This window comes from Lepidochelys olivacea (assembly GCF_965140295.1).
Source record: "Lepidochelys olivacea isolate rLepOli2 genome assembly, chromosome: 4".
In the NCBI taxonomy this organism is placed as follows: Eukaryota; Metazoa; Chordata; order Testudines; family Cheloniidae; genus Lepidochelys; species Lepidochelys olivacea.
This window is the reverse complement of record NC_140414.1, coordinates 52,564,670-52,636,758: the sequence shown is the minus strand read 5'-3', so window position 1 is coordinate 52,636,758 and position 72,089 is coordinate 52,564,670.

Here is a 72,089-nt window from a genome sequence, read left to right as displayed (position 1 = left end):
GAGATTGAAGTCTTCTCCGACTGCTTTTTGAATGTTATAATTCTTGAAGTCTGATTTGTGTCCATTTATTCTTTTACATAGATACTGTCTGGTTTGGCCAATGTACATGGAAAGAGGGCACTGCTGGCACATGATGGCATATATCACATTGGTAGATGTGCAGGTGAAGGAGCCTCTGATAGTGTGGCTGATGTGATTAGGCCCTATGATGGTGTCCCCTGAATAGATATGTGGACACAGTTGGCAACGGGCTTTGTTGCAAGGATAGGTTCCTGAGTTAGTGGTTCTGTGGTGTGGTGGGTGGTTGCTGGTGAGTATTTGCTTCAGGTTTGGGGGCTGTCTGTAATCAAGGACTGCCCTGTATCCCAAGATCTGTGAGAGTGATGGGTCATCCTTTAGGATAGGTTGTAGATCCTTGATGATGCATTGGAGAGGTTTTAGTTAGGGGAAGAAGGTGACGGCTAGTGGTGTTCTGTTATTTTCTTTGTTGGGCCTGTCCTGTAGTAGGTAACTTCTGGCTCTGTCAATCTGTTTCTTCACTTCAGCAGGTGGGTATTGTAGTTGTAAGAATACTTGATAGAGATCTTGTAGGTGTTTGTCTCTGTCTGAGGGGTTGGAGCAAATGCGGTTGTATCGTAGAGCTTGGCTGTAGACAATGGATTGTGTGGTGTGGTCTGGATGAAAGCTGGAGGCATGTAGGTAAGCAAAGTGATCAGTAGGTTCCCGTTATAGGGTGGTGTTTATGTGACCTTCAGCCCCCAACTAAAACCTCTCCAACGCATCATCAAGGATCTACAATGTATCCTGAAGGACGACCCATCACTCTCACAGATCTTTGGAGACAGGCCAGTCCTTGCTTACAGACAGCCCCCAACCGGAAGCAAATACTCACCAGCAACCAGACCTAAAAGTGGCAATTCTTCAACAAAAAAACTTCAAAAACAGACTCCAATGAGAGACTGCTGAATTGGAATTAATTTGCAAACTGGATACAATTAACTTAGGCTTGAATAGAGACTGGGAGTGGATGTGTCATTACACAAAGTAAAACTATTTCCCCATGTTTATTCCCCCCACACACCACTGATCCTCACACGCTCTTAGTCAACTGCTGGAAATGGCCCAGCTTGATTATCAGTACAAAATGTTCCGCCCCCTCACCCCGCTCTCCTGCTGGTAATAGCTCACCTTACCTGATCACTCTTGTTACAGTGTGTATGGTAACATCCATTGTTTCATGTTCTTTGTGTATATAAAATCTCCCAACTGTATTTTCCACTACATGCATCCAATGAGGTGAGCTGTAGCTCACGAAAGCTCATGCTCAAATGAATTTGTTAGTCTCTAAGGTGCCATAAGTACTCCTTTTCTTTTTGTTATACTGGGGAATCTTCTAAATCACAACTACTCTTGTCCATCAGTCAAATAATCAACATCATCATGAATATGAATGCATCTATTTGAAAGGATTTCATACTGATTCCCTTCACTGATATTATTTCTTAATTTATGTTTCCAACCAAATAAAACGTGGCTTTGTCTAAAAAATATTTAAAATGCAACAATGGGTCTGAACCTCATCCCATTGAAATCAATGGCAAAACTCCCATTGACTTATTTTTTCTGCAGGATCAAGCCTAATATAATAAAATTTAGCCCACTACATATAGCACTCTGAATATACTTGGTATTTAAGGAAAAGTATTAACCTTTTTTTAGTTCATATTTATTTCCATCAGTTTACAGCTAACTTTCATCTTAAGACCTGTAGGGTGACACATCATTTGTACGAAACAAATAAACAATAAAGGAAACTATAATGCCTCTCAAATTGATCACCCAAATAATTCATTTGATATACTGTTACTCTTTCAAATAATATATTTTCCAGAATTAATAATTACACTGTCAGAAAATACGGTATATGTCAGAGTTTTATGGAGAACTATTTGTCAGCTCTGTTGGTAAAAGAGAGATAAAACAGTTTTTGCTTTGCAGAGACAAAGGGCCTTTAACATTCTTAAAGAGTTGCAAAAGACTAGCTTCAGAAAGTGCAATGAAATATTTTATATTCATTCTTGCACTTATTAATCTTGGGGATTTATCAAAGGCTTAAACATCTTAACCTAGAAAAAAATAGAAAAGCTGCGACTGGGGTTCTTCCTGACTACAGATTAAAACAAAATGAAAGTCTAGGCTCAGACCTTTTTTGTTTTAACTCTGTTCTTTCTTGGGAGAGTGGATCGCCATACACCAAATAACAAATAAATTAATTGTGTTCCTGCCTGACAGCACAGGGCACTCTAAAACTGGAAAATAAAAACAGGAAAAAGTCTGTGGCTGCATAGCAGAAGACGGTGAAATAACTCGTCATAAGATCTACACTAATAACTTGAGTCAAAGGTCAATGAAGTCAATGGGCGTTAATCATCTAAAAACAGCTTATATTGTCAATTCTTCTTCTTAGTTTTAGTTAAAGCTCTTATGGCCAGATTTTTTTAATGTTAACTATAGATGAGTCCTGAGCTCATTTGTGTTTGAAAGTCAAATTGGTAACCACAAAATATTGTTAAATCTGAAAGGTAAAGATTTAGTTTGATTAATTATATCAATATGCTGTTTTTTTTTCCATGTAATAGAGTTCACAGTTAATTCTAATTCTGTTTAGACTTTTATTCATGTTTCCAGGAAGTCTACATTTCCATTCCAGGACCAGAAAGATGTTTCAGTGCATTTAAGTCTTGTCTTCATAAACATACCTCTAATACAATGTACCTATCAACGAAAATAATTAAATAACTGTGTAGTCTCCTTTTGTATTTCATTAAAATATTATTTAATGAAGAAAATGTTTTTTTTAATGTGACCACAATATTATACACATATGTTCACACTCATTTATGCATACAGATCCATTCTTGCTCATCTGATTTAAAAATCTTAATATCCTGGTACTTGATTTTGTGCATGAAATTGCCAGCTTTGGCTAACAAACCAAAGTATGTGCAACACTAAATATATTACTTTTCATTGCACTTGTAACAATTTGGCTTTTTTTTTTTAAAGGTTGAGATTTGCATCATGCAGAAGTTGGGGAATTCAGAATTGAGAAGGTTCTCATACCAATCTTAATTCTACCCTTTTGGGCATATATTATATATTGCAATAGAATCATAGAAATATAGAGCTGGACGGAACCTCAAGAACTCATCTAGTTTAGCTCCTGCACTGAGGCATGACAAAGTATACCTACGCCATCTCTTACAGGTATTTGTCTAACCTGTTCTTAAAAAGCTCCAATCATAGGGATTCCAAATCCTCCCTTGGAAGTCTATTCCTGTGCTTAACTATCTTTATTGTTAAAAAGTTTTTTTCTAATATCTAATATAAATCTCCCTTGCAGATAAAGCTGATTCCTTCTTGTCCTAACTTCAGAGGACATAAAAAAATATCGATCACCATTCTCTTTGTAACAGCCCTTAAGATATTTGAAGACTGTTATCAGATGCCCACTCAGTCTACTTTTCTCAACACTAACCACACCCAGTTTTTTTAAACTTCGCTCATAGGTCAGGTTTTAAAAATCTTTTATCATTTTTGTTGCTGTTCTCTGGACTCTTTCCAATTTGTCTACCTATTTCTTGAAGTGTGACACCCAGAACTGGACACAGTACCCAGAGTAGAGGGAACAATCACATCCAGTGTTTTATATAAGGCACTTCTGTGAATATACCACTGAATGATATATAGCTTTTTTCACAACTGCATCACATTGTTGACTCATATTCAGATTGTTATCTACTATAATTTTCTGCAATTCTACTCCCAAGCTAGTTATTCCCCATTTTTTAGTTGTGCATTTGATGTTTTCATTTAAGTGTAGTACTCTGAACTTGTCTTTAGTGAATTTCATCTTCTTGATCTTTAGACCATTTTTCCAACTTGTCAAGGTCATTTTGGATTCTAATCCTGTTCTCCAAAGTGTTTTACCCCTTCCAGCTTGGCATTATCTCTAAATTTTATAAGTATGATCTCAACTCCGTTAACCAAGTCATTAATGACAATAATGAACAGTACCAGATGCAGCACAGATCTCTGTAAATCCTACTAGATTTGATACATCCTGACTATTTATGTATCCATAGATACATCCTGACTATTTGAGAGCTAACTATTGATACTGTACTCTTGAGTACAGTCTTTCAACCAGTTTTGCACTCCCATGATAGCAATTTTGTCTAGACCATATTTGCCCAGTTTGCTTATGCAAATGTCATTTAAGACTATGTCAAAGTTTTACTAAAATCAAGATATATCATATATACAGCTTCATCCCTATCCACTAGACCAGTAACCTTTCAAAGAAGGAGATTAGGTTGGTTTGGCATGATTTGGTCTTGACATATCCATGTTGGCAATTACTTATTCCCTATTGTCTTCCAAGTGCTTACAAATTGATTGTTTAATATTGTGTTCCAGTGTCTTTCCTGATATCAAAGTTAGGCTGACAGATCTATAATTCCTTGGGTCCTCTTTGTTCCCCTTTATAAATATAGATACTGTGTTTTCCATTCTCTAGTCCTCTGGCCTTGCACGCATCTTCCATGAGTCCTCAAACATAATCGCTAAAGGTTCAGAGATAGTGTCAGGCTAGTTCCTTAAGTACTCAAGGGTGAATTTCATCAGAATTTGCAGACATGAATATATCTAACCTACCTAAATATTCTTTAACCTGTTCTTTCCCTATGTTGGATTGAGTTCCTTCTTTCTTTTTGTTGAATATTAATTGTGTTAAGTATCTGGGGAAGAGAGAGATAATACATAGCCTTTCTTCGCCACACAATGAATCCTTACAGAAATACCTGCTGTAACCTACCCCCTCTCTTGTGGACAATACAAAAAGTAGGAAACTGTCTGTTTGATGCTGTATAAAATGGAAAATAACTAGTTGCACTCCATCAGTCGCCACTGTGAGAAAGCTGCAATAAATCTGGTACAAAGTATGTCATGTAAGGTACCAATGGGAAAGTTATAATTCGTTAAGTATGTTTATCCTGTTAAGTAGGATTATCTATGATTATTCAGGTATCATCAATGTGTCTGAAGTTATGAATATATGCTATGCATTTGTATCTCAAATATGTTTTGTTCTTGTTCAAGACAAATTGAACCCGACTAGCCATCCCTGTGTTGATGGGACATCCACATGTTGACGGATCATTGAAAAGACTCGACTCATCCAGTGCACCCTTCCTGGAGACGTTTCAGAAATCATAGAGGCAATGGCTGCCCCATGATTCAGCAAAGCATGTAAGGACATAGTATCTAAGACTACATCTTTTGCCAGTAACTTTCCAGTAACTTTTGCCAGTAACTTGTGCTGAAAGTAGAAAAGGAGACTGTGACATAATTGTCTTCAATCCTGCTCCACTTCTCTGGACTGTGATTTCTAACAACAAGGAAGCTTTGAACAAAGGACTGATGACCCCCAATCTTTTGGGTGATTGAAATACTTATTGCAAGTAGGCAGACTTACCATTACTACTATTATCCTGACCTACAGACTCTGAAATCAATTGTCATGTATATAATTCCTTTAACCATTTAATAATTCTTCTTTTCTTTCCTTTTTTTAAGTTAGTTTACTAAAGATTGGCTACAGAATGGTATTTGGAGAGATCCTGAAAGCATATATTGACCTGGTGTGAGTGGCCAGCTCCTTGGTGTAGGAAGAACCTATTATATGTGGTTTCTGGTTTTAATAATTGCTTATCACAAAAGTCCAGTTATCGGTGGTAAGCCTGGTACTGGGATGCCTAATGTGTTTTGGCTTCTTGTTAACAAGTGTGGTGATACAGGACCTCACTTTTGTTACTGGCTTGGTGACCTCTAATGATGGAATAAACCACCAGTTTCAGGGTGCGTCTGCCCTATTTCTTATAGTCTGTCCTGAATTTGGCATTCTCAGCTGTGACCCATACTAGGCAGTGCGACAGTCTGGTTCTTTCATCTGTAGCAGACAGCTTACAATATATCTATACAGCCACTTAGTATGAGGCAAGTGGGGGTGTAAATCTACAGAGCCTTGCAATAGGTGGCCATGTGGCCTCTGCTACTGGGTACTAAAAATTCCATCATGACATTGATCGACTGGAGTCAGTAGATCAAAGTGCAATACAGAACTTACAGTACATTGTAGCAGGGTTCACACAGCCAGTTAGTGCAAGACAGGCTGATGCGCTATAGATTTACAACCCAGCTTGCCTCGCATTAAATGGCCATATAGATAAGCGCTTAGTCCCTCTCAATTTTCAAACACATAAATTGTTTGTAATGATATAATCAAATTACTCAATTATTATCTTCTTACTTTATACTTCACCCCACCCAATCTCTGTATAAAGAGTACTTTTGGTTTGATTGCTGTTTTTTACCCAGGTGATCCATCCTTTATCTAAATTGCCAGTAAAGCACTCTTTGCTAGAAATAGATAAGAGCAAAATAAAGTGATAAATACAAATAAACTACTAACATTTCCAACAGCATTCCTACTTGTCTGTAACATACGGTGAAGAAATCTATATACCACTTCATATACAGAGAGCCTGAGGAAAGAGAGAATCCAAATGAAAAATATTGTTACTGAACCCTGAAGTATTAGTCCCAGATTTTACCTCTGTAAAGCTACTCTATCTGAAACAAACCTTTTGTTGTACTAAGAAAGAATAAAGATACGGAATAAAAATTTCTGTAATTACTCTGATAATACAATCATAAAGGAATATAAATAAGAACACAAATAATTAGAGAGGAATCAAGAGGAATAGGGAGCAAACCACTCAGAAGCACATTTTATGAAACTGGCACAACGATCATTCAGGGAAATTACTGTCTTCCAGAAACTTTTGTACTCTTTCTCCCCTCAATTTAAAAAATGCTAATATAGAGCTACTTTTAAAAAAAAAAGGCAGTGTGTCACATGTTCTGTTTCAGCTTCTCCTGTTGGACAGTCACAAAATTGCAACACGGGATCTGAATGCTGAATACAACGTCCTTTGTGCTTGCTGGGTTTGAGCAGAGTTTAGGCATTATTACTGGCTTTCAGCCTCTGGCTCAAACTCCACATGCAGACCAGATCTTCGATATCTCTCTTGGATGGAGACACCACTCCAGTTCAAGGCAGTAGGCACTGAAACTAGTTCCTTTTCCCCAAAGCCTTCCTAGCATCTTGTATGTTCCCCAGGGTTCCACAAAAAGTAAGAATCTTCTGGTTTACAGTTTCTTTTATGGGACATATGACTGTGAAAGCCAAGAGATACAAACACATTTTGCACAGGACAGTGTAACACCATTACTCTTTACTTTATCTATGAGAAATACACAGATCTATAAAAAAATAATAAACACACCAATACACATTTCCCTACCTCAGTTTCCTCACCACTCTAGAGAGTTGCATAGGTTTGGACAGAGTTCTATGGGGTCCTTCCCCAGCATCTCATGACTTCTGTTCCAAATCATGGATCCTTTCCAGCGCAGGAAACTTTCTCGTTCTTGGCTGGTCCACAGTTAAACAGGAACCCCTGGCTACAAAAGCATGCCCATTTCTTTCCCTCTTCTACCCTAAGCTTTCTGTTCTTGTTTCAGTGAGTTTATATGTCCCCCTTCTAATACCCAGTTCCTTTGTTTTGCTTCTGGCATTTTCCCACTCTCCACTTCACCATTCCCCTACAGACAAGCTGGAGGAAATAGCTTATACCAACTCCAACCTGCTTTGCATACCAACTGTTCAATCCAGAGTGCAGTCATAAATGATAATGACTCTCCATTGTAGATGGTGATTACCACTTGTCAGTAAATGTGGCATTACACAGCCACCTTGATGCATCAATTTTCAGAATACCAATTTCAGAACATCAACCAAAATTCATAAATTGTATAGACAGATTTCCCAAATCATCACAGGTAATAACAGAAATTCCTTAAAGGAAAATAAAACTAAGACTGACACAGAGAAATAGGAAAGAACATAATGATTTCCATGTTCCAACCTCCATTTGAAGGGGTAGAAAACAAAAACAATAAATACCTTTGGACCACAGAAATACTCAAAAACTCAAAGAATGTAGCACAAGAAGAGGAACCTACACAATTAAAAAAACAAATAAACAAACAAACAAAAAAAACCCAAAGAAATAGAACCAAGGCAGAATCAATTGAACTAAATGATAAAGTTAAATATTGAAAGCTATAATAATAGAACTAAAATAACATATTAATTACCCAACCACAGGAACCAAAACGACTTAGATAGGGGGAAGAGAGGGAAAGATTCTCTCTGTAATCCTGACCAGCCCCTCTTCTGAGATGGCAAAGTGCACTTTAGAACTGAATTGATTAAGATCTACCATTAAAAACACTCAAAATACATGAGCTAATATAAAATACTACATATAAGTATACAAATCTTGTCAGCTGCTGGAAATGGCCCACCTTGATTATCACTACAAAAGGTTTTTTTTCCTCTCCTGCTGGTAATAGCTCACCTTACCTGATCACTCTCATTACAGTGTGTATGGTAACACCTATTGTATCATGTTCTCTGTACGTATAAAATCTCCCCACTGTATTTTCCACTGCATGCATCCGATGAAGTGAGCTGTAGCTCATGAAAGCTTATGCTCAAATAAATTGGTTAGTCTCTAAGGTGCCACAAGTACTCCTTTTCTTTCTGTGAATACAAACTAACACGGCTGCTACTCTGAAACCTATACAAATCTATAATCTGTATATAAATTAGAGCAAGGGAATTGCATAGGCATAAATAAACAATACACAATTCATCTCATGAGCACACTCATATTTTCCCCTGGAAGCCTCACATCCAGGCATTGACTAGGCTCAATCCAACATACTTTAAGAGATCTCACAAGACTACAATCTATGCCTTCAGGTTTGTGATATCTTGCCATTGTAATCATTGAAACCCTGAGAAATAAGATAATAGGAGAAGGAATCAAATGTAACTGTATAGGGCCAAGTGTAACCATAGCTCAAGCCATGGCATCAGTAGAAGTTTTCACTGCTTACATGCCAGCGCAGTTTGGTTGATAATGTCACTACCATGACATTGTTAGGATATAGATATTCAGGCCTGTCTGTAAAGGCCTATACTCTAAGAATTTAGGAGTATTCTTATCACTTGGCTAGTTATAGAGGTACAAAAGAAAGAATCAAAATCACTGTCTGCTGGTATAAGGGCCTTCTCTTACTGTGACAGTTTGAGGCCCTGTGCTTAGGCTAAGGCCTTTGGCTAAGTAGCAGAGGCAGCCATAAGCTGGGAAGCGAATGGTCACATCCTCACATTCCAAACTAGTCACATTGAAAGAAGGTGCTATTGGCTTGTTAGGAATACAATCCTGTCCTGATAATGCCTGTCACCTCCAGAGAAAGGGAAGTGCCTAGAAAATATAAAAGGAAACTTAGTTTGATAGCATCCTGTCTGGCAAGAACTCACTTATCAATAGCTGGGATGTGAAATCCTCACTTCTGTATTGTTTTGTCATTATAGTTCCCACTTTGCTCTTGTTTGTCTGTATAATCTCTGTCTGGTGCTGTGATTGTTCCTGTCTGCTGTATAATTAATTTTGCTGGGTGTAAACTAATTAAGGTGGTGGGATATAATTGGTTACATAATCATGTTAGAATATGTTAGGATTGGTTAGTTAAATTTCAGGAAAATGATTGGTTAAGGTATAGCAAAGTAGAATTCAAGTTTTACTATATAGTCTGCAGTCAAACAGGAAGTGAGTGGGTGTGGGTGTATGGGTGGTTGAGATGGGAACAGGGAATGTGGGTAAGGAAATTGGAATCATGTTTTCCTAAAGGGGGAAATGGGAACAGGGAATGGGGTAAGGAAATTGGAATCATGTTTGGCTAAGGGCAGGAATGGGAACAAGGACACAGGTGTAAGGCTCTGTGGTGTCAGAGCTGGGAAGGAGAATACTAAGGAAGGAAACTGGAATCATGCTTGCTGGAAGTTCATCCCAATACACTTCGAATTGTTTGCACCTTTGGACTTCGGGTATTGTTGCTCTCTGTTCATGCGAGAAGGACCAAGGAAGTAAGTGGGTGAAGGAATAAGCCCCCTAACAGACATGACAATTTAGGTTTTATAAACAATATCCTTATGAGGTTTTTCTTCATACATTGTATTCAGGAGCATTTAGGAAATTAAATTTATTTTAGCTCTTTTATTACACATAATTCTTTCTATAGTGATTAAGACTTATAAGGAAACATAAACAAAGACCAGTTGTTCACTCAAGAAAAAAAAATATTCCTTGGGCTCTTGAAACTTATGCTTAACTGGATTTCACTGCTAATTAAAATAAGAACGTTCTCTGGTAATCTGCATTTGATGGGATAAAAGCATTGAAGAAGGAAAGACTTGGTGGGATAACTCATATGACTGGAGTACTGTCATGGATGGTTATAAACTGTTCAGGAAGGACAGGCAGGGCAGAAAAGGTGGGGGAGTAGCACTGTATGTAAGGGAGCAGTATGACTGCTCAGAGCTCCGGTACGAAACTGCAGAAAAACCTGAGTGTCTCTGGATTAAGTTTAGAAGTGTGTGCAACAAGAGTGATGTAGTGGTGGGAGTCTGCTATAGACCACCGGACAAGGGGGATGAGGCTTTCTTCCGGCAGCTCACGGAAGCTACTAGATCGCATGTCCTGATTCTCATGGGTGACTTTAATTTTCCTGATATCTGCTGGGAGAGCAATACAGCGGTGCATAGACAATCCAGGAAGTTTTTGGAAGGCGTAGGGGACAATTTCCTGGCACAAGTGCTAGAGGAGCCAACTAGGGGGGGTGCTTTTCTTGACCTGCTGCTCACAAACCGGGTAGAATTAGTGGGGGAAGCGAAAGTGGATGGGAATCTGGGAGGCAGTGACCATGAGTTGGTTGAGTTCAGGATCCTGACGCAGGGAAGAAAGGTAAGCAGCAGGATACGGACCCTGGACTTCAGGAAAGCAGACTTCGACTCCCTCAGGGAACGGATGGCCAGGATCCCCTGGGGGACTAACTTGAAGGGGAAAGGAGTCCAGGAGAGCTGGCTGTATTTCAAGGAATCCCTGTTGAGGTTACAGGGACAAACCATCCCGATGAGTCGAAAGAATAGTAAATATGGCAGGCGACCAACTTGGCTTAATGGTGAAATCCTAGCGGATCTTAAACATAAAAAAGAAGCTTACAAGAAGTGGAAGGTTGGACATATGACCAGGGAAGAGTATAAAAATATTGCTCGGGCATGTAGGAATGTTATCAGGAGGGCCAAATCGCACCTGGAGCTGCAGCTAGCCAGAGATGTCAAGAGTAACAAGAAGGGTTTCTTCAGGTATGTTGGCAACAAGAAGAAAGCCAAGGAATGTGTGGGACCCTTACTGAATGAGGGAGGCAACCTAGTGACAGAGGATGTGGAAAAAGCTAATGTACTCAATGCTTTTTTTGCCTCTGTTTTCACTAACAAGGTCAGCTCCCAGACTGCTGCGCTGGGCATCACAAAATGCGGAAGAGATGGCCAGCCCTCTGTGGAGATAGAGGCGGTTAGGGACTATTTAGAAAAGCTGGACGTGCACAAGTCCATGGGGCCGGACGAGTTGCATCCGAGAGTGCTGAAGGAATTGGCGGCTGTGATTGCAGAGCCACTGGCCATTATCTTTGAAAACTCGTGGCGAACCGGGGAAGTCCCGGATGACTGGAAAAAGACTAATGTAGTGCCAATCTTTAAAAAAGGGAAGAAGGAAGATCCTGGGAACTACAGGCCAGTCAGCCTCACCTCAGTCCCTGGAAAAATCATGGAGCAGGTCCTCAAAGAATCAATCCTGAAGCACTTGCATGAGAGGAAAGTGATCAGGAACAGCCAGCATGGATTCACCAAGGGAAGGTCATGCCTCACTAATCTAATCGCCTTTTATGATGAGATTACTGGTTCTGTGGATGAAGGGAAAGCAGTGGATGTATTGTTTCTTGACTTTAGCAAAGCTTTTGACACGGTCTCCCATAGTATTCTTGTCAGCAAGTTAAGGAAGTATGGGCTGGATGAATGCACTATAAGGTGGGTAGAAAGCTGGCTAAATTGTCGGGCTCAACGGGTAGTGATCAATGGCTCCATGTCTAGTTGGCAGCCGGTATCAAGTGGAGTGCCCCAAGGGTCGGTCCTGGGGCCGGTTTTATTCAATATCTTCATAAATGATCTGGAGGATGGTGTGGATTGCACTCTCAGCAAATTTGCGGATGATACTAAACTGGGAGGAGTGGTAGATACGCTGGAGGGGAGGGATAGGATACAGAAGGACCTAGACCAATTGGAAGATTGGGCCAAAAGGAATCTGATGAGGTTCAATAAGGATAAGTGCAGGGTCCTGCACTTAGGACGGAAGAACCCAATGCACAGCTACAGACTAGGGACCGAATGGCTAGGCAGCAGTTCTGCAGAAAAGGACCTAGGGGTGACAGTGGACGAGAAGCTGGATATGAGTCAGCAGTGTGCCCTTGTTGCCAAGAAGGCCAATGGCATTTTGGGATGTGTAAGTAGGGGCATAGCGAGCAGATCGAGGGACGTGATCGTTCCCCTCTATTCGACATTGGTGAGGCCTCATCTGGAGTACTGTGTCCAGTTTTGGGCCCCACACTTCAAGAAGGATGTGGATAAATTGGAGAGAGTCCAGCGAAGGGCAACAAAAATGATTAGGGGACTGGAACACATGAGTTATGAGGAGAGGCTGAGGGAGCTGGGATTGTTTAGCCTGCAGAAGAGAAGAATGAGGGGGGATTTGATAGCTGCTTTCAACTACCTGAAAGGGGGTTCCAAAGAGGATGGCTCTAGACTGTTCTCAATGGTAGCAGATGACAGAACGAGGAGTAATGGTCTCAAGTTGCAGTGGGGGAGGTTTAGATTGGATATTAGGAAAAACTTTTTCACTAAGAGGGTGGTGAAACACTGGAATGCGTTACCTAGGGAGGTGGTAGAATCTCCTTCCTTAGAGGTTTTTAAGGTCAGGCTTGACAAAGCCCTGGCTGGGATGATTTAACTGGGAATTTGGTCCTGCTTTGAGCAGGGGGTTGGACTAGATGACCTTCTGGGGTCCCTTCCAACCCTGATATTCTATGATTCTATGATTCTATTTTTGTCAGTTTATTGTACCTTTATATACTGCATAAATTCTCTTTCCCTCTACTTAAAAGCTGCAAATACTTAACTTCTAGTTCTTTAATACTGAAGATACAATATACTAAATGTTACATATAAAACTATAATATATACAGCAGCTGATTAAACAACATAGGAACATAGGAATTCTCATCCTAGTCACACCTGTGATCCACAGAATCATAGACTCATAGAATCCTCAGACTGGAAGGGACCTCGAGAGGTCATCTATTCCAGTCCCCAGCACTCATGGCAGTACTAAGTATTACCAAACCATTCCTGACAGGTGTTTGTCTAACCTGCTCTTTAAAATCTCCAATGATGGAGATTCCACAACCTCCCTTGGCAATTTATTTCAGTGCTTAACCACTCTGACAGCTAGGAAGTTTTTCCTCATGTCCAACCTAAACCTCCTTTCCTGCAATTTAAGCCCATTCCTTCTTGTCCTATCCTCAGAGGTTAAGAAGAACAATTTTGCTCCCTCCACCTTGTAACAACCTTTTATGTACTTGAAAACTGTTATCATGTCCCCTCTCAGTCTTCTCTTTTCTAGACTAAACAAACCAATTTTTTTTTCAATCTTCCCGCATAAGTCATGTTTTCTAGACCTTTAATCATTTTTGTTGCTCTTCTCTGGACTTTCTCCAATTTCTTCACATCTTTTCTGAAATGTGGTGCCAAGAACTGGACACAATACTTCAGTTGAGGTCTAATTAGTGCAGAGTAAAATGGAAGAATTACTTCTAGTGTCTTTCTTACAACACTCCTGATAATACATCACAGAATGAGGTTGGTTTGTTTTTTTTGCAAGTGTCACACTGTTGACTCATATTTAGCTTATGGTCCACTATGACCCCCAGATCCCTTTTCGCAGTACTCCTTCCTAGGCAGTCATTTCCCATTTTGTATGTGTGCAACTGATTGTTACTTCCTAAATTGAGTACTTTGCATTTGTCCTTACTGAATTTCAGCTTATTTATTTCAGACCATTTCTCCAGTTTGTCCAGATCATTTTGAATTTTAATCCTATCCTCCACAGCACTTGCAACCCCTCCCAGCTTGGTATTGTCCACAAACTTTATAAGTGTACTCTCTATACCATTATCTAAATAATTGATTAAGATATTGAACAGAACCAGATCCAGAACTCGTTTCTGCGGGACCCCACTCATTATGCCCTTCCAGCATGACTGTGAAACAATGATAACTATTCTCTGGGAACAGTTTTCAAACCAGTTTTGAACCCACCTCATAGTAGCTCCATCTAGGGTGCATTTCCCTAGTTTGTTTTTGAGAAGGTCATGTGAGACAATATCAAAAGATTTACGAAAGTCCAGATATACCATATCTACTGCTTTCCCCCAACCACAAGGCTTGTTACTCAAAGAAAGCTATCAGATTGCTTTAACATGATTTGTTCTTGACAAACTCATGGTGACTGTTAGGTATCACCTTATCTTGCAAATTTATTGCTCAATTATTTGCTCCATTACCTTTCCAGGTACAGAAGTTAAACTGATTAGTCTGTAATTCCCTGTGTTGTCCTTATTTCCTTTTTTTACAGATTGGCACTATATTTGCCCTTTTCCAGTCCTCTGGAATCTCTCTCGTCTTCCATGACTCTTCAAAGATAATCACTAATGGCTCAGATATCTCCTCAGTCAGCTCCTTTAGTATTCTAGGATGCATTTCATTATGCCCTGGTGACTTGAAGACCTCTAACTTTTCTAAGTAATTTTTAACTTGTACTTTTCCTATTTTAGCCTCTGATCCTACCTCATATTCATAGACATTCACTATGTTAGACATCCGATCACCTCAAGACTTCTTTGTGAAAATAAAAAGAGAAGTCATTAAGCACCTCTGCCATTTCCGTGTTTTTGTTATTACTTTCCCCCCTCATTGAGTACCAGGCCTACTCTCTCCTTGGTCTTTCTCTTGCATTTAATGTGTTTGTAAAATGTTTTCGTGTTACCCATTTATATCTCTAGCTAGTTTGATCTCGTTTTGTGCCTTGGCCTTTCTAATTTTCTCCTTACATTCTTGTGTTATTTATTTATATTCATCCTTTGTAATTTGACCTGGTTTCCACTTTTTGTAGGACTCTTTTTTGATTTTTAGATCTTTGAAAATCTCCTGGTTAAGCCAGAGTGGTCTCTTGCCATACTTCCTATCTTTCCTATACAGTGCAATTGTTTGCCCTTGTGCCCTTAATAATGTCTCTGAATAACTGCCAACTGTTTTAAATTGTTTTCCCCTTACCTTAGACTTGCTTCTCATGGGATATTACCTACCTACTCTCTGAGTTTGCTAAAATCTGCCTTCTTGAAATACATTATCTTTATTTTGTTGTTCTCCCTCCTAGCATTTCTTAGAACCATGAACTCTACAATTTCATGATCACTTTCTCCCAAGCTGCCTTCCACTTTCCTCCCTATTTGTCAAAATCAAATCTAGAACAGCCTCTCCCCTAGTAGCTTTCTCTACCTTCTGAAATAAAAAAAATATCTCCAATATATTCCAAGAACTTTTTGGATAATCTGTGCCCTGCTGTGTCATTTTCCCAACAGATGTCTGGGTAGTTGAAGTCCCCCATCACCACCAAGTCCTGGGCTTTGGATGATTTTGTTAGTTTAAAAAGAAGTCTCATCCTCCTCTTCTTCCTGGTGAGGTGGCCTATAGTCGACCCCTACCATGACATCACCCTTGTTTTTTACCCCTTTTATCCCAACATTTATTTTTTCTTCTGAAACCTCAATCTCTGATAGTACCTCGTCTTTATTTCCAGAAAAGGCCAAGGCTTTAGTATTTATCTCCCCAACATGCTATGTAGGGAAAATACTTTTAAAACTATCATTAAATTCTCAGCAATATCCTTATCTTCCTTAATTGCCCCTTACAGCCATGTGGAGTAACATGATTTCTCATGATGGGACCACTGCTATTGATAAAACATATAAACATTATTTTAAAACACTGGAGCAGATATTCAGCTGTAAATTGACATACCTATACAGCTACAGCAGATTACACCATCTGAGAATCTAGCACACTATGCTAAGAGAATGTTACTGTCATAAATGTAAGTACTTAACAGTTGGGAAATGCCAAATTTAAGTTGGGTATCAAGTCTTCACTCTGTCCCCTTTTGCGTATGAAATGTGATAGCCTTTGGTTATATTTGTTTTATTTAATCTTATCTTAAATTACGTGTATTTCCAATTAATCATATGATCAAAAGGTATTAGTGCCACAGAATGCCTGCTTCATTCAGGTCACAAGTTTAAGGGTGCTCAGTGAATAATGAGGGGATCCTGTGGATCTGTACCTCATTCAGGGGCAAATTTGGTTTACACTTACATCAGTCTCCTTATCTTAACTCTGTACCCACCTAGCCACAAACATGCTCCTCACTGGTATACACTTATACCATAATAACCACAACTTTAGGGTCAGACCTTATAGGGGAAAGGAAGGAACTAGAAGCCTCTTATTACTTGTATCCCTCTGCAACAGTAAGGTACAATTGCTGGGACACCACAGTTATTGCTTCTTCTGTGTCATTTGAATTGCAAGACTCACTAAAGGAGTGAGGCTAGCAAGCAGATGCATCCTTCTCACTTGGCCAGCAAAGCTAGTTAGGTGTGCAGATTGGGATTTCTCCACACTCTGAAGGGGAGTATGAGTAAATACTCTCCTCCTGTGTGCCAGTATGTTATAGGGGAGATTCTGCTTCCATCAGACCAAATTCGGTTATGAGTTTCCCATGGAATGGTACAGTTCTGCACTATTCCCAGCATGAACCAGTGCCTGTAAGGAAGCCCTTAGCAAATTTTAAATAATTGACTTCAAATGGAAATGTAATATAATCTCTGGAATGACTGATGACTCTTCCCTCCATTACAGTAAATAAGCACCATCCTAGTACTTGAAGTACTTGTACTTGACATTCTGTGACCTAGATGTGTAAGGGGGATTTAATGTTGTGTATGTTTGTGGACTGTCTGGCTCAGAATGACATAATGAAAAGGGAACAGAATATGGTAATATTTCCAGTCCATATAATGAGCAGTTTGAGTATGGTTATTCAAAAAGAGCATCACAAGAGTTTTTTTATAATGAAAAAGTGTGCTTTTCCCCACTCTGTGATTCAAAAATTAATGATGTTTTTGTTCAGATTCGTCAAAAAGATTGAACTTTAGTTAAAAATAAATTGAATAAAGTATTTCCATCCCTAAAGGCAAAAGTTGTAGTGTTTTCAGTGGCTGTGAGCAGGTGATTAATTATGGAGTCTCTCGGAACTTAACTATAGCTAGTTACAACATCTCGCCACTGTAACTCAGTAAAATCACCAAAATCCTTTATTGTAATTATAGATTTGTATTACAGGGTTTCTAATACATTATTCTTATTATATTATGGTGAATATAAAGGGATTAAATCTTATACCAAGTTCTAAGATATATATTCTACTACAACACATGAGATTTACACTAGGTCTAGTTAGGATATATACTAATGGTTGGAAAGATATGTTTTCAATAGCCATAAACAGATGAAATACATACTTTATTCTTTCTTGTCATCTGCTCAGCACAACAGCAAGTTTTGTTGGAATTTGCAAATTTTCTCAAACAAAAAAGTAACACTATATGTACATATGGAGAAAAGTATTTCATTAAATAAGAAAGATACTGTACTTTTAGTATGTTCACCAGTATTGTAGTGCAAACAGAAATACATTTAAAAACAAGGTAGTTTTTAATATCTAATTGTCATACATGGTATGGAATGGTAACTAAGTACCAAACAAAGAACAAAACTAGCACAACTATGCCTTAAACTATCTTTATCTCCGTGTTCTATTTTTTTATCCTTCACTTCCGTCCCTTTTATTTCTTCCCTGAAGCTCTAAGAGGAGAGGGCTTTATTGGGAAAAGGCCTGCACATCCATTAGTTTAGACACAATCTACCTAAAAATCCACCTCCTCTAAAGCCAGTAGAAGACTGGGCTGCATGCTCCCCTCAGTTAGGAAAGGGTCCAGCCTGGCAGTTTTATTAATATGTGTGATTTCTGCAGTGGAGGTTTGTGCCTCAGGACAGGCAAGCATGCCAAACATCTTTTGCTGGGACAAATGTCCTATGTTCTTCCATAGAAGAATCTGCTCTTTTGTGATTGAGCTTATTCCTACTGCCTTAGATTTCACTTCAGGAAGCCTGTCCCAACTTTTCTAGTTCCTGGGTCAAAGTCTAATCCACCCTATCAAGGGCACCACTGTCCACAATCCTTCTTGGACAGAAGACAGCAGACTAGAGATCCCACATTCAGGGGAAGGTATTTTGCCACTGGGCCTGATATTTTTTTCAGAACTTTTCAGGGTAGTAGAAACCATTTCTTTTTTGAGAGTAGCCGTCTGACTGCTCAAAGCAGTTTGAAGAAATCAGCCACAGGTTCAGCCTTGTCATTTGCCATCTAATCCAAAATGACTAAAAAATGAGCTTCTGAATGAAAACTGAAATCATCCTCCATACCTCCTCATTGGTTCTCTTTGAGATCTGTAACTTACTCTTGACATTTCAGAAACTAACAGTCCATACACAAACATCCCACTTAAGAGGAGGTGTATTCTTATGGCACAGATAGATTGGGGGGGGAGGCAGTGAGTACTTATTGTTTACTAGTGCTGGGTGTGAATGTGTCTCGTGTTGGGAGTTCTCAGGATATTAAGAGTTCAAAAACTCACTCAGCATCATAACTGGTAAATACGTATAAGTAAACAAATAAGAAAAAATGAACAGAAAAGAGAATGTTTGAATATATTATTATGAGGCTAAATTGTGCTGTCAGTTACTTAAGTGTAAGCCTTGAGCATCAGTTACTCAAATTGTTCTGCAGTCAGAATTTACTCCAGATATATACAGTGTAACTGACTGCATAATTTGGTCCATTAAAACAAAAATGATTAACCATTCTCCAAACTGCTTTATGTAATTCAGAACACATTTCAGTTTCATATATGCTGATATTGATTGGTATCCTGACCATACTTGCCTTTCTAGAGATATCTTATGACTTTCAAAGAGAGAAAATATTATTTCAATAAATAAAAAAAATATATATTATCAGTGAATTTCTAATCAGCCTAATATGATAAATCTCATTTCCCACTCTGAAGCAGAGTGGGGAAATATAGTAAGCAGCAACTTCTTGGTCATTTACAACTCATAGTGAAAATTAACTTTATATTCCCACTTTCTATCCCCTAGAAATAAGTACTTGAATTCTGTTATCAGAGTAGAAACACGTGTAAATTGGATGGAAAAAATGCACTGGGATAAAGGATACAGTGCAGAATGTTATGCTTCTATGAGTATAACAAAATAAGTGTTTGGTGTTATGAATAGTGGGGATATGTCTTAAATTCAAGATTGAAGATATTTGAGAATGTTTTGAAACAAAGTCTTTATTTTCCAGTGATAAAAGAGTAAGCCTCCTAGTAAAAATACTTTGCACAAATGAAAACTCATTGAAGACATTGGTATAATGAAGATGATGTGCTACAATTATACATACTTTAAAATATATGGCACAATTCACTTTTGTTTCCTCTAAAACCATAGATGCATGTCATGGTGAACATGCCTAGTAATATACACAAAAAGAGAACATACAGATTGCAAAGATTTAAATAAATAACTGTTTGGAGGGAGGGAAGTTGTTTTACTGTTACTATTGGACAACGTGCAAGTAGCATTTAGCAGCTTCGAAGTACAACAACACTTTTGTGTTTTAAGTAGGGCTGTGAGAACCACTCACGTTGCAATGTATAATCAGACCAAAATAATTCTAGGCCCATCTCTTCCCCAAACTTGAAACAATATTCCTTTATCATTAGTTTTTATTTTATTTTATTTTATTTTAATTTATTTTATGAGTGCAAGTGCCTGGCAAACTCCAGAAACAAGCCCATCTCTTTTCCTTCTAAAGCTTCAGGACGTGACTGCCCAACTCCTTAACATACCTGGGCTCTCCAGAAGTATTTTATTGGCCTGGATCTTTTGTATTTTTCTGAGTTATCCAGTAAGCCATCTACCTTCCTTAAAGTTCCCTGCACCCATCCATGCATCTTTTAGAAATATATTAAGAAAAGTGGGACTGGGAATCATTTTTCTGGCCTGTTTGCTGAATAGTCCTTTTCCTTATTCCCTTCTGAATGCCCTAAGGACGTGCAGGGCATCAGCAGGATACTAAAAGCTGGATCCTCCAAAATGCAGGCAGGGGTCACAAAGCTATAACATGAAGGTAACAGGAAAAGGTAGCCGGTTGCCCAGACATTCCAGAAGAAACCTCTTAGTAAGAGGGAATCTCAGAGCCTGTTGGGTTTAGGAGGACTTGTTGTGAAGGGAATTGTGGAAAAACTTGTTGGTTTCAAACAGAGCCATCAAGTTACACTGCAAGTTTTATGAAAACCTAAAATTTCAATCTCTATATTTAAATTCAGTTTATTAAATGGCTACAGAATTGTCATCTTTGCCTCTGTAACTGAGCTATATAAATACAGAGTGAAGAAGGACAATTCAGTTTCTGTTTCAGTTACTTATGAAGTTATTTAAGCAGGGCAAAACAGTCCCATAAAGGCAATTGAAAATCCAGTGTTGTGAATATGGTGAGATTACCTTTTTCTAACAGGCTCCATTATTGTATCTCTCTCTCTCTCTCTCTCTCTCTCTCTCTCTCTGTATGTGTGTATATATTTGTTTGCAGAGGTATTTTCTTAACAATTAAGGTTTACATCTATCTGAAGCCAGGATGGATGCAAATTCTTGGCAAACCTGTGAATTTTCACAGACCTCTGCTGGCAACTACATGCTTGCTACTAAGGAATAATTAAATTTCATATCCCTGTGGCAGGAAAAACACCACAGTGGCCCAACACTGTAGCATTTAATTTCAGAAAGGGGAACTACACAAAAATGAGGGTTAAATAGAAACTAGAAGCTGGGAATGAGTGACAGGGGATGGATACTTTGATGATTACCTGTTCTGTTCATTCCCTCTGGGGCACCTGGCACTGGCCACTGTTGGAAGACAGGATACTGGGTTAGATGGACCTTTGGTCTGACCCAGTAGGTCATTCTTATGTTTTTATTTATATTACTGTAGTGCCCATGGTGCCTGGATGTCCCGATAAAGTCAGTACTGTCCCGATATTTAACTCTTTGTCCCATGTCCTAACTGATGTATGATCGGGACGCCATTTGTCCTGATACTGTAAGGTTGCCAGGCGTCTGGTTGGTGCAGGGCAGGCTTGCTCCCTACCTGGCTCTGCTCAGCTCCCTGGAAGTGGCAACATTACCCTCTGTGTCCTAGGCACAGGGACAGCCAGAGGGGCTCTGTGTGCTGCCCCCTCCATGAGTGCCTCCTTTGCAGTTCAGATTGGCCAGGAACTGTGGCCAATGAGAGCTGCAAGAGCGGCACCTGTGGGTGATGCAATGCGCAGAGCCACCTGGCCGCACCTCTGCCTAGGACCCAGAGGGAGATGTTACCACTTCTGGGGAGCTGCCTGAGGTAAGCACCACCTGGAGCCCTCACCCCTTCCCACATCCCAGCCCTCATCCCCCTTGTGCACCCAAACTCCATCCTGGAGTCAGCACCCCAAACCCCCTCCCGCCTCCCACTCCCCTACCCCAGCCCTGAGACCTCCTCTTGCAGTGGGGGCTGGAGCTGGTGCCATGCACCCTCGACCTTCCCACGGCTTGCAGGGGGGTCCAGAGCCAGTGCTGGGCTCTCCTGACAGACCCATGGCTTGTGGCAAGGGCTGCTGTCGGGTCTCTGCACCCCCGACCTTCAGCTTCCTAGGGCTGTCCGCACCCCTCCCCTGTGGCTCCAGAGGGAGCTGTGAGCCTGTGGCTGTTCTGCCCTCCCCACCCCCCCCCCCACCCGCCAGCATGGTGTCCTGATATTTTATTCTTGCAATCTGATCACCCTAGAAGTGCCTATGAACTCTCATCATGGACCAGGACTCCGTTGTAAAAAGACTGTCCCTGCCCCCCAAAGTTTAGTTTAAATATGACAAGAAACAACAGATGGATACAGATAGGGGAGTACAAACAAACAATGGGACAATTTGGCTTTTTTTTATATTTCTTGGCCTTTAAATATTTACTCACAAACAATTTCACACTATTTCCAGATCCACAATATGTTTCTTGTATATTTATAACTTCCTCATGTCTTGCTTTTCCGAGGTCTACATTCACACCTTGTATAAACCAGTGGGTCTTCATTTAAATCAGTAGAATTATGTTCACTTTCATTTGCTCTGAATGTGATTTAGAAATTTAAATGACAACAGATGAAGGATATATAAAATCACTTTCAGTTCTCCATATAAACTAGTTTTATACTAGACGGATGGGCATTCCTTTGTCTCTCAATAAAGATATGCATTGTAAAAGGATGGGGGTGAAATGGGGCAGGAAGGAAACCAAAAGAAAATAGGATTTTTTTTAAAAATGTGCATATTTAAGTAACTGGCAGCTAATCTAATTTTGCAGTTGGTAACTATTCAAATAAAAGTACAAAAGTAGACTTTCATTTATTTTAATATAACCCTGGATGAAATATTTGTACAGGAACTTCTTCTCCCTTTCATTTGGCATAACACCAACTTCAGTGCTTTGGAATATTGAAAAAAATATATATTTTCCCTTATGTTTGACAAAAAATATTTTTTCCCTTATGTTTGACAATATGCTTTAATTTATTTAGCTTTACTTAAGTTTAAAATTGCCATAGTTCTAAGTGCTGAATGTTCTTGGCACTAACAATGTTTCTTCCAGCTCCATGTGCATATTTCAATACTTTTAGAAAATGCCACTTTATGTAGGTTTGAATGAGCCAAGAAAAAGATAAAAAGGAAGACTTTGTTTTACACCTACAGTAGTTCTTTTCTTTTCTTTTCTTTTCTTTTCTTTTCTTTTCTTTTCTTTTCTTTTCTCAGGATTTCCCTACTGGGCACCAGTAGAAAAATTTTAAATATTAATTCTAGCTTTCTTAATAATTTATTATTCATCTATTGTATATGAAACTCAATATATGAAGAACTGGAGGATATGCCTTACATTAACTCATTCTCCCAAATATGTGCAGCAAAAAACATTAGCGCTGAGCCTTTGATATGAGAAATGGCAGCTTCATAATTTGTAATTTTCTTATTGAACTAGTTATGACTCTCTGAAATTATATAGTCAGATTTTTTTTTATTCATCCAGCACATCATACAGTCATATCCTTGGTCAAGGATAAAATGGAAAGAAGGAGGGCTATTTTTATATTGAACTATGAAGATTCCAGTGTATTGAAAGATTTTTTTTTAATATTCAATTTATTATTTAATGTTCAAGATGAAACCTGCAATCATGTGAAACTCACCTAAGATCACACATTGTTACACAGTTGACACCAGAGCTTGTTGATATTTTTTTCATTTGATTTTTTCAATGGGAAAAGACATTTTTCAAAAAGCAATTATTTTCCTACAAAATTCATTTTTCAAAAAAATTTCCAATGTTTTTAACAGAAAACAAAAGCTTGAAAGCAGTTCAGTTTTAAATTGAAACGGACACATTTTTGTTTTTCAGATTTTTACTTTTTTTGTTTTTTGCTTGTGTTTTCTATTTCCCCTTTCTTTCCACTCCTTAAAAAAAAAAAAAGGCAGCAGTTTTGGTTTGGGGTTTGTCAGAAGATTCATTGATATTTATGAACCTTTTGAGTACAGCTGTTTGGAAAAAAAAAACTTGGATGGAACCATTTTGCATTGGAAAACACAGTTCCATTGAAACCAAAACTCTTCTCAGTTTTGTCAAAATTTTGTGTTTAGTTCTGAATCAAAATGAAAACAGATTCGAAATCTCATATTCCTTTGGGAAATGGAAATGTCATTCTCTGCCCATCTCTGCTTTTGAGCCTATCTAGGTGCAATTTTGATTGATTTAAGTGTAAGTAAACATTGCTTATAAATTTTGGTCAACATTTTTAGACTTGTGTATCTATTGGTAAAACACTTCAATACACCTTTAGGCACCAAAATAAAAATGCTTGCTTTTCACAACACCCATTGACATAATTCAGACTTTAGAATAAACACTCCATTGAGAGGAAGGCAATTTATATATTAGCATTGACTGTCATTCTTGATAATTTTAGAAAAACATCAAGTTAATAAGTTTACCCTAATTTTGCTTCATTCCAGATATTGAGGTGAGGCAGCAATTTATCAGTTGTTGGTGGAGTTCAAATTCTGTTCTCAGAACTTAAAGTGACCAGGGTTCTGAGTGGCAAACCTTAAGTATCTCCTAGACAACAAAAAGCCTCATATTCCTGGATGCCAAAAGCCTCACTTGTGTCCTACACAGGTATGAAAACCTCCAGCTTTCACAATTCACAAATTTTGAAGCATGATTAACAATTTAAATTTGAGGACAGCATAAAAATCAATTACATTTGATATTAAAATATATTTAATGACAAGAAATATTATACAGATTGGCATAGATTTGGTGCAGACGGGCAATGGGAAAAGCCTTGTGAGAGAGAGAGTGATGCATAACTTGAGGATCACGCTGAACACTTTTTATAACTAATGTGCTGCATAGAAATTAGTAAATTATATGGAAAACAACATTTCTTCCCTAAAAGCCTATTTTTACTTATATCTGCTTTACAACTGCATGGAAGTAAAAAATTCAAACAAATAGTTAATGATTTAATTTTAAAACCCTTCACTATGAAATTAACAAATATGATTTAATTGCAATTTCTTGCATGATTAATAGGCTAGATTTTCATTCTTAATTCCATCAAGCAATCCGTTAAATATGGCCTTTTTGTTAAATTATTTTAATTTCCTGAGAGATCAAGTTGCTGTTGCATGCAGGCTGTGTTATCTGAACACCTCATATTATTATTTCTAATTTTCATATCTATTTGATTAATAGTTTACTCTGATCAATCTTATGCACTAGGAAACACAAGTTGATAGTCTTTATTTCATCAAGTAGAACCCCTTGGACTGAGGGAGCATGCTGATGTATTTCAGAATACAAAAGTATGTTGATGTAAAGTACATGAATTATACATCTATGCGTGATTTCAGACTCTTGCTACCAGAAACTATCCTTGCTAAGAAATTGTACCATACCATGAACAAATAAGTTGGATCAACCACCAAGTGAAGAGGTAGTTTGGTGATTCTGCAAGCTTTTATTTTCTTATATATACATATATATGGTTTTAGATGGGTGAGAGAGGAAGCGGAGGTTACAGGAGAAACTAAGAGTTTTGGATCTCCATAAATTGGACAACTATGTTTGAAGCCATGGGGTTGACCAAACTTCTGATTCACTGATTTGCATTGCTCATTTTCTTACACACACACACACACACACACACACACACACACTCTTAAACTGGGTTTTCATTTTTATTTTGATTGTTTTCCCATTCTCCCTCCTCCCCCAAACCATAGATGTGTAGTACTGGAAAGAACCTCAATAGGTTATCTAAGCCAGTCCCCAGCACTGAGGCAGGACTAGGAAAGGACCTCAATAGGTTATCTAAGCCAGTCCCCAGCACTGAGGCAGGACTAGGTATTACCTAGACTAAAGGCTAGTTTAGAGCTTCTCTCCTCCACACCCCCCAACATAGTATGGTCTACACCGGCACTTAGGTCCATGTGATTTATGTCGCTCGGAAGGGAGGTGGCTTTTTCACACCTCCTGAGCAACTTAAGTTATACCAAACTGGTGTGTACAAGCCGTAAGTATTTGTCTAATCTGTTCTTAAAAAACCTCCACAACTTCCTGAGGTAAACTGTTCCAGTGCTTAACTACCCTTACAGTGAGGAAGATTTTCCTAATGCCTATCCTAAATCTCCCTAGCTGCAGTTTAAGCCCATTACTTCTTGTCCTATACTCAGTGGATAAGAAGAACAATTTATCACCATCCTCTTTATAACAACCTTTTATGTACTTGAAAACTGTTATCATGTCTCATAGAGCCTCAGGGTTGGAAGGGACATCAGGAAGTCATCTAGTCCAATCCGCTGCTCAAAGCAGGACCAATCCCCAATTTTTGCCCCAGATCCCTAAAGGGCCCTCTCAAGGATTGAACTCACAATCCTGGGTTTAGCAGGCCAATGCTCAAACCACTGAGCTATCCTTCCCTCAGTCTTCTCTTCTCCAGACTAAACAAAACCAGTCAGTTTTCTTGAGGTCATATTTTCTAGACCTTTAGTCATTTTTGTTGCTCTCCTCTGAACTTTCTCCATATTGTCCACATCTTTCCTGAAATGTGGTATTCATAAACAGACACAGTTCTCCACCTGAGGTCTTATCAGTGCTGAATAGAATGGAAGAATTACTTTTCTTGTCTTGCTTACAAAAATCCTGCTAATATATCCCTAAATGTTTGCTTTTTTGCAACAGTTTTACACTGATGACTCATATTTATTATGTGATCTACTATAGCCCCTAGATCCTTTCCTGCAGTACCCCTTCCTAGGCATTCATTTCCTATTTTGTATTTGTACAATTGGTTATTCCAAGTGTAATACTTTGCATTTGTCCTTATTGAATTTCATCCTAATTATTTCAGATAATTTCTCTAGTTTGTCAAGATAATTTTGAATTCAAATATTGTTCTGCAAAGTGTTTGCAACCCCTTCCAGCTTTGTATCTTGTGCAATCTTTATAAATGTACTCTTTATACCATTATCTAAATAAATTATGAAGATACTGAATAGAACTGAACCCAGGACCCCACTTGATATGCCCTTCTAGCTTGATTGTGAACCATTGATAACTCTGAGTATGATTTTCCAACCAGTGGTGTACTCCCCTTATAGTAGGTTCTTCTAAGCTATATTTTTCTAGTTTGCCTATGAGAAGGTCATGTGAGATGGTATCAAAAGCCGTAGTAAATTCAATATAGATCACATCTATTGCTTCCCCCCATGGGCGGCGGGTGAACTGGCTCTTGGGAGAGCCTAACCCCAGACCCCTACCCTTCTGCCTGAGGCCATGCCCTTCCCACTCCCCTTCTGTTCTCCCATCCCCACCAGAGCCCAGAGAACCCCCACCCCATCCTCAGGTCTCCTGAGGGCCCTCAGCCCTGCAGTGCCAGAAGTGCCACGAGCCGTGGAGTGCCAGTTGGGTAGCATGACCGCAGCCCGCGCAGCCCATGCCCTGGAGTGTTCAGTGCGTGGCACATGGACGGGCTGTTTGTGGAACCTCAGCCTCCCCCAGCCTATGATACCTACTGTCCATGCTTCTCCTCATACACAAGCCTTGTAACTCCATCAAAAGAGGACACTAGGTTAGTTTGACATCACAGGTGCTGGGTTCTAATTTTCCCCGGGCTGCTCAACCCCCACTCAGCCCCAGGCCCTTCCCCCACTCCAACCCTTCCCCCAACTCCCTACCTTTGCCCCGCTTTTTCATTTCCCCACTCCACCCCTTCCGCATGTCCCCACCCCGTCCCACCTCTTCCCGCCCCTGCTCCACCCTGCCCTGCCTCTTCCCCATCTCTTTCCACCCCCTCCCCTGAGAGCACCCCAACCCCGCTCTTCCCCCTCCCTCCCAGGACCTCCTGCATACCACTGAACAGCTGTTCCACGGTGTGCAGAAGGTGCTGGGAGAGAGGGGGAGAAGTTGATCAGCGGGGCTGATTGATTATTGGCTCCATTATCTTTCTGGTTACCAAATTTAAGCTGACTGGTCTCTAATTCATCGGGTTGTCCTTTTTATATATAGGTTCTATATTAGCCATTTTCCATTCCTCGGGGATCTCTCCTCCATGAGTTCTCAGACATAATCACTAATGGCTCTGATGTCTTTAGCCAGTTCCTTAAGTATTCTAGGATGTATTTTGTTAGACCCCCGTGGACATGAAGATTACTAACATATTTAAGTAATTCCAAAGTTTTTGTTTCCCTATTTTAGCCTCACCTTGTACCCCATTTACACTGATGGTCACTATGTTGTCCAATGACTGCTAATCTTTTTGGTGAAAACTGAAACAAGAAGGACTTTTAACGCTTTGTTCATTGCTACATTTTTCTGTTTTTGTGTTTCCCTCTTCATTGAGTAATGCACCTATCCTGTCCTTTGTATTCCTCTTGCTTCAAATGTTTTCTTGTTACCCTTTATGTCCATAGCTGGATGATCTCATTTTCTGCTTTGGCCTTTTCTAATTTTGTACTTGCTTGTGGGTTTTATATATATACTTATATATACTTTATATAGATATATCATTCATAGTTTGACCTAGTTTCCATTCGTTATATGATTCTTTTTTTAGTGTCATGTTAATGAAGATCTCCAGGGTAAGCCAGGGCAGTCTCTTACCATGCTTCCTATCTTTCTTACACATAGTTTGCACTTTTGCCCTTAATAATAATAACTGCTAACTCTCCAGAAATTTTTCCCCTTAGATTTGCTTCTAACAGGATCTTACCTACCAATTTCCTGAGTTGGCTAAACTCTGCCTTCTTGAAGTCTTTATTCTGCTGTTTTCCCCCTCTACTATTCCTTAGAAATATGAACTCTATCGTTCCATGATCCCTTTCGCCAAAGCTGCGTTCTACCTTCAAATTCCCAGCTAGTTCCTCCCTATTTATCAGAATCAAATCTACAGCAGCCTCTCCACTACTCACGTTTTCCACCTTCTGTAATAAAATGTTGACTCCAATGCATTCTTGGATAATCAGTGCCCTGCTGTATTATTTTCCCAACAGATGTCTAGTTGAATTTCTTGATCACCAAAGTTCTGCATATGAAGCCCCATCAACCTCTTCTTCCTAGTGGTATACAGTAGACTCAAGCCATGGCACCGGCCTTGGTGTTTTTACCTTTTCTTCCTTCCCAGAGATTTTTAACACATCTGCCTCCCACTTCTCTCAACCCTAGTGCAAGTGTATACATCTCTGATATACACCTCTTCCCTTTTCCCCTGCCTGTCCTTCCTGAACAAGTCTTCTATACTAATATTCCAGTCATGTGAATTATATCACCGAGTGTCTGCGATTCCAAGTATGTCAGAATTGTGATTATTCACTAGTATTTCTTGTTCTTCCATTTATCTCCATATAAAGAGAGTTGTGTTCCATATTCCCAAAGGACTCTGAGTGTGTTTAAGTAGGAAGAATCAACTGCAAAGGCATCAGCAAATTTTAATTTCTCAAAAGTAGGAGTGTGGCCTCGGGTGGGGAAACAAGCAAAAGTTTTATTTATTTTAGAAAAGGGATCCACACAGATTGAACCCAGTCCTTGTTGCTGCTATTGCACCTGATAGAATGATTACATAATAATGCAGAACATTACACACATTATTGGAAAAGGGCAGGATGGTAAAGGAGCCATTCTGTACAGAATAGGACACCTAGCGAATGATGAAATCATCAGTGAAGTATCAGTTTCTTTTTCCTCCTCTTATGCTAATTGTAATGGTGATTGTGTAGCTAAAGCTTCACAAAACCCTATCAAACTAAAATATGTTCTGAAAAGTATTCTGTTGAAATGTTTCTGTTTTGTTGTCAGTTTCATTTATCTAAACCTATTTTTCTTCTTTTAGGATTGTTTTTAGGAAAATATGTACTTTTTTAGTAATATTTTAAAATGCAATTATCTTTTAGATTTTTCCATTTCGCTCTGACATACATGAAGTAAGTGACTAATTTTGTCTGTTAACAATGACTTTTTTATCTCTAGGAGAAATCTGGAAATTAACTTATTGAAAGAATTTCTTTCTTCTATGCTATACTTCAATATCCTGTCATTAAATGATTATTTAAGTCAGGTCAAAAACTGAAAATATATTTTCTAGCAAAATGTTAAACAATATGATCTGTGGCTGGCTGCAAACACTGCTGATCCAGGCCTACAGTACTTTTATGTGGTAGATATGATCTAAACAATTGCTTTTTAATTTCACCTCCTAATTTTGAAAGCCTTCTTTGTCCATGAATTTATAACATTTTTAACTTTTTATTTCCAAGCACATATAACCCAGAGTTGCTCTAGATTCTCTGTTTGCAGACAATCTCTACATTTCTCATAAAGTCTGTAATAATAACCTCAATGTTCTCCTAAAACTGGACTTGTTTTTTGTCTGATCTTGCTTTCATAGCAATTTTCCAAATTCATTCTGTATACACATTGCTGGGAAACAGCTGAAAATGATGCTTCACGGGTAGAGGCACAAATGATAGATGTGTTGAGCTCTAAACTTCTATAGCAGTTAACTGTGGCAAGTAGGTTGTAATAACCTAATTTTTGGTGTTTAATGGTTTCTGCTAAATCTGATTTTAAGTTGTAAGCCATTTTATATTTTGCTTATACTGTACATGTAGTACTGCAGAATAGAGGCTTTACAAAATGAGATTAGTCTCTTAAGGTAGCAATTGTTAGTGTGGAATCACAGCAGTACTTTAATAATACATCTCTGGCTGATATATTTGAACTAAAGATATAACACCAGGGAGAGGCAGACACATGTTTTATGAGCTAAACAAGGCCTCAACTTTATATAGAAAAACAAGTAAAGGCAGACAATCATTATTCTGTGCCATATTGTGGGCACCACAACAGAAAAAATAAATGTGCCAGAGAGGTCTAGAGTTCAGTTTTGACTTGATTGGCCCACACAGCTAGAAACTGATGTTGGTCAATAGAACTGGCTGAATTGCTCATTGTAAACAATAATCCAAATAACAGAATTTTACTATGCCTTTTTGGATTTATCCTAATTTTTGTTTAAAATTTTCAAGATTTGTGGACAATTTAATGAACAGATTGATCTTGTCCTTTTTATTCATGAAAACATACATGAATCCATTGTACCATTCAGCCAGCTCCCTCAGGTATACTGCATATGACATTCTATTCCCCTGGGCAGAATCATCTCCATTACTTTGTGTATCAGAGCATAAAGCATGCCTGTGAACTGTTTGTGTTGTTTTCATGATTTAGATTACTAGATCAGGCTCCATTACTGAATGTTAGTTTACCTTTCCTTCCTCTCATTTATATTCTAGTCCCAGTTTCATACTAGGTAAGGGTTTTTTAATAATTGTATGTTCCAGTATAACCAGAGTAGAAAAGGTTAATGCTACAGAACTGAAGTGAAAATATCTTATATTGAGTACCTGAAAAACAAGATTAATAACATCATGACATTCACTATTCGTTGGCACTCTGACTTGCGTTATTAAGTGCACTTATTTATACAAATAGTCCCATAGACTTCAGCAGGATTACCCAAGTGATAGTAAGCTCTCAGGTGGGGCTTTGTACTGCGATAGTGGTACAAAGCAACCAGACATCTAACCTAACTGGCTCCCTGAGGTGGTGCAAGGAGAATCCCTGAGTGGTATAGTGCAGGTTTAGCAGGTCTATGCCACACATCTCTCTCAGGACAGGGGGCACTTTAGAAGGGTGGACCAGGGACAGCCAGATGTAATTTAGAATAGCCCAGGTCTGGTATATGTTGTTCTGGGAACTAGCCAGCCTTGACTGGCCCAAAGATCTGGAGAACACAAAGGTGGCTTAGATCTTCCTGCCATTATTTCATTTCCTCCACATCTCAGATGCATCAGTTTTATGTTGGCCACAGCTAATGATATTATCCAGTATAAGATACTACCTAGTGTGAATAAGAATGGAAAAATCAGACTTATAGTAAGGGGGGAAAAAAGATGTTCTACAGATTTTTGTTTAATACTAAGGAAAAGTATAACAGATACATGCCAGATTAGCCAAATAATATGTGTAGGTTATTAGACTTTTTACCTTACATTTTATGATGCAATTGTGAATTATGGCTTTTTACAATTTGTAATTAAAAGGCAGAACAGATGTGAATGCTCAGAGTGATGTATCCATTAAGACAGGATTCTTACAAGATATTGTTCACTATATATAATGTGGAATTTTTTTTACTATTGGAAGCCTTTCGTTTAAAAAAAAAAATCCAGGGACTTAGAAACACCTACTGTGTCAGCCAATTCAAAGAAAAGGAGCTCTACTGTATTATTGCTTCATTTTCCATTGGGAAAACCACACATACATCTTTTTTTGCCCCCCTCATAGCAATTGTGATACAAAAGGCACTTTTAAAACTTGGTAGATATTAAAAAATGTTTTGAAGCAAAGGAATTTGAATCTGACTGAGTTCAAGATGTGCTGTAGCTCAGGTGTCATTACATTGGGGGATTTATACATTTATTAGTTTCAGCTTATGCTTTTTTCTCACCGGAATCTTTCACTTGTGAGTTGACCTCCCAGAGCTTCTTTCACTTTTAATCAATTATATAGGGCCCTATCTGCATGGCAATGAACAGGAAAATAAAGTAAGGAAAGACGAATTCATAACATAAGGTCCAGATTGTTCTTGTGCTCAGTGCCTGTGTATTGGGATGGAAGAGCACAAAGAGATAACACACAACATGTCTCCAGAGATGGCACAACATGTCATTCCTCCTACAAAATACTCTCTGGATGGATTGTTTTCCAGAAACAAGAGGTGTACTTCTGATCTCAAATGAATCATTGAGATTCAGCAGTAACTCCACTGAAGTCAATACTTACACCAGTGTAAAGCTGTTGTGATATAGTAGGATAAGGATATTTTTTGAGTCTGCATTGTTCTGTATGGAAATGTTGGACAATAAAACTACACAAGACTGGGCACACCCAAATACAACCTATTATACTGCATTATAGATAAATGTCCAGCCCAGGAAAGGTGTTAGTCCTTCAGTGAGGTGTCAATCACTGAGAAACCATCAAGACTGCAATCTAGGCCATCGATCTTGATTGTCTCTAAACTGCCGACTATTCCCCCTGGCACAATGGACATTCTACACAGGGGCCACATGGGGGATGTGGCAGGCATCACAAGGACAGGGGTGGAGTGTCCCAGTGGAGAACATGCTAAAGAGAGAAACTACTTAGGAACTGTGTTCTGCTCTGTGAAGGAGGGTCAGCCATTGCCACATACACATAACCAAAGGACTTGCAAGAGGGTGAGAGCTGGAGGGACTCTGCCTAGCTTGAAATGCTGATAAACCTTGAACTGTCAAGAAGGGACGAGATCAGACAAGGGGAGGGTGTGTCTCTGGATACTTTTTTTGTTTTTTCAAAGAGCTCTGTTTTCTCTGCTTTCTTTGAAAGGATTAAACTAGAAGTCACAGCCTAGGTGGAGCTCTGGGGAGATGTGTGAATGAGCGTGGAGGGAAGACTCAGGAAGTCTCACACAGTCTATGAAGCTGCCCCCATGTCTCAAAGAAGGGTGTCAGACAAGAGGTCAGAGCCTAGAAGTGTGTCCTATATTCCCAGAGCTAGAAACAGTGAATAGAATTTACACAGACCCAGTTGGTATAGATACCTGTGTGGCTCAGTGATTGGGTCCATTCACAACTGACTGGGGACCATACAGTGGAGTACAGGGCCAGGTTCTAACAGATGGCATAAGTAAGGTCAGAAACTGGCCCACATTATGGATAGCGACAGGTTGATGGTGCGAGTGATCTCCCTGTCACTATCTGCCTTTTTGTCAGTGCTCTGTGTTCTGTTTGGTAGCTAGAACCACTGGGCACTCTCAACACCTCACTCAGTCTGGCTCTCTCTGTGTTTCTTCTCAGATGTCTCTGGCATCTTTCATAGTCTCACTCTTGGCTGTAATTCTAGAAATGGCAGCTCCTTTATATTCAGATTACTAGATGAAAATGTGGGATGTATTTTCTAATTTCATTTTTTTTTATTTTGAAAGCATTACCAAAATAAAACTTACCGGTACATATAAGATTCATTTTAAACTCTTTTCAGAGTTTAAAACAACAAGAAGATATTAATTATACATTTCAAAGAAAGATGATTCTATTTCCTTAATTTTGTTTTTCTCCTCCTTTAAATAGAATAATGCTTTCTTGAATGATCCATTTGAAGTGGGTTAACTTTTGTAGATGGCTTCTATTTTCTGAAGGGGACAAATAACTTCCTGAATGGGAGTTTGAGCTGTCAATTATTTTCAGGTGGTGCTCAACTCTTTACAGCAGTAAACCTTAAACTGGTGTTCAGTGAGGAAAAACTTCTGTATATATTGATTTCATTGGTGTTGAGTCCTACTCAGACATGCCAAACCTGGGGAAAAACCACAGAAATTTGGCTTGTTTTTGACTTAATTGACTTGTGGGTTGCTTGTTGGTTAGTTTTTTGCTTGTAGCTTTTTGCTTGTTTGGCTTGTAGCTTGTTGCTTCTTTTTTTCTGATTGGCTCCTGGCAAGCAGGGGCAAGGGGGGGCGGGGGACGGACGAGAGAGAGAGTCAGGGGTTCACAACAGGCCCACCACAATCCCAGACTGCATGCTGGGGGGATCTAGTTACATAGAGTGTTGGGGTTCTTAGGGATTGGCTTGTTTTGGCCTTGTTTTGAAATGGGATTAACTTGATTTTTGGCTTACTGTGAAAGTCAGGGTGCTTATTTACCATGTGAAAGCTGGCAACTGAGGTCCTATTCTCACCATCCTATGCATTATAAAGAGTATATTTTGTGACATGAGCTAAACTGGGGATTTTTAAATCTAATATTCTCCCACCCCACTTCCTATCAATCAGACATAGGTTCCTAAGTGCCTTTTGAAAATGCAATTTAGGGTCCTTTGTCACTAAGGTACATTAAAATGTTTTTACCATACTTGCTGCCCAAAGCATCTGCAGGGAGACTTTCAAAGTCAATGAGAATGGGAGAGCTGACTACTATTGTATATCTATGAGCTTGATGGTTCCATTAACTTATGTGGTGAAGGTGGTAGTTAGTTTTTAATGATTTTGATCATTTAAAACAATATTTTGTGTGTCATAATGAGATAGCAGCAGTTAATTTTTAGAAGGGATGCAAATGAGCTATCTCCCAGATTAGTAAACAGGCTTACTCCATTTATTTCAGTGGAATTACTCCATATTTTAGTGCTATTAACTGAGCCCAGAATCTGGTCCACAGACTTAATTTCCAGTACAACAGCACTCTCTCCATGCAGCTGAAGGAACTTTTCCCCCTCCTTAATTTGCCTCTGTATTTAATTTAATGCCACTGAAAGGAATGTTGAAAGATGGGTCTGTCAAATTTTAAATTCTTTGCCTGGTTTTGAATAAATTCTCCTAGGAGAAAAATACCATGGAAAGCACAAGTCAGTTTTTCTAATTGAAAGGTCATATTAAGGTAACCATTTTCAAAATCTCATATTTTCAAAATAAAATAAAAACAAAAAATACTATCCTGTGTTTGTGGAAGGTTACTATAAAGAATGAAATCCTTTGACTTTTCTAGCCTTCGGTTACCAATAACCTGCTATGTCAAACTTAAGATGATTAACAGATGGAAGAGTTACAGCTAGATGTTAATACCAACAGACACCTTCTGTGTCAGAGCCTTCAAGAAAAAGCAGTGCCTATGGCCATCATCTTTGGATGTTATGTTACAATTAAATGTTTCTTTAACCTACACCAAATACAACCCAAGTGCTATTCTATTTTCTTACACCTGATACTAAAGTGATTAAATTTCCCATGAGTTTGTGTCAAAGCCTGAATATATTTGGGAGGGGGAGAACAAAAGGGTAGATATTTTGAAACAATGGAAATTAAATAAAAGATCAAAAAGTTACTCAGGGCATGTGACAATGCTGGGCAGGAGAGACAAGTGCACATTTTGTTTTTATGTCACTCTACTTGGCTCTCAGCTATGAGAAAAATCACACAATCAAGTCACTTCTTCAACCCGAATCAGCACAGCTTAATTTCACGGGGAAGACAGCCGTTAGTAAATATTGTAGACAAGTATGCCAATGTCCTTTGTTTTAGTGTCACAAAGACATGACTTTATGAGTTATATTGTAGACATGAATTAACCATGTACGCACATTGTTTAAAAAGAAATAATATAAATCAGTATGAGTGCCTCATCTGCACTTCCACTTTGTACACCATAAAATATATTTAAAAATATATATATATATATTGTATTAATGGCAACACAAAAACAAAATTATTGATAACATTTCAGGTAATAGCACAGTTAGAATTACTAATTTCTAGTGGATCTCAAACAGTAATTCTTTGGATAAAGGACATTGTTAATTGTTGAACTAATGTAAAGTGGAATGGTTATCAGCAAATTGACCTATCTTTTACAATAATAGTATTTACACATACTAAACTTATGCTGCCTTCTCTTCTTGGCACTGCTTGCCTAACTGAATATGCTCATAAGAGAGAGAGAAAAGGTTTGCAACAGTAACACAGGGAGGAATAGGAGAAGGAAAGGATTATACCAATCTAACTTAGGGTTTTATGCTGCCACTCACCACTATATTATCTGAGTACAATATCTGACCAATTTTAAAACAAATTCATGTGTCTTAAATACCAAAGAAAGTTCTTTTAAAATGTTTTTTTTTTATGATTAAGCCATACCTAGAAACAAATGTGCATGTAAAATAAGAGCTAAAATTGATGCCCCTTTAAAAATCAGATCAAAAGGTAGGATCAGGTCAGGATTTCCAAGATGTTTTACTGACTTTCTCTATTCCACTTGCAGCTGTCTTTAGACCTCCCCTAAATAGAATTTTAATGCATAGAATATTCATTTGATTGATTCTACTGGCTATTTCTTGTCTGTTTCTACTTAGATTACATGACAGGGTGGGTGGCTGTGTGTGTCAGAGTGAACTTCATACCCAACGTGTTTTCAATCCTTTATGTGGTGTTAACAGCAACGGAAAATAAAAGCACCCATTTAAAATCCTTATACCTTTTGGCTTCACTCTCTTTTTGTCTGGAATCAATGCTAATAAGCTTTCCTCCATAGTCTTAAAAGCATCACCAAAAATGTTAGACATTTGCCCCTTTGTTATTCTATTTCTCTGAGTGGGTCTACAGTGCATATTCCTTATGGCAGTCTCTCAAGCAAGAGTGTAAACAGCAGTGTAGATGTTGAGGTACTGCTTAGGTGAGTAAAGACATGCCTCAACCCTTAAGGTATGTCTACACAGCACACACTATGTAGGGTATGTGTAGCCGCACACTGCAGTGAAAACCAGGCTATGTTCATACTGTGGTGTGTAATTACACATGAGGAGATGGAGGGGAAAGGCTTCAGAAGCAGGGAGCTGCCATTGCCTTTCGTACTGCCTCCTGCCTGCAGTGCCTTTCACTACCACACCACACTGTGGGTGAAGCCTGTTTTTCACTGTGGCATGTAGCCATACATACCCTAACAGTGGCCAACAAACATGTGCAATGTAAATATAGCTTACAGGTGTGTACGTATGATTAGGCTTTAATAACATTAACTAGTACAACAGAGAAGACATGGGTGAGATATCTGAAAATAAGTAAATAAAATGTATAAATCAATTAATATAACCCCCTTTTACTTAGTATTTACTTTTACCTGGCAACCTTTTAACTGTCAGGAAAATCCATGTGTCTTTGGCATCCACTAGTGCATCACTTTAGAAAATATGATTATCCTCTTGTTTCTTGCCATAAGTTGGTACTTTGTCAAACACAGTAGACCATTAGTGTTGCATAAAGTTCAATGGAATTGCATGGAGCGTAAATCAGAGAAGCATTTCCCCCTCTCATTTTATAAGAGGACAAAAGCCTCTTTTAAAGTTTCACGATGGAAGAAATACTGAAAGTGAGTTTTCCTGCTGTCATAAATATAAAGGGAAGGGTAACCAACTTTCTGTATACAGTGCTATAAAATTCCTCCTGGCCAGAGGCAAGACCCTTTCACCTGTAAAGGGTTAAGAAGCTAAGGTAACCTCGCTGGCACCTGACCTAAAATGACCAATGAGGGGACAAGATACTTTCAAATGTGGAGGTTGGGGGGAACAAAGGGTTCGGTCTGTCTGTGTGATGCTTTTGCTGGGAACAGATCAAAAATCCAAGCCTTCGAACTCCTGTTAAGTTAGTAAGTAATCTAGCTAGAAATGTGTTGGATTTCCTTTTGTTTAATGGCTGGTAAAATAAGCTGTGCTGGAGGGAATGCATATTCCTGTTTTTGTGTCTTTTTGTAACTGAAGGTTTTGCCTAGAGGGATTCTCTGTGTTTTGAATCTAGTTACCCTGTAGGGTATTTACCATCCTGATTTTACAGAGGTGATTCTTTTACCTTTTCTTTAATTAAAATTCTTCTTTTAAGAACCTAATTGATTTTTCATTGTTCTTAAGATCCAAGGGTTTGGGTCTGTGTTCACCTGTACCAATTGGTGAGGATTCTTATCAAGCCTTCCCCAGGAAAGGGGGTGTAGGGCTTGGGGGGATATTTTGGGGAGAGAACATCTGCAAGTGGTCTCTTTCCCTGTTCTTTGTTTAAAATGCTTGGTGGTGGCAGCACACTGTTCAAGGACAAGGCAAAGTTGTATTTTGGGGAAGTTTTTAACCTAAGCTGGTAAGAATAAGCTTAGGGGGTCTTTCATGCAGGTCCCCACATCTGTACCCTAGAGTTCAGAGTGGGGAAGGAACCTCGACACCTGCCATTTAGAAAGCTTTATTAAAATTTTGCAAAAAGGAACCCCACAAAAATCAACTATTGCCAGTTGCTGAAAGAGGATTTGAGTCTCCAAGGTAGCATATGTATGAAGAAGAGCTGCTGCTATTCCAGTAAATGTTGTTTTTTAATTGAACTGCAAAGTAAATAGTCAAATAAAAGTCAGAATAGAAAACAGCTTCTGCCCCTGAACAATTTTAAATGAAGCTTATTTGGAAATCTTTGGATGTTTATTCTAAATCATTAACCAGTTTCAAACGCTGTAGTATTCTATCCTTTCCAGCATCAGTAAAGCTTTTTCATATCCCTCCCCCTCAAAAACAAACAAACCAACAAAACCTGTAAAGAGTGGGTATACATACTAGTAACTTAAGGATAAAAATCATTTTACCCTTATCACTTTACCCATTTATAATTAATCTAAAACTAGCATAAGAAACCCAAGAAATTCAAAATTAAGGTTACACTTCAAAGAACTCCAAACCCATTAAGGTATGGAAATGCACAAATGATACATCCTAACAACTTTAACTCTGCCCTGAAGTAATAACATGCGACAAGCATGCAATTATGATTAAGGCACCAGAGTGTTTGTGGCTCCAGATATGCTCTTTTATTTCAATTTTTCATCTTCATGGTGTCACTACAGTTTGGGTGTTTTGGGAGTCTAACTGTTCATTTCCATACCTTAGAATGGCCGAAGTTGTTCTAAGGTGTATTTTCTTGGAGTCAATTTTCACTGTCGTCAATTAGGATTGAATTAGACTGTGAGTGCATAAAAGTCATGCTTTGCACACATTAGTAAAGCTTGTCTATAGATCACAAACTCGAACAAACTTATCCAGAAAACTATGAGCCAAATACTCCAATAAGCCATGGAAATAATTTGCTAACCAAAATGAGTATAACAGTCCTTAGAAAACCTGGGTTTATTTTTGTTTTCCCAAGTCTTCACTGCTTGTTACTTGCAGATGGTCTAATAGTAACAGTTAACTGAAAACTATACACCACTCTAAAACAAGTTACTTATTGAAAATCTTGTAGCTGCAGTTGCTATGCAGAAAATAAATTTTCATAAAAGAATAGACTTGCTATATCATGAAATGTGACAACTATAGCTTATCAAATTTTAGTTCTTTTTTCCAAGTTCCATTTTTTAAGCAAAATTCCATTAAAAGATTTCAGATTTTAAAAATTTGCATTTACAGTTGAAACTGAAATGTCTGAAATTTCAAATTTGTTTTTCTCCTTTCCTCCTTCTTTTAAAATTGTTGCCACTGAATACACTACAATCAAGAATATCTTCTGTTTATTTTTATATTTATTTTTCTCATTTTTTTCCTATTTCCCAGTCTGTAACTATTCAAATCTTCAGCAACTTTGGAAAAGTTAGAGTGGCTCATGGAAAAAATGAAAACTTTAATTGTGTCATCCTGTAACTTAGCAAAGGGAAAAAAATAAGTGTAAAAATCAATGTATTTCATTTTTTTGCACTCAGTGGCAAAATGAGGAAGTAGGGACTAATATAGGGAGATATGGGGAATGAAACATTTAAATTACAAATATTCTAATTTCTTTGAAGTATTTCATGAAAAAAATACAATGAATGGGGCCGGGGGGGGGGGAAAGCTGTTCCATTTCAAACACTGCAAACAGAAACAACTTTGAAAATGTCAAAAAAATTGTGATTCTTCCCACTCCCATCATTTTTATTCGCTGTAATGGCAACTGTGAGGAGGTATGCTTCCCCACACTAGCCCTGCAAGAGCTGAGTTAGGCCAGGTGGGCCCAATCAGCTAATTAGGCTGCAAACTGGGGAGCTTTAGGCTGAAGGCAGCTAGTTAGAGAGAAGCACACCTGCCAGGGTCAAGGGGGATTTCTACAAAAGACAGGAAAGTGGAAGCAGCTGGGGGCTGCTGGGAAAGGCTACCTTCACTCTCTGAGAAGAGGGAGGAGTATCTGAGAGGCTGTAAAGAAGTTGCTTTAAAGTTCCTTCCTAGGAGGAGGAGGGAGTGAAGAGACTAGCAAACCCACAGGAGCAGGGAAGGCCAGGAGGTATGGGAGTGACTTCGGGAAAGGCACCAAGGTGCAAGGATTGGACCTTAGCTGCTGCGTAGAGGGTCTCTGAACCAGCACCTGGAGTAGAGGATGGACCCAGGATCCCATGCCAGCTAGGACCTGAGTGGCACTGAGAGGCAGTGAAATGGGAGACTGCTGGAGAGCAGGAACCTTGATACACACACCCCAAATGAGGAAGCAACAATAGTGACCTGGATGGCATCACAGAAAGCACAGCTGCAGCTCCCGAGAGTAAGAGGAGAAACTTATGGCCCCATCGAGCAGTGAGTAGAACAATCTCATCACAGCAACCCATTTTGGAATATGCTAAGAGAGCCTGAAGAGTTGTTAACATCTAGCTTGTCTCATTTGCATTGTTAAAACTCCCTCTTTCTAATGCTCTTTTCCTTTTAGTGCTAACAATGTATTTGATATGTCTCTTAGATTTCATTTGTCTTGATAGCAAATAAAGATATTGCAATGAAGGCATTTCTTATTTATATATTTCAGTTATAAATATCAGGGCTTTGGAGCAGAGCCCGGAGCCGGAGCATGGAGCAGCTCCAGAGCAGTGGAGCTGCAGGTTTTTGCCTGGAGCTGGAGCAGAGCCGGAGCACTGCTCCAAAGCCCTGATAAATACAGATGTAATTAAACTGTTAATGGTAGCTGTTTGCTGTACTCTTTATGTTCTTTTTCTTTTAGGCTTGTTTTATTTGTTCCAAAGAGAGAATGATAATTTGTACAATTCACTTATTTTATCATCACTGATAGATACATATTTATAAGAACCTGACCATCATTGCTGTATTGGCTTGAAATAATGTCCTTGATTTCAATAGGCTTGGGCCTGGGACTGTTTGTGCTGTCCTTGGTTTCTCTTTTCCCTTAGCATAACCTGATGGCCAAATTCCACCACTCTTGCTCACCTGTAGTCCCATTGATCTCCATTAGGCTTCTTGCAGAGTAACTTAGAACTCAATGTGAACAAGGGTGGTAGGTCTGGCTCAAAATAATGCAAAGGTTTTTTTATAGACTAAACATAGGGCTTTTCTGCTTCCAAATTGTTCTGCCTGTGCATAAAAAAGCTGAAAAGATGTAAGTTTTTGAAGGCCGGTATCTATATTATAATGATGCTGTCTGCATTTTGTGGTGCCAAGCCATCTATGTAAAAGCTACTCAAATGCCTGGTTTGCTTGAGGTGTGTTTCAGCTTCTCACTCAAACATGCCAAAGGGGAGCAGTGTTTCAGTCTAGGGATCATGTTGGAATGGCAGAGTTGCTCCTTTACTGGAAAGCATGACCAGATTCACAGAGGTGTTCCTGTGCTACCAAGGGAATAATGATATCTGTGCAGGTCTGTGTATGAGTTCTCGGCACTTGGCTAGAAAAACATGTCAAAATTCTTTTTAGGGTCTGTATGGACAGAGCAAGCTTTGAGCATAACACACCCACTTCTACACTGGCATCATCCTGTTTCTTGACTGTATGTGATGTCTCATGAAGAAAACATTAATTTTGGCATATTTGTGGTTGAGCATATTTCATCATAGATTCATTTTTAGCAAGTGTGTCACTGAAGCCAAAATTTGGCCTAGGACCTTTTGTGTCTATTTACCTAAGTAAACTGTAAGTCAAGACTGCAGAGAATGAATAAATTATCACTAAAAAGAACCAGGAGTACTTGTGGCACCTTAGACACTAACAAATGTATTAGGGCATAAACTTTCATGGGCTAAAACCCACTTCATTGGATGCATGCAGTGGAAAATACAGTAGGAAGGGTGTGTGTGTCTGTGTGTGTGTATATATATATATATATATATATACACACACACAGAGAATATGAAAAAATGGGTGTTGCCATAACATCTCTAATGAGACTCATCAATTAAGGTGGGCTATTATCAGCAGGAGAAAAACACTTTTGAAGTGCTAATCAGGATGGCCCATTTCAAACAGTTGACAAGGTGTGAGTAACAGTAGGGGAACAATTAGCATGGCAAATAGTTTTTAGTTTGTGTAATGACTCATCTACTCCCAGTCTTTATTCAAGGCTAATTTAATGGTGTCCAGTTTGCAAATTAACTCCAGTTCTGCAGTTTCTCGTTGGAGTCTGTTTTTGAAGTTTTTTTTCTTGAATTGCCACTTTTAGGTCTGTAATTGAGTGACCAAAGAGATTGAAGAGTTCTTCGACTGGTTTTTGAATGTTACAATTCTTGATGTCTGATTTGTGTCCATTTATTCTTTTGTGCAGAGACTGTCTGGTTTGGCCAATGGCAGAGGGGCACTGCTGGCACATGATGCCATATATCACATTGGTAGATGTGCAGGTGAATGAGCCCCTGATAGTGTGGCTGATGTTGTTAGGTCCTACTATGTTCTATAAGTAAGCAACACAAGTGCACCACACAAAGGAAATGCACATAATACACCAACATTAAATACCTATTTTACTCATAAGTACAATATCTATGTAATTATGGTTTAACCAATCAGAGCATGCAGTGTAATCCAATGGGGCACAGTATGATGGATCTTGATTTGGGATATTGTTTCATACAAATCATTCTAAAATGCTTTATTTAATAATAATAATTTAATGATAGAGGAAGAGACAAATTAGAGGACAATGAAGAAACGATATGGATATGTTTTCAGATGAGATTTGAAAAGAAATGGAGAGTTGATGAGGCAGATATACAGGAAAGCTGTTCCAGATGGCAGAAGCAGCAGAGGAGAAAACTCTTACCCCAAAAGCAGCCAGACAGTGCAGAGTGACAGCTATGCAAAAGAATGTGGTTAAAGTTTAAAATAAATCAAACATTAATAAAGACAATTGAAACCATGTGTACTCACTGCATATGCTACTCGGATAACAGTGGTCTAGTATGTATATTATTTTTATAAGAATTGGCAATTTGTTACTACAGATTTTTGAACAATGAGCATAGAAAGGCTTATTTTCCTTTTTTCTATTCTGTAGATATTAGTTGTGCCAAATGCTCTCCCATCCATCCCTGCAGCCTAAGGGAGTCCACCACCTAATATCCACTGAAAATTAATGGAAATGGGGCACTTAACTCCCTTTGAAAATGTCAACCTTATTTCTAGGCAAAGATCACTGCCCAGCACTTTAATGAAACTAAACTCTGTCTCTGCATTCAGCTAGGCATTTTATAGAGAAACTTTTGCAAGTTCACACCAAAGAGATGATGATCACAGAGATGATCCAAAGTCAGGGGGAGGGGTGTTTGTTTTTTTTCTGGGGGAAAACTTAGCAGAAAACAAAAATGCTTTTATTGAAAAACCAAAGCACAACATTTGGGGGAATGTTTTGGCTTTCAGCCAGAACGATTACAATTTAGCTCTAATTTTTTTGTGCAACGGGTGTCTTCTCCATTGAAAATTTAATCAACACCAATTTTCCAAAAATTTCCACCTAGCTCTATTGGCACCTTTTAGTTAACTTGGCTCAACTAACTTTTGCTCCTATGTTAATGTTCTTCCCTCTACATTCTACAAACTTGTTTCTGCTGATTTAAAGCTATCCTGAGAAGTCTGTTCCAGAATTCTTTTAAATCAAGCTTTTAGGGCAGCCTTGTCTTGTTCCTACTGACAGCCCGTGTAGACCGAGGAATATTTTATATAGACTATTTGAACCTAATAAACACATAGGGGCCTCAGTGTATCTCCATTTACCCCAGTAGAATTACTCCTAATTGCACCAATGTAAATCAAAACTGAATAAGGTCCTGAAGCTTCTACAATGAGGTGGGAGAAAGTATATAAGGTGCTGTCCATACTGAACCCCTCCTCTTCCCTCAAAAGACTATACCAATATGTAACATACGTTTATGGTAAGCAATCCTACCTTGGAAAGCAGATGGCCGGCTTGCCATGTAAAATAGATATTAAATTATGTATTAGGATACACCCTCAGATTATGCTCTGCATTAAGGCTTTATAAAATTAAAATGTTATAGAAATCTAAGATCTTTATTAATGGTGCCAACATTTCATCCAACTACAAAAGTATAAGAAGCATGAGATAAAACAGGAGCCTCAAATCTATTGCACCTAGCATCTCACTTTGGTTTCAGGAGTTCTGATGCGGGGAGGGGAATCCAGTTCAAATCATTAGTAGTCATTCCTGTATTTTTTTTCTTCAACTGTAAATCAGTATTTTAAAAATGAAATGTGAATCGAGTAAGGATTAGAAGTAGCTCTTACACAGAAATGGGAAGATACATATTTACTGTTGCAAAAATACACATCTATCAGCCCTTAATATAGGGGGGGAAAGTGTTAGAGGTGTGTGTGTGTGTGTGTATGTGTGTGTGTGTGTATATATATATATATATATATATATATATATAATTTTTTTTACTGAGTACCATTGAAATAGTTTACCAAGGATTGTGGTGGAGTCTGAACATTTTTCTAAAATAACCTGCAGAAATTGTTTTGGGAAAGTTCTATGGCCTGTATTATGCAGGAGGTCAGACTAGATTATCACAATGGTCCCTTCTGGCCTTGGAATCTATGAATACCTGATCACTCCTATCTGCACATTAAAGTGACCCAGAAACCCACTTGTGGTTGTATTTCCCAGTAGCTATGTCTACCTCAGGCAAGGGTTAATTCAGTAGGGAGGAGAACAAATATTTTCCTTAGAGATGAGATATTCTGATAAGAAATGTTTTAGAAGATCATGTCCTTTTTGAAGAAATAAGCACAAGAATCGATGCTTGCTCAAAAAAAAATTCTAGAGTCCACATGTAAGAACAGATTTTTGATAGCCCAGAGTCCAGTAACGTGCTCAGACCACTGCTCACAACTGGCATACCAATTGTTATGCTTGTAGCTGAAAGCATACAAAAGGAGGCCTTTCTGAAACTTTAGCACAACAAACAGAGCAGGCGGGGTGGGTGAAGTGAGTGACCACAGAGTAAAGATGACCCTCTGCCCTCTTGCCTCGAGTTGTCTTTCTGAAGCATGCAGTTTTGCAAGATGGAAAGTCTGGCTATTGCTGGACAGCTGGTTAACGGATGGAAAATTCTGCACCTGACAGGCTGGAAATCTCCACACTTAACTTCTGCTCAGCAGTGGGGTTTTTTTATGAACAAGATATGTAATACTAACACATGGAGTATAAAAAGAGGAAGAAATCTAAGCTCCCTCGAACCCCTCAAGTTCCCCTGCAGATGGAAAGCTGGCCACTGGAAGTCTACAGTCTCGAGACCGCCGCAATGCCCTGGGTAAATATGAACCTGGGTGCTCTACTAACCTGTTGTGGACGCATATAAGTGCTAAAGACTAATGTAGAAGTTTTGAGTGAAAGTACTTTTGTCTGACTGCTTGCACCACCTGTCTATTGGCCAGATGGCTGTGTCCCCGTTGATTTGTTTCCTGCCACCTGCCTTGCAAAGAGTAAAGTTTACCAAGAGCTTTGGGGTCAGCAAAACTGCAGGTAACACATGCTCCCCGACCACCAGGAGGGAAAAAAGCCATTGGGTGTCATTACTGTACTGTAATTGAAATCTTCCAAAAACTAGGGTTGCTGTAAATGCCAAAATAAAAACTGGCCACCAGAACTTTGCGATGGCAAAGGCCAAGTCCATAGACCAGTAATGGTGCTCAGCTGCCACCACGGGATGCTCACATTACTCAGACCATAAATCCAGAACTCCTGTCTCTTCTGTTCCATAGCAGTTTCTGATCAGGATATTATTGCACTGGGTAGACAAACCTCTGGTAAATTCACCAATATTCCTGTTACCATCACGTTAAGGAGCTTGTCCTTTCTCTGCATGGCTTGAGAAACAGCACTACTACATATTCAAGCCAGTGTAATGCTATTTACCCTAATCTAACACTTATCTTTACTTAGTCCTTCCATATATGTCTGAATAACAGCTCCCTCTGAATTCCAAAGTGGTCCCTGTCTGTAGGTTGTCCAATATATGTGGAAGTTTTCAGTTCTCAGGTCTGTGTGTATGGGTACCTGTCTCTGGTTAAGAGGTGTAAACACTTTAGAGCAGGGATCATAATTTTGTTCTGTTTTACAATGTGTTTAACTCCCTGATTTAATACTTATATTCTATTTCAACATCTTTGTCTTAAAAAAAAAAAATCAATTGCAATCCTTGCTTCTACTGGAGAGAGAGCTTTTGGATAAAAGGATAAAAACAAACAAGGAAACTGTTCTAGAGGTCTTGGTAATGCATTTGTTTTTCAAACTAGTCTCAGCATGTTCCATTTACACGAGAGAACCTTTTAAATTATAAGATTAATCACTTTTCCTTATGAAATTTCCTGAGTAAATTAATAATTACAGCAATCAATTTTACAGATAATCATAGGTCTTTATTTAAACCATAAAAGCAGAGGATCTTAGGAGTAAAACAAAGGCAAAACCCCCTTTTGGTTTAAATAAATATAAAGTCAATGTGTCATGGGGTAGGGGCACCCCATCACGGGGTGTCAGGTCATGTGTGGTCAAAGAAAGGGGAGAGGCAGTACCGCAGCTGGTTAGGTCACATACTGATGACCCTTACCATAAAATATGGTCATATTGCCTAGTGATTGGAGTCAATAAAGTTGCCCTTCCACACAGGGCTGAATGGCCCAATGGCTAGAGTCAAAGCGGCCCTTCCATTCAGGGCAGCATGGTCTAATGGCTTGTTGGGGGAGTGGGGCACCAGGTAGAGGGTATGTGGTGTGAAGGCTAGGGGGACTTGAGCTCTTCCTGCTCCTCAGAGTCCTAGTCCAGGGCCCTGGCAGTGGTGGGGGTGCTCATCACAGAATCATCAGGGATCCTCCTGAAACACGCTGACTGGTTCCCTGGTTCACTCACTAGAGAAAAGTCTAAGTCCCCTGGCCTGCTTCCTACCCTTTGCCCTCAGCAATGCTCCATGGTTCCCCCCAGTCTCTGTGGCCCTCAAGTGGCATAGCTCCTGCCAATGTGGTCTCTTCTCTGGGCTTGTCAGGCAGCCTGGAGTCTGTCTGGAGCTCTGTGTGCTGTGGCTCTGTAGACAGGGCCTGTAGCTGCTCCCTGAAGAGAGCCTGCTGTCTGCATCCTCCCCCTTCAGCAGCCTGACCCAGCCTGAGTTGGGCTGTTTCCTTTTATACTCTGCGTCCAGCAGAGCATGCACCGCAGACTTGGAGTGGGAGGACTTCCTCAGCATGCAAAGCAGTTATACTTTCGGGGCTGGTGCAGGGTAGGTACACCATGTCACAGTGTCAAGTTATTTCTTCAAGCAGACAAGTCTAGTTAAAATCTTATATCTACTCTTAGTAACAATTTATGCAATTATTCTTTCTCTCATGGTCAATGTATGATACAACACAAGGTAAACAGCCCAATCCTGCAAATTGCAGAACACTCTCTTTGAGTATGAAAAACCCTGAATCCAATGGGAAATGCCAAACAGAAGGGACTGAGCACCTTGGGGTGACAGATGGCAGAAGATCCATTAGTGTTCAGGAGGCACTTGTGTACTATGATCATGGGAAACTATATGAATACTTAGGTAGATCAGAAGATGGGATGAATGTTGGAAAGTCATGGGGCAATGCTGGGACCTTCCTATCTATGTAGTGTAAGATCCTTAACTGAATTCTCTCCAATCCTAAACAAAACATGGATTTGGTTTGGAGTAAGATAGTTCTGGATGTGTTAACAGAACTATTGTGCACATAAGGTGGCTTGTTCAAACTCTCACTGAAATTATGGCAGAATTGAATCCAGATCTCCAGAGTCCCATTTCATTCACTTACCCTTTCCCTTCTAGATCATTAATGCTTTTCTGTGGAGTCAGGTGGTGGTCATGTGAAGTAGCAGAACATGTGAAAGTGTTCAGTTTTTCCTCAAGTCTGTTTAATGCTTTAAAAAATATAAACATTGAGGCTCTGGTATCTGCCAGAAAGGCTTTTAGTTGCATCTGATACCTTAAATTTCCTGTCCATTGAGTTAATTAGGAAACAATAATCCCAACTGAGGACAGCAGATCTTGTTGAAAAGCAGCAAAGAGAATTATTAGTCTTTGAAGTGTATGAAAATAGGTGAGGGAACATATAGAAAACAACGGGAGGGAAGCACAAGGAAATAATCAGGCAAAGGACTGAAGGATTTATCAAATTCCACTGAAACAAATGGTTTAATGAGTGTTGGATTCTGCCCCTAATGTAAGGAATGAGAAAAAAATTACTAGGATTAAAAGTTAGAAAAATGTTGTGTATACTATTTGCTACAACCTGGGCCAAATTTAGCCATTGTATAAGGGGGCACAATTCCCCATTTCCTTGTATTCACTTATTCCACAGCTGAATTTGACTATACTTTCTTTGTATATGTTGTGTTTGTCCCTCAGCATCAACATGGTCAAAGATAATAAAAGTACCATTACAATTTTTTATCTATAAATAAACTTGGTTGATCAGGAAAGCTTGTCATTAGCTGAGTATTATTGACTGAAACTAAGCAGCCAGCTACACAAATCCTCTCCTGCTGATCCACCCGAATGCATTAGGGCTGCATAAGCGACTGCTGCTTCAGAGCTACAATAGTGCCCACGGAGTAGGACTATAGTTATTTCCATCAGCAGGATGGGCTCCAGTATATAACAAAGTATGTTGTCTGTATGTAGGAGGATTTGGGCCTCCAAACAATATCAGAAGCAAGACCATCTCCAAAGTTGTCATATCAGGGTTAGCCAAAACAGATAAGATAAGAGAACTGATTTAAAACCTTTGTCCCACACGCTCCAGTTTTATGAACACATTTTTTAAAAAGTTTTCTTTTTTCCTCACACCCTCTCCACTCCTTGGGCCAGGACTATATGCAGAAGTACAGAAACACTGAAATACCATGAAGCCCCCTGCAGTGCAGCCCTGAATACAAATGAGGCTCATTCTAGCATCGCACCATCTCTCAGGGCCTGCCTTCACTGCATTGCTAGTTCTAGCTATAACATGTTCTTTGCTCTAATTTTGACCACGTACAAAAATATCTAACTCACTTCAAGTAGTCTTTAAGTCTGATCTAGCTGCCCTGTCAGGATTGCAGCTTGAGAGATGATGCTCAAGCTAGGAAACTGTGGATGTTACATCTCCAGTTACAACAGCTCATCAGCTGCTAATCCAATCTGTGCTGCTCATCTAACCTGTGTAACTCAAGTGATGTTTTGCAGTGTGGTCACTGAGTCCATACTCACTCGAGCAGGCTTTCAATTGGCGTTTGATGCCAAGGCACTTTTTAAAATACAGCTAGGCATCTAGTAGGATCTTTAAATACCTTTGAAAACATGACTCTTACACTGTGGCTCCATTTCCACATTTTGTAAAATGGGATAATGCTTCCCTAGTTTACAAGAGTGTTGTACAGATAAATATATTAAAAATTGAAAGCTGCTCAGATACTAAGGTACCATGGATTTTTTTTTTTTGCCTGTATTATAGGGGAAGATCCCACCTGTTTTTCTTTTGCAGCAAAGGTACACAGAGGTGAGAATGTTATCAATAATTGTAGAAATGCATAATTATGGAATAGGCAGAAAATTGACCATTGAAATAACACTTATAGTATGTTTCAAAGTCAATTTCTTGACCATTTTGAATAATAAAAACTGAACACTGATTACTGTTAAAAGCAATGGATCTATCCGATACTGAAACTTTAAATTCAAGAGAGGAAATGACAGTCCCCTTTTAATGTTCTCCCGGCATAGAGAGACGTGTTTTGTTCAACCCAGTGCTTTTGCAATACATTTTCATGTTTCTACAATATAGATCCAATAATTGTAATGGAGAAATAAATGAGCAAAACAAGCAATTATTATTTTGTATGCAGTTTACATTTATTTTGAAATATACCTGAAATCTTAGTGAGTAAAAAACTCCATATCATAAACATTGAAAGAAATTTGAGCGGGAATTAATATATAAGGTTAGATGCCAAAACTTGTAACACATCAACATAGGTTGTTTTTTTTTCTTTCCCCCCCCCCATGCACTTATAATTAATTCATCTTCAGAATAGCTTAGGGGTCTTATTCAGATCCATTTTATAAAGTGGTGTTAGGAAATTATGCTTTGTTCTTCCGTTTATTTAAAGAATATCACTGCTGAATTCACAATAAGCAAACTAGTTAAAGGAGAGCCTTTGGGGAATGTAGTGCATTTAAAAACAAAAATACAATGAATGGAATATGGAATTTACAACCAGAATATCTCATGAAGGAGCGTGCATTTCCACATTGATATAAATCTCAAGTTTTGTAAATATGTATAGCATAATGAATAAATGATTACTGAATGCAAAGCTAAGTAAGCCGTGTTACTATAGCTTGTACACCTACTCCTTCCTGGTTATATGAGATGCTCCTGCATAATAAGTGAGGGGGTTTTGGTAAGTACTGCAATGAAATAACTAGACTGTGCAAGGAATTAAGCATTATTTTCCTTTATTGACAAAGGGCCTGATCCAAAGCCCATTGAATCTTTTCATGAACTTCCATGGCCTTTGGATCAGATCCACATGCAAATTATGCACATGATTGTGGACTAAATTCAGCCTTGCTCTAAGTGTACACAATTTTATTGACTTAAATGGAGTTGCCCTCTCTTCCGCTTGGAATAATTATGGTTCCAAAGTGAGTACTACAGGGTGAAAACCTGTATATTAAAAGCTGGACCAAAGTGAAGCCAATGAGGTCATATCAGGGATGAATTTAGTTGTTTGTTTCAGCAATATAATTACAGTGTAAAAAAAAAATCTTCTAGCATGACAAAACTTAATATTCTAGATATTAGCCTTGATTTCCTCCTATTGAAATACATCTCTGGAATGAAGTAGAAATATAAGATGCATTCTATTTGTCTCAGTTTTTTTTATTTATTCTGACCTACATTTGGTTCTTAAGAAAATAGTCAGATACTACCCTCTGGTATACCAAAAAAAGAAAAGGAGTACTTGTGCAAATTCTGCCACCTCACTGTTTACCCCTTTTTCCACATCATTTATGAATATGTTGAACAGTACTAGTCCCAGTACAGACTCCTGGGGGACACCACTATTTACCTTTCTCTATTCTGAAAATTGACCATTTATTTCTACCCTTTGTTTCCTTTTAACCAGTTACCAGTCCATGAGAGGACCATCCGTCTTATCTCATGACAGTTTACTTTGCTTAAGGGCCTTTGGTGAGGGACCTTGTCAAAGGCTTTCTGAAAATCTAATTACACTATATCCACTGTATCCCCCTTGTCCACGTGGTTGTTGACCGCCCTCAAAGAATTCTAGTTGATTGGTGATGCATGATTTCCCTTTACATAAGGCATAAATGATGGAAAAAGGTGGATAATGTTGCCTAGCTTTCTAAAGTGCTCTAAGATCTGTGGATGAAAGTGCCAGATTATTGCTGTTAAAGCAAGGTGACACATTCTTTTTCTTGTACGGGATAAATGGGATGGAGTGCATTGTTTTGTTTCCTTCATGTATGTGTATCGCCTATTGGTGGGAGGGTTATAGGACTATTGTAATAAATAGGTTAAACTAATGAGCGTTATCTGTAATTAAGCAAATTGCTTAATTACAGATAAGGCAGGTGGTATTTTGCAGCATTTTGTGAACCAAAGATTAACAGAAGAAACCATTTTATACAAGGCGAACAAAGGTGCTCTGCCAACACTGTATTAAGTAAAGCAAACAGATACAAACTACAAAATGCAGGAGTGATCTCTGTCTAGTACATGCTGGGGCCTGAAGTAGATTGGGTAGTGAATGATTTGTCCTTTGCTAAGGAGGGCTGCTCCTCAAGCCCTGATGGAGTGATTTGGGGAAGGAGAGGAGATATAGGTATCAGAGTAGCAGCCGTGTTAGTATTATTGTTGACTCCCCTCTTATAGGCATCCTGAGAAAAGTGAGCCAGAAGTTGGGACTTGGATGCTGAGGGTTCAGTGTAGTAAGGTTGTTAGATCATAGAAGGATGGGTACTCAGTGTTTAGAGGGGAACAAGGAGGAAAAGCACATAGATGGTGTTGGGAGAGACCAACATACAGGTGTCCCACCATCTCCGGGCACTAAGACTGGCATTTGATGCACCATTTATAATTTATAAATCCCTGTTTGTGCTGCATACATTGACAAATATGTTCTTATTCCCCTGAAGTTCTCTGCCTGAGATTTTCCCTTCTGCCTTCTTCCTTGTGACTTCCCCTGACAGGGATCACAAAGTATTTCCTGTGCTGTTCCTGCTCTGCAACCTTTGAGAAGTAGTAAGAGAAATTCCTCCAGAATGAGAACAGTGCAAAGGATGAGTGGTCACAAGACCACCTGAACTTTTATCCCCAGATCCTGGATTGTACATGGAAGGGGTCTCCCTGAGGTTTACTGCCCAGGATGGAGTAAGGGTGAGCAAGGAGCAACTTCTAAACTATGCACAGTTAGTGGGCATAAGGAACTCTCTGGGAGACAGTGTGGCATGTTGGAGTGCAAGAGTATGGAAGCATGTCACAAAGAAACACCCTTTAAAATAAATGGAGGGGCTTTGTGATAACTTATAACTGGACAATTACATCTCTTCATAGTCTGAGGAGAAAGCAAAGCATAGATGCAGGCTTGCTTAGGCAGTCTGACTTAGTAGGGAAATCAGTGTATACAGGGAAATGTGCACCCTGGAAAAAAAGTCAGGTGGGAGATAGATACAACCTCCACCCAAGAGAAATGCTGGCTCAGGAGCTGGGAGCCTAGGGTGAGTGTCCACTGGTGCACCACCAGTGGGGAAATTCAAGTATAGCTACCCTGAACTGTGACAGTTGTTACAGTTTTCAAGCATCTTGAGATCCAAAGGCACAGTGGATGGTGGGACGCTAGAATGATACCAAAGTCACACCTCATTTCCCTAGTTTTATCTTCTTTACCAATGCCAGGGAAGTTGGCATGTGAGCCTCTTAAGATGGCTCAATGCCTCACACAAATTCCCCTTCACAGAGAGGCACAAAGCAGGACTCCCCATTACAGCGAGTCACTGAGAAGGACTGGGAGCTGTAAGACAGCCTTAACAAACCAAAGGATCTGGCCCACCAAACATAATGCAACCTGAATGTGAAACTTGCTTTCCTTACTAAAGGGACTTAAATTCAGTACGTGCCAAACGATGCCAAAGATTAACCCACAGGACATTTTAACTGAGGTGGGGGCGTTTTGTGTGGTGTGGTTTGTTTTTGGTTGGTTGGTTGGTTTTTTGGGGTCAGACTGACCATTTTGGTAGTTGCAGCCAGTTCTGCACAGGTGACTATAAAACTCTGATCTTCATGTGTACTGTATGCAAAACCATATTTGGTTTCCCAGAGCATCTATTTGGAGTGGGAGATATATTCCAGGATTCAGGTTGTTCCTTTTCCTGAGAGATTCTTGGCCCACACTTTGAGGATACTGACAATTCCTGAGACTGTGTTCGTTGAAAAGGAAATATTTTTTTTGACAGTTACTGACTTTAGGGCAACTTTGATGTCTGGTTTATGCCCCTTATTTTTCTCTTTTTTTGGACACTCTTCCTTCAGGATTGTTTTTTTTTTTCCTCACTGTTCATACATTCCTCTGTGGCTGCACACACTTGACCTTAAAGTCACTCTGTGAGTGCTTGGTTAGCCTGCCACCAGGCAGTCAAAAATTGGCCATCTCTGTGCTAGCTGACAAAAGCATATCTCAAAACAGTCCAGGTTTTGAAATGCCTTTTTGGCCTTTTCATTGTCAGACCAGAACCCAAGACAGCTTAAAGTGATTTACACAAGCTGTTCCTTCTTTTACACTGAGACAACTCCTGTTGACTTCAGTTGGAGTTTCAGGTGTTTTGTGACATATTCAAAACCTCTCTAGATTTGACCCTCTGGTAACAATGGGTCTCACCCTGTCCACAGCTCATCCTGTGTCAAAGCCATGTGGCAAACTATCAAGAAGAGAAATAGTATTCTTTACCCATATATACCCAAGTTATTTTAATGAATTCTGGCAGATTCTCTCATTCTTGGTCTATTTCACTCAGCCTATATTGGATATCAAAATACAGTGTAGGCCAACCATGTGTTACTAGAAATACTGAATTACTGGGTGAAGTTCTATGGTCAGTGCTACACAGGAGGTCAGATTAGATTATCACAATGGTCTTCACTAGTCTTAACACTTATGAATCTATCCATTTCCTCACACTTCAGTCATTCCTGGTATTGTAGTTTGGCAGTGGGAAGGTTTCCAGCCCTTTCCCCAGAGATGAATTCCTTCACCAAACATTATGCAGGTTTTGTACCCTCTCACACATTCTTTTACTTCCTTCACTCACAAAAGACTCTAGAATAGATAGCCATTGTCTAGTCCTTTGTGGTTACCCAATTCAGTGTAAAATTATCATTTGGAGTCTAATCCCGCCCCAATGGAAATTAATAGCAAAGCATTCTTTACTTTCATGGCAAGAGGCCCTTGGGCTGTCACTCAGATAATCAGTTTGCATTTATTTACTAAGTCCTTGAGTACTAGTGAGGTAAAATTAAATGGAAAACGTGCTTAGATTTTTTTCCAAGTGAAGGAAGTACCTGAAATATTTGACGTCCCCCCCTTTATTAATTTCTCTAGAATTGATGATTGGGTTGCCTATCTAAATAAACAATTAAGCAAGTACAGTAGAAGAAAAGAAAATCACCACCTGACTCTTGATTTGGCAGGTATTTCAAGAATTTGGATGTGCCTACACTTCATCTTAGTGCCTTACACATCAAAAGGTTAGTGTTCAATGCAGTTATATTATTCCTTAATTGTACTCCCGTCTCACAATGATTACTGAAATCTTGTAAGTTGAGACTTCACATGATACCCTTCATGGATAAATAGCATGAAAGCTATGTATTAGGTGTAGTGAGTTTGTCAGGTGTGAGACAGAAATTGCTTGTAGAGAACAGTGAACCTTTTGCCCATTGGCATCATTGGGCCCATGTGTCTCATCTTACATGAGGAATTTTAGGCTTTCTGCCATCTGTAGAAGTAGTTCAGAGCATAGCAAATGGCCTGAAAACCTGGGAAAGGGAGAGTACATAGACACACACCTCTCCAGTCACAGCCTTCTTTTACCCCAGATCAGCATCTACCACCTAGGGTGTCAGAATAGGACTGAATGTTGTTGGGTTTTTTTGTGGTTTCGTATGGGCATTGGGCTAGTCAACTTTTGGGGGAAATGGAAATGATTTTTCCCCTCACTCCCAGCTTGGTTGGAGTGAGGTAGATTGTTTTTGTTTCCAAGAGCAGGTCAGGGACCTGGGTGGGGAGGTTGGGAGGTCTGGTTAAAGTTACCAATATTTATTAGGTGGCAGTTATCCAGTGGAACTTCTCATTCCATAAGGGTCAGGTTCCCTGATAAATTGGAGTTGGAAACAGACTTATGAGAAGACATCCCCCTCAGAAGAAGCAGTGAAGTGGAGGCCTCACTCCCCTTTGCCCTCATGTGAGGGGAGGGCAGCAGGGTCCAGCAATAGCCTGGGATCACGCTTGTGCAGGGGGTGGAGAATGAGGACATGCACTGTATACTTTTTTGCCAGATAATTCCTAGCTGATTTAATAAAGTTGAGGCCTAATTAAAATATATCTCCTGTTGCACAGCCAGGACAATGAGTAAAATAGCTTTGAGAAAATATCAGCCACTCAATGATTACAATCTATATGTGGTATCGGAATTTCTTTCGAGATAACTTCCTTTTCTGTAACTCTTTGTCCCTACGTGGCGGAAATCCACAGAACCCTGGTTATCCAGTCTCAGTCACGCCACATTCTCTTACATGGTAAGAGCTGGGATAGCACCTTCTGTGGAACTCTGCATCAGTTACTGTAACACTAAGTGGATTCTTCCTGAAAACTGTTCTGCTCCCACAGCAAAAGAGTCGAGCTAATGAACTTTTCTATGTAGTTTAACATAGAATATAAGCAGAATCCTGAGGATCATTATAGTTAATTCATATGTAACCCCCCCACCTTTCGTCCCTGGGTAATTCGGGAGCAGGCAAGGCTCGCGATAAAGTATGTCAGTGAAGGATATCCTCAGTATCCCAGTGGTGGAGATGGGTAAGTGGGAATCCTCTATCCACCCCTCTGCTGCACTTCTCCTACTTTTTAAAAAAAATTAAATGGGTGGTGCCGCCACCAAGCTGGGCTCTGTACACACTCAATGGTGTCCCTTGGGAGCCTCAAGGAATAAACTTAAATTAATCTGTGCAATGGGTCTAACTCAAAATACCAATTATAAACAATATGCACCCAATACACACTTAGATTGAAGTATATATTAAGTAAAGATAACATGCAAAGACAAAAATGCAAAATAATGTGCAGTGGAAATAATAATCTCAAATATACATATGACTAAATTAGCTGCTACTCCTCAAAGATCTTGGAGTCATTGTGGATAGTTCTCTGAAAACATTCACTCAATGTGCAGCGGCAATAAAAAAAAAACCACTAACAATGTTGGGAATCATTAAGAAAGAGATATACAGTAAGACAGAAAATATCCTATTTCCTCTATATAAATCCATGGTATGCCCACATCTTGAATATTGCATTCAGGTGTGGCCGCCCTATCTCAAAAAAGATATATTGGAATTGGAAAAGGCAGAGAAAAGGACAACAAAAATTATTAGGGGTATGGAACGGCTTCCATATGAATGGAGATTAATAAGACTGGGACTTTACAGCTTGGAAAAGAGATGACTAAGGGGGGATATGATAGAGGAAGTAAATAATGAAGTATTTACTCTTCTCGTAAGAACTAGGTGTCACCAAATGAAATGAATAGGCAGCTTGTTTAAAAAAAAAAGATATTTCTACATATAATGCAATCAACCTGTGGAGCTCTTTTTGTCAGGGAATGTTGTGAAGGCCAAGACAATAACAGGATTCAAAAAAAGAACTACATAAGTTCATGAAGGATAGGTCCATCAAAGGCTATTAGCTAGAAGAGGTAGGGATGCAAAAGTATGCTCAGAAGTGTCCCTAGCTTTATTTTGCAGAAGCTGTGAAGGGGTGATGGGGGATGGATAACTTGATGATTACCTCTTCTGTTCATTCCCTGTGAAGCACCTGGCATTGGACACCGTCAGAAGACTGGATACTAGGCTAGACGGACCATTGGTCTGACCCTGTATGGCTGTTCTTAGGTTCAAGATACAACAGACTGAGACTAAATATCACCACTAATTTAAATCACCAGGGGCCAGTTCAATAAATCAATTAAATACAATTTAGAGTAGTATAAAACTTGCATTTACACTGCCACTATTTACCCCACCCCTGATTATACACTCCTCTGGGATTCAGAGTTCTGAACACTTGCTTGGGTGGGCATAGTCTAAGATCTTAAAGGTGGAGACAGCACTCTGGTCCAGTGAATCAGTCCAGCCAAGACAACGAGACGCACACCAGCTGAAGATTGGAGTTGATTTAGCCAAATGTCAGCAGCCCTGAGTTCTGGTTAAATGAGAAGACCACTTTGCCTCTTCTTGGACACAGAAAACCCCTTAAAGTCTCTTTGCTGTCCCCCTTCCCTTGCAAGCACTTTCCCAAACAAAAGTAGTGGTTACTCATGCTGCCGTCACTTCAGCCCCATCTCAGTCAGCTCTAGGGGTGACAATGGTCTCTGCTCTAGCTCGAGTGAAGTCACCAACCACTTATGAGGCTCCCTGCTTGATCAAATCCCCTGCAGGCTCACAGCAGCAGCAGCTGGTTTCCTAGGAGCATTTTAGCAGCAGCCCCTGATATGGATAGAGCTACACAAAAGCAATCTCTGCTCCTGTCCAAAATGGATCCTTGCACTTCCTCTCCAATCATCATGGGAGATGTCCCCAAGGCAGGATTGCAGAACTCAGGATCTTCCTACTTGGACACTCTCAATTAAGTTCAGAGGCCCCTTTAGTAAAGGGTGCCTATACATATAAAAACCATTGCATTCCACTTAATTTTTGTAGTCAACAAATTAGTCACTGCTTTTCAGGCCTGAAAAAATGAATTACTGAATTTCCCCCCCACTACCTGAGAAGTTGTGGTGACAATGTCATTCTGTCCAGTCTCAGGTATTGGAACTAATTGGCAAAAGAGAAAATATTGGGAAAAGACATGGTTTAAAGTCACAAAGTAAAAAGTCTTCACCGCCATGCTTTACATGTATATTTCTTTTCTCTGACCCTGCTAAGCATCTTCTAGTCACACAAGGCCCTGGAGACTAGGAGGTTAGATCTTAGGGCTCAATCCTGCAATGTACTCTCAATTCTATCCTTGGTCCTGCAAAGTATGTAAGCAAGTATAGCTTTCTGCAAAAAAGGACCATAGAGGTCAGTGACAGGACATGGGACAGTAATCTCAAAAAAAGAGACTGAAAAGGACTTAGGGGTCATGGGTGGCAATTAACCGAACATGAACTTTCAGGCAATCTCTATATGTGAACTTGGAAGTGTGATTCCCAGATTATGTAGCTGTAAGCATGTGTAAGCGGGGGAATAGTCCCTCTCTTGTGGGGAACTTTCCTGGCTTCTGCACTACCCTGGTGAAGTGGGCTAGCGAAAGGATCCGAGTCCTCGCTCCTACTTCCTTTACCCAGTGGCCTCCCTGCCCTTGAGGACTCCCCTTCCACTCTCCTGTCTGGCAGAGTCCTCGTAACCCCAACAAGGCTGGGCCCAGGATTCCTGGGGGGCTCGACCCCCAGCCCTGCTGTGGTCACCTAGGACAGGGGCTAGGGTGTCCCCACTCCGGGGTACTCTCTCTGCCCTGGGCACTTCTCTGACCCACTGACCATTACCTACAAGTTAAAGCAAATGCAAGTTATTTAATCAACAATTAATTTTAAAAAGAATAAGGAAAATGGGAAAGGTTAAAGGAAACATCAACCCACTTTGTGGCAACGAACATCACAAACAGTGTCTCTGGAACGTCAGGGCAGTTCACAGTCTGTTCCTTGTAAGTCCCAGGCCTTCTTCTCAGGCCCTGGCTGTGCTGCAGGGATGCTGCGGGTTGGACACTAGCTCTGGTGGTGGCCACACGCTCTCAGGCTCTAAGTGGTAGAACCCTTCTGCCCAGTGTCGCCCCCGCCCTGTTGGGGTTATGATCCAAGCCTGGCCTGCAGAGCCCCTTGGCTGAGGAGTCTCCCTGTGCTGGGCCCGCTGCCCAGGGCCCCCCTCGATCTCTCCAGCTGCTCACCACACCCAGTTCCAGACTGCTCCAGCTCCAGCTCCACCACTCTGTCTCTACTGCTCTGCCTCCAGCTCCCTGGGCTGCTTTTTTGGCCCCTCTGCCTCTGGTTGCTACAGCTCCACTCCCAGGACAGGTCTGCTCTGCAGGCTGCTTCGGAGACTCTGCTCCCAGCACTGCCCTGCTTCGTGGGCTGCTTTTCTGGTACCTCTGGATCTGGCACAGCTCGGCTCCCCAGTTTAGCTTGGGCCCTTGCTTTCTCCTTAGCTTGGCCCCACTCTGTCTGACCCAGGCAAATCCAGCTGACACAGAGGACGGGACCTCCCTGGCCTCCTGACTCTCTGATTAGCCTGCCCGCCCTGTCATTCAGGCTGACCTGGAGCATTGGCCTCTCCCCATTGTACCTGGGGGCTGTCAGTCTCAAGGTCCTGATTCCCCATTGACCCTTCCCCCTTTTAGTACTGGGAGCTAGCAACTAAAACACCCACACTGAATGTTAGTAAGGGGGCAACAGTCTCCTTACACATGCTAGTAGCATGGTAGCACAGGTGGTGGCTCAGGCTAGCCATGAGAACATACCCACCCAGGCCCCCTGGGAATCTGCTCTGGAGATTAGCTCAAGATGCTGCCCGTGCTACCCCAGCTACGCTGACATTTTTAGTACACTAGTGTTGGGAACACTGGGGCATGGCCACTAGGTAACTCGAGGGGATGGAAGACCACAAGTGTCGATGAAGCCCCCTCGCACTAGGCCCCAGTGTCCTTGGGCCCCCCCCCCCCTCCTGCCTGGAGGCACTTGCGGCAGCTCTGTGTGCTAGGCCCAAGTGTCCTTGGCCCCCCCGCCTGGAGGCACTCACAGCAGTTATGCTGAGAATCTGCAACAGTATGTTGCAGAGTCAGACTGCCTGAAACTAAGCAAGGCCAAACAGGGGAGATATGGAAGAACAATGCTGAATAAAGCAGCTTTATGTATAGTTTAACAAATGATACAGAGAATCAGGGAACTAGCTGGGAACTGGATTGGCTGGCTATATGGATACTTGGAGCAGCTTGCTATTGGATAAGTATGCTGGGAAAAAGGATGTATAAAAGCCTGTGTAACTTCCTGCTCTGTTGTGCAGGATTTGAGATTTTATTCTCCCTGTACCTTTTTGCAGCTGCAAATAAACTTTTCTGCTTCTCCACCCCTTTGTGATTATTGGGTGTAGCACACCGGGTAACGAACCACTCAAGCTGTTGTTCAGCCTCTCGGCACTGGGTGCCGGCAACAGCTTTTGGCGTCCCTGGGTGGGCGACGAGGCTGCAATTTAGCCTTGCCCGGACCCCTCCTGGAGGTCGAGGATTGCGGCGAGAACCGACGCCCAGCGCGCACCGGTGAGTTCATCGGGGGCCTCAGAGGAGATGCAATTTGATCGACCCCAGAGGGCACAACGGTGCAACGCACTCATATAGTGGAGAAGCTGTTGTGGACGGCGGTGAAGAACCGGTCCCTTAGACGTGGGGGAGCAGCAGCTGCAGGACGGTGGTGAAGAACCGGTCCCTTGGATAAGGTAGGATCCTTTTAAAATCCGGATTATATGCTCTGTTGGAACCTGGGGACGCCCAGAGTTACCCTGTAGGTATGGGACAGGGACAGAGCTCAGAGGTTAGGGCACGGTGTACACCCCTAGAGTGCATTCTAGCAAACTGGAAGGTATTTGGTGCGGATCCGATGACTAAGAGCCAATTAAAACGATTCTGTACAGTTGACTGGCCTCAATATCAACTAGAGGACCAGGAGTGGTGGCCACCAGGAGGGTCAATTAATTACAACACGATCCTTCAGTTACTCCTGTTCTGTCAGAGAACAAGGAAATGGAATGAACATATGTATGCGCATTTGTTTCTGACTTTATGTACTCGACCAGATATTTTACAGCGCTGTAATCTGACTCCAACTGGTTTGGTAGCAGCTAATGTTAGTCCCCAGACCCCCACCCCCACTGTAATGGCAGAGCCGGTGTCCCCTTCGGCCCCTACACCCACACCTTGTAAGTCCCCAATGGTTGGCCTATACCCCTTAATCACTGAAACTAAAGTCGCCCGGTCTGGATCAGACAGGCGTCCTGCCACAACTATGCAGGTTTATACTCATGTGCCCTTTAATCCTGTGGATTTGGCTGCTTTCAAAGCACAGGCAGGAGAGTTTTCCACCAACCCAAGCAGGTTTATTTCAGTCTTTAAGGGGTGCCTCAGTAGTCACAAGCCGATTGAGACGACTGTAATATCCTCCTGAGAACCCTGTTGTCTGAGGTGGAGAGGGATCAGGTTACAGCTAAGGCAAGGGGAGCGTCAGCTTTCAAGAAAAAGAAAGGAAGCTATCTGTCAAGTTCCTACCCCAAGTAACCGTAAGCGGCTCAGGGCATTTCTGGGTATGGCAGGCTTTTGCAGGATATGGATCCCAGAGTTTGGACTGTGGGCTAAACCCCTGTACGACTGTGTAAAAGGAGCAGATCATGACCCCTTCTATTGGACCCCAGAGGCTGACAGGGCATTTAAAATCCTGAAAAGAAAATTAATAAAAGCCCCGGCTCTGGACCTGCCGGATCTCTCTAAGCCGTTTCAGTTGTATGTACATGAACGAAGGGGGATGGCCCTAGGAGTGCTCACACAGCTGTTAGGAGCATGGAAGCGTCCTGTGGCTTATTTTTCTAAGCAATTGGATCAGGTTGCAAAGGGTTGGCCGGCATGTTTACGGGCGGTCGCAGCTACTGCCCTATTGCTTGAGGAAGCCGAGAAGCTAACATTGGGAGGGGTTATGCAAATCTATACTCCCCATATGGTCCGAGCCTTATTGGATGCAAAGGAGGGCTTTGGCTCACCCACGCTCGGATTGCTCGGTACCAGGCTAAGCTGTTAGAGAACTCTGAAGTCACCCTACAGCCTTGCCCCTCCCTTAACCCAGCCACTCTCTTGCCAGAAACAGAGGAACAGAAACATGACTGTTTAGAGATCATAGATGTCCAGTACTCCAGCCGTCCGGATTTAAAGGATGCACCCCTCCCAAATGCAGATTATGAGTGGTACACTAATGGTAGCAGTACTGTAATAAATGGGCAAAGGAGGGCGGGTTATGCTGTTGTGACCCTCCATGACACTGTGGAAGCTGAAGGTTTGCCTGCTGGGACCTCTGCCCAGCTTGCCGAACTAATAGCCCTGACCCGTGCACTTGAACTGTCAAAAGGAAAGCGGGTCAACATTTTTACTGATTCAAAGTATGCTTTTGGTGTGCTGCATGCTCATGCTGGCCTATGGAAGCAAAGGGGAATGCTGACAGCCCATGGCTCCCCAGTCAAGTACGGGCCCCAAATCCTCCGGCTCCTAGAAGCCGTACAACTCCCCTCAGAAGTGGCGGTGGTACACTGTAAAGCCCATCAAAGGGAGGATCAAGATGTGGCCAGAGGTAACGCCCGGGCAAATAGAGAGGCTAAGCATGCTGCCACCCTGCCATCCCCTCAGACTGAGAACGCCCATATGCATGCCCTTATCCCATCAGTAGGGGAGCTTCCAACCCCTCAGTACTCTGGGGAGGAGAGACAGCTAACTGACAAACTCAGTCTCCGGGAAAAGGAGGGATGGCTCCATTCCCCGGAAGGGAAGGTCCTCTTACCAAAGGGCCTAATCCGGCTAGTGCTGCAGAAACTACATCAAACCACTCATGCTGGCAGGGAAGCACTTATCCAGCTAATGGGAAAATACTTTATCACTTCCGGACTCCGACCCCTGGCTGCCCAGGTACAAGCGGACTGCTTAGTCTGCCAAAAGAATAACCCTCGACCGGGACATCCTGTGCCACCAGCTGCCCTAGAACCCACTCCGGGCCCTGGACAAGTGTGGCAAATAGACTTTACTGAGTTTCCCCGAACTCAAGGGTTCAAATATCTCCTTGTTATAGTGGATCAGTTCAGCGGATGGCCAGAAGCCTTCCCATGCCGTAACTGCACTGCCAGGACAGTGGCCCTCAAGTTTGTTAGGGAAATCGTTCCTCACTTTGGACTCCCCCTGTGGATGGAATCTGACAATGGGACACACTTCACGTCAAAAATCATTCAAAGCATCTCACATGCCTTACAGATCCCCTGGAAACTCCATACGCCCTGGAGACCGCAAGCCAGTGGTGTAGTGGAGCGTACCAATCAGACCCTTAAACGGCATCTCTCAAAAGTGTGCCAAGAAGCCTCACTGCGATGGCCTGATGCTTTGCCCCTCGTCCTACTCCGTATCCGCGTTCTCCCAAAGGGTAGATTAGGGCTCAGACCCTTTAAAATTATGTTTGGAAGGGCATGGCCCATGAATGGCACCCCGGTTCTGTCAGGGGAATGGGAGTTGGGTAATGTTTTTTTGTCACAGTATATGTGTTCCCTGTCTGCTGTTCTCTTTGTCTCTTCACAGGTATACCAAGGATTCCCAGCCTCTCCCCTTGGACTCTCCCGTTCACTCCTTACAGCCCGGTGACTCTGTGCTTGTTCGCACCTGGAAAGATGAGCCTCTCCAGGAAAAGTGGAAAGGACCCTATACCGTCCTGCTGGTCTCCCATACAGCGGCAAAGATCAAGGGACACAAAAACTGGATCCATCACTCTCGTCTGAAGACAGTACCTGCCCCCTCGTCAGCAGGACAGTGGACCGTCCAACCTGCTGACTCCTCATCTAGTGACGATCTCGGGCTAAAGCTACTGTTTAAAAGACACAAATAGCGGGCACCTTAATGCTAAAATGGGCCCACCCAGGTACTGGAGACCCTGGGTTGGGAAGACTCTGGTAATAATTAATTGGGTAACATTGTTATTCTTTGTATTGGTATTTCCAAACTGTGCATATCGGGAGCATAACTCCTTTGTTTTGCTTGTGCACCATGTTGCTACTTTAACAAACCAGACTGATTGCTGGGTGTGTGCTCCAACTCCACTATCCCCCAAAACGGGAATGCCCCTTGACATGCTGCCCTTGACCCTAGCAGAATTAGCCACCACCAAAGAGCAGGAAAGAACGGACTCACCGTTCTGGAACAAGACCTCTTTACAGCAAGCCACCTATCAGGACCAGGAGTATTCAGTTGCAGTACTCACTAAGGGAGTGTTATGTTTTACCCGAAACCAATCTGATCCCTATGGGCATCCTGTGGGAAAGAGCTCCTGTGTTATTACACAGTGGGCTGATGGGTATTGGATAAAGACCAACAGGGGAGGCCAACAGTGTGGGTGTAATGGTTCCTCCCCTTTTAGGGAAACACTTACAAATAATCTTACCACAAAAAAGGGGTTTGGAAATGTAACTTGCCGTTCAGTTAATATCTCCAATGTAGCAAGCCAATGGTGGGTTTGTAGTGGTCCCTATGGCGAGTGTAATTTGAACGGCACAATTAGAAATGCCCCCACTTGTACCCAATCAGGAGGATGGGATGCCCCCCTAGGGGCATATGAACTGTTTGAAAAAGCAGCCTTAAATATCCCAGGAATCCCCTTAAGAAACAGTCCTTATTGGGCCCTACAGGGTCACTATTTTGTATGTGGCCGAAAGGCTTACAAGGTGCTGCCAGCCAACTGGACAGGTAGCTGTTATATAGCTCATGGAGTTCCTCATCTTTCCATAACTGCCACACTGCCCAAAGGAAAGATTAGAAATGCCCGAGACACCTCTGTTGAGTCACGAGAAAAGACCCTGCGGTGACTGACTAAGGCATTGGCGGGCAATATGAAGAATCCCCTCACAACCGAGAAGCTGGTAGGGTGCTCTGTACTGGGAATAGCGCCACTGTTTACCGGGCCAGCCCTGGCATGCATAGGCCGCTATACTGTAAGGCTGCAGATGGTACTTGAGAAAGTGGCCTTAGAGTTAGAGGACTCGGTTAGTGATTTAGGGTCAGCAGTAAAAACATTAAATAAAGAGGTGCAGCAGCTCAGGACGTTTTCCCTCCAAAACAGGCTGGCTTTGAACTATCTCTTGGCATCCCAAGGAGGGGTTTGTGCCCTCATCGGGCCCCGATGTTGTGTATATGTAAATGATAGCAGTTATAAAATCTATAAAAAGGTGGTACAGGCTGAAGCCCATGCCTGAGCCGGAGCACAGGTTGCCTATACTGCCCCAGAGAACGATTGGTTGCAAACCTTGTTTTCAGGCTGGGGTTTGTCGTCTTGGCTTGGTGGTTTATTTAGCCTGCTATTGAAATTTCTCTTTCCTGTACTGCTTGTATTACTGGTATTATGCTGTGCGGTATCATGTGTCAGGGCCCTTTTGCAAAAGTTAATAAGTCATTCTCTTCAGGGCTATCACAAAGTGCTTATGCAAAGTCATATTGTAAAGAAATAAGTAGCCCAAGTGAGAAAACTCAGAGCCAAGGCTGTTGAGTGTTCTCAAAGGGGGGAGTTGTTGGGAACACTGGGGCATGGCCACTAGGTAACTCGAGGGGATGGAAGACCACAAGTGTCGATGAAGCCCCCTCGCACTAGGCCCCAGTGTCCTTGGGCCCCCCCCCCCCTCCTGCCTGGAGGCACTCGCAGCAGCTCTGTGTGCTAGGCCCAAGTGTCCTTGGCCCCCCCGCCTGGAGGCACTCACAGCAGTTATGCTGAGAATCTGCAACAGTATGTTGCAGAGTCAGACTGCCTGAAACTAAGCAAGGCCAAACAGGGGAGATATGGAAGAACAATGCTGAATAAAGCAGCTTTATGTATAGTTTAACAAATGATACAGAGAATCAGGGAACTAGCTGGGAACTGGATTGGCTGGCTATATGGATACTTGGAGCAGCTTGCTATTGGATAAGTATGCTGGGAAAAAGGATGTATAAAAGCCTGTGTAACTTCCTGCTCTGTTGTGCAGGATTTGAGATTTTATTCTCCCTGTACCTTTTTGCAGCTGCAAATAAACTTTTCTGCTTCTCCACCCCGTTGTGATTATTGGGTGTAGCACACCGGGTAACGAACCACTCAAGCTGTTGTTCAGCCTCTCGGCACTGGGTGCCGGCAACACTAGCTTGAGCAGAGCAGCACGGATACATCTACATGAGCTCAGAATCACACCTTCCAGCTCAAATGTATATGTAGTCCCAGTCTGATACTATGGCTAAGAGAGCAAATACAATTTCTGGATGTATAAACGAGGTTGTATTGCATAGGAATAAGGAGATATTACCTCTGTAAACCATTGCTGTGTCCAATTCTGTAGCCAACACTTCAAAAAGGATGATGTAAAAATTGGAAGGGGTTCAGAATAAAGTGTAGGGAACATAAGCCATTTTGAATGTAGGTCTGAGCTACTTCAGTAATGTTGGCCAAATGTTTGTTAGCATTACTAGGAAATGCTTGAATAAGCTTTCTGGCTTATAGGCAAAAGGTCATTAGGGTAGGTTACTTGTTTGCCCTAAACTCTGTCCTCACCTCTTAGTTACTTGCCCTGTGTCACAAGAATGTGTGGAAATATGTAATGCTGATTAGTCATTAATTATACTTGGGGTCAAGACACAAATGTCTTAATTGTTTAAGTAGAAGTTTGCTCACCAGCTACTTATCACATGACACACTACTGTGTCCTGAGTAAGGCATTGTCTACATGTGGTGAAGATGCTCTATGCTGATGGGAGAGCTCTCCTGTCAATGTAATAAGACCACTTCTGTGAGTATCAGAAGCTCCCCTGCCAACATAACACTGCACACACTAATGCTTATGTTAATGTAAAACTACATCACTTAGGGGTGGAATATTCGCACCCCTGAGCAACATAAGTTTTGCTGACATAAGAGGTATGTAGACATAGCCTAAGACATGTACATATTAATTGGAATCTTCTATGTGATCTCATGATCAAGGTGCCAACCAAGACATTGAACCAGGCTGATATAGACAACCCCTGTTGGAACCCCTATTTGGACAAGAGTGTTCCCTGGGGTGAAGTAAATCCATACAAAAATTGCTAACCATGAAGAAATAAATGAGGAGACTCTCTCGCTTTGACACCTGAAGTGGCATCCTTCTCTCTTCCGTGGATGCTCCACCCAGAGAAGGAGAAGTAAAAGACTGACCATCAGCTAAGCCAAACCCAAAAGACAGAGAAAACCTGCCACATATGAAAGAGCTCAAGGTACATGTTATCACTGACAAAGATACTAGTAAACATTAACCTATGTCCAAACTAGCTCCCATGATTGCTCTTAAAGACTTTGAGAAGATGTGAAAATCCTTCTGTAGAGCATTTCAAGGGTGCTTAAATTGTTCCATCACCATTAGTGTGTGTGTGTGTCTTTGTGTGTTGGTAACTGTTCCCCAAAGCAGAAACTAAACATTTGAGTCTGTTACTGAAATAGTAAGAGATCTCTGGGTTAAACCAGTGTCCTACTAAAGCTGCTCAAAGCATGTGATTCTAGTTGTTCTGTGTCTATGCCAGTCCACCAGAAGGATGCAAGCATTGTATTAAAGTGGGGAGGGGAAATACATTAGATAAACAAGAATTTGATGTACTTTTTCTGGATGTGTGAAGCTTTAGGGAAGAGAAAGCAGACAAAGAAGAAAGTTACTAGGAAATTATTTTAAGAACTATACTTCCTGACAAATAAGGCAAGTAACAGCCTCTAGCTTTAATCGACTCTTAACTAAATGGCTTAAATCAAAGAGAACAGTTTCTCCCCCAATCTTCCTGTAAAATGTTAAGAAAATAGTTTTCCTTAATTTGTTCTTTTTAATTTGATTTAATTACTAATTGTAATTGGCAAGCCAGATAAATTGAACTATTGACTTACTGATTTATATGTCAATTGTAATCTTAATTTGACCATTGCATTGCACCATTGTAATATGTAACTCCTATTAGTGCCAGTGGGAGTTAAGTGCCCATAGAAATATAAGGACAGTCTACAAATGATAGGTAGAAATTAAAAGTGCAATTGTGATTAAGTATTTTCTAGTCTTTTATTTTAGACTGTGAAACCACATCTTCAAGGATGGCCACTTAAAATGTGCCTATAAAATTGCCTAACCATCCAGTCACTACTTACAGTCTGGATTTAGATAAACAAAAAAGGTGTGTTCATGCAAAAACTGGAGATGTGTGCTTACCATTCTGTCAGCAATTACTAGTTTTGCATGCACAGATTCCAGTTTCCACAAGCAAATGTAGAATTTTCATGCACAGCTCACATTGTGCAAATATGTACAGCGTGCAATTTAAACATACCATTTCAAAAACTGCCCTAGATTGTTCACACTATGTAGTTTTTGTTTTTAACTGGGCTTTCATCTGGTTGTCAAAAAGATGCTGTCTACATTTGATTTAGAGTTATTAATTTAATGCATAGGATATTAATTTAAGTGCAATGAACTGCTGATCATTTCTTTATTGCATAAATATATTCTTTCCTTTGGTACTTTTGTTTTTGTATCTTATTCTTGTTGAATTACTTTTGAGACTGTTTGTTTATTTCAGTACATGCTGGGCAGGGGTGTGGCCCTGGCACACTAGCAGAGTGCTGACTCAGTGCATACAGTGGGCAGCGTCTGCTGTTGGAATCCTACGCAACCTGGGAGAGAAGTTTAAAACCAGGACTCCCCAGGCAAGGTCGGTCAGTAATGCTGACATCAAGGCGGGTTTTCATTTTCACACCTTTTTGGCAGCAGAGATGAACCAAACCTGTGGAACTGCAGAAAATTGATAAAGGTTGCAAAGGAATACAAGGAGCAAATTATGGGCAGCAGAGTTAAGAACAATAAGTAGTAGTTTTTAAAGTATACTGGGAACAATATTAGTCCCTTACTAAATGGAAATTATAGAACTGTAAATAATAAATGGCAGAAATATTAAATAAATATTTGTGTTCTGTATTTAGAAAAAAGCCAGATGAGTCCTATCAGATGATCATAGTGACAAAATACTTTCTATTCCAACAGTAACTAGGGAGGATGGTAAGGAGCATTTGCTAAAGTAGACATGTTTAAATCAGCAGATCTGGATCACTTGCATTGAAGAATTTGAGAGCTGGTTGAGGAGCTCTTAGGGCTGTTAATGTTGATTTTCAATGAGTCTTGGGACATTTATGAAGTTCCATAGTATTGGAAAAAAGCTATTGTTGTGCCAATATTTAAAATTGGTAACCTGGATGACCCAGGTAATTATAGGACTGTCAGCCTGACATTGATCTCAGGCAAAATAATGGAAAGGCTGATACAGGACTCTATTAACAAAGAATTTAAGAAGGGTAACATAATTAATACCAATCAGCTTGTTCTATGGAGAATAGATCGATCTTAAATTTTTTTAATGAAATTATAAATTTGAGTGATAAAAGTAATAGAGTTTTGTGAGGCATGTGTCTTGGTAATGACTGACATTTTGATTAACAAACTACAACAATAAAAATCAACATAGCACACATTAAATGGATTAAAAACTGGCTGATTTCAAAATGTAATTGTAAATGAGGAGTCAAGTGGGTGAATTTCCAGTGAAGTCCCCCAGGGATTGGTTCTTGGCCCTATCTAAGACTTTTTTTTTATCAATGAACTGGAAGAAAACACAAAATCATTATTGATAAAGTTTGCAGATGACACAAAGTTTGGGGTTGGGGTAAATAATGAAGAGGGCTGGTCACTGATCTGAATCTTTTAGTAAGCTGTGTGCAAGCAAATAGTATGTTTCAATACAGTCAAATGTGAAGTCATACCTCTAGGAGCAAAGAATGTAGGCCATACTTAAAGGATGGAATTCTGTTGTGGGAAGCAGTGACTCTGAGGGGGAAAAAAAAAAAAACTTGGTCATGTGGCTCTCTGCCCAAATGGCTATTATGATCCTTGGATGAATAAACAGAGGAATATCAATTGGAAATAGGGAGATTATACTACCTCTGTATTTGTCACTGATGCAACCAGTGCTGGAATACTGTCTAGTTTTGATATCCAGAATTCAAAATGAATGTTGATAAATTGGAGACGGTTCATGGAAGAGCCACAAAATGATTAAAAGATTTGAAAACATGCCATCTAGTGATAAACAAAGAGGAGGTTAAGCAGCAATTTGATCACAATCTATAAGCACCTATATGGGGAACAGAAATTTGATAGAGGGCTCTGATAGCTAGCAGATAAGGAACAAAAATACCCAAAGTCTGGAAGCTCAAGATAGACAAAATCATGCTAGAAATAAGGTGCAAATTTGTAACAGTGTAATTAACCATAGGAACACCTTACCTTATTGTGGTGGAATCCTCAATCACTGGAAGTCTTTAAATCAAGATTTTTTTTTCTAAAATATGCTCTAATTCAAACAAGAATTAATTCAGTGTGTGTTATATGGTGGTTTGGCAGAATTCTATTTATTTTTTTCAATTCAGATTTTTATCAATTTTTTTTAAATCTATTTTTATTTTTACAGTTGGGGAGGGGAGGTTTGGGAGTAGGGTTAGGAATGTGGTGAGAGCAAGGTTGTAGGGGGAACCCTGTGCAGCTGAGGTATCCAAGACACTGGGGTGCAAGGTTCAGGGAAGGCTGCTGTTGGTCTGGGCCGGCAGAGCAGAGACTACAAAGAAGAGGACAAGCCCCCAGCTACTGGGGAGTTAATCCACCGCTGAATGGCCCCAGCCTGGGGACAGAGCCATTCAACAGTGGGGTGATGTCTCGGGATGACTCTTCCTGCTCCTGGCCTAGGGTCTCTGCTCTTCTGCACCAGGATGACCACAGCCTACCCCACAACTTGTGCCAGGAGAGATCTGGTGTCATTGGCCATGGGGATGTATGGAGAGTCCTCTGCAGCTCCACTGTCATGGCAATGCTTCCTCATTCCAGTGACGGTAGAGCTTCAGAGCACAGCCATGGGACCACTGATGCTTAGTCTGTGCTGGTGCAAGGTGCAGAGCACTTCCAGCTGGTGAGTGGGTCTGTGACAGCAAAGCTACAGAGGGCTCCTTGTAGTGCTGCAGGAGACATTCAGCACTGAGTGGCCTCCCGCATAGTAGCATCCTCCTCC